The 72,089-nt window shown below is 33.3% G+C and overlaps 2 protein-coding genes and 1 pseudogene across 2 annotated transcripts; all 3 read right to left on the reverse strand.

Moving 5' to 3' along the window:
- Nucleotides 1-4,852: 4,852 nt before the first annotated feature.
- On the reverse strand, nucleotides 4,853-6,467 carry LOC149543922 (serine/threonine-protein kinase PEPKR2-like; annotated as a pseudogene).
- A 16,181-nt stretch (nucleotides 6,468-22,648) lies between these two features.
- Nucleotides 22,649-36,661, reverse strand: LOC149543923 (serine/threonine-protein kinase PEPKR2-like). The gene is made up of 6 exons (XM_089795857.1): nucleotides 36,581-36,661; nucleotides 25,337-25,486; nucleotides 25,026-25,231; nucleotides 23,405-24,132; nucleotides 22,933-23,229; nucleotides 22,649-22,842 (listed from the first exon to the last, which is right to left on the reverse strand). Exons 1-6 carry the CDS (start codon nucleotides 36,659-36,661, stop codon nucleotides 22,649-22,651), a joined length of 1,656 nt encoding a protein of 551 aa, XP_089651983.1.
- Nucleotides 36,662-50,884: 14,223 nt separating this feature from the next.
- LOC149543924 (serine/threonine-protein kinase PEPKR2-like) lies at nucleotides 50,885-52,637 on the reverse strand. Its single transcript, XM_089796351.1, has 3 exons — nucleotides 51,932-52,637; nucleotides 51,460-51,756; nucleotides 50,885-51,369 (listed from the first exon to the last, which is right to left on the reverse strand). Exons 1-3 carry the CDS (start codon nucleotides 52,635-52,637, stop codon nucleotides 51,023-51,025), a joined length of 1,350 nt encoding a protein of 449 aa, XP_089652477.1. The 3' UTR covers nucleotides 50,885-51,022.
- Between the last annotated feature and the right edge of the window lie 19,452 nt (nucleotides 52,638-72,089).

The raw sequence follows: 72,089 nt of genomic DNA on the forward strand, positions 1-72,089 counted from the left end.
ATTCATATTAGTACATCATTTTGTGGGCATCATTCCCACCAGGGTTTTCCCTCTGATCAAGGGTTTCCCTAGTCAGCATATTTGGTGTAATTGTTTATGTGCATCTCTTTATGGTTGATGTTTACTTTGGTTGAACGGTCAATATTTCTTAAAAGAATAAATATTTTAAATGATATTATAACTAATTCTCACCCCCCTCCCCAAATCTCTTAGTTATATTGGTGAACCATTGTTTCTAATAGTTGACCCTCAGTTTTAAAGATTGGGAAATAATTCTTTTTGATTTGTAGCATAGACCTAATGAACCAAACAAGTTATGCTTTCTGTGGAGACTCCTCTTGCACAAGCTACCCATTCTTAAACCAAATGAGGTTTTCAATGTTTGACCCTGCTGTAGGAAATCACAAACCATCTACCATATCTTCTTTATTGTGTCTTTTTGAACGAAGTCTTGGCCATATTTCAGATTATCCTTGATCGGAATTTAAACATTCATAATATCATTTCAAGGAGATTTTTTAGTAATAATAAATATTGTAATCTCTTTTGGTTTGTTCTTTCTACTAAAATTTTATGGCTCTTATTGAAAAAGGAATGATAATTTTTTCTCTAGTAGTATTAGAAATCTTATTGGGTCTCTTAGAAAACTCAAAATTTATGATATTTCTATGTAGGTTACCTTGGTTTTGAAGATTGCAAAGGATAATTCTTAGAAGCTTCTCTAGAATGGAACAACCACCATGTTGAAGAAAGAGGTCAAGTATGACTATATGATAGAGATTGATAAAAGGGTTCCTTCCACATTTATTAATGTTGTAAGAGAAGAAAGAAGAATGATCCCAGAGAAGAAAGAGACTCATGTTATTGCTGAACCAGTGGCCTTTCTTTGTCTAGTAGCAATTACTGTGACATTCCCAGGTCCACAAGGATGGGCTACAATAGTCCCTATAAATGTCATACTTGAGTATAGTTGCTTCATAAATCTTATTTTGGTCTATATGTATTTGGTCTTGTTGTTAAATACTCCTTGATGGGTCCTTTATACTAAATATGTAATATCTGATGGAACAAGTGATCCAAGTCAAACTACTTTAATGGTTATAGTGTTGTAGACTTTTTCAAATCTCGTATACTCAATACAAAATTTTAAAATAAAATAAAATAATGCTACTTAAATTTTTAAAGATTCTTAACTAAAACTATAATGATGTTAAAAGAAATATTAAGGAATAATGAATAAATAAATAAATTTTAATATCGATATTGATAATATTTATCTGTGTATATTGTAATGGTCAATTTATCTTTAATTAATCCAATAGGCTTATATGTGGGAGCTTTGCTCGCAAATTTTATAATTTTTTGCTGAGAAATTGTTAAGATTTATTTTTCACTATTTTTCACTATTTTTTGACTATTTGAGTTGTTTTTTATATTCTATTTATTTCCTTATATTCTTGTACCTCATAAATTATAGAAACAAATTAAAATTATAGAAATAAATTAATTCTATTTTTCCCCCTTTCTATTTCTAATGAATTTGTTGCATCACAGTAATAAATTAATTATTTCACAATTTTACTCAATAATGTTCTAGTTGTAAATATAGAGAAGGTTTTGCAACAAAGCTAGTTCAGAGACATATTCTGATACACTCAGGGCCCGTTTGGTTGTTGGAATACGATTTAGGAATGGGAATCTGAAACCCTTGATTTGGGATTCTGGAACTTAAATCTAGATTATGGTTTCTAAATTTATGTTGGGACCACTTGGTTCAAATTAAGAATTATGTGTTACTGTGCTTTCCTTACTGTATGTTCTATGACTGGAGAGCGAACTAGTATGAAAAAATTGTATGATGAATGCCTTAATTTGGAGTGTCCTTAATATTTCTTGTTTGGCATTACTATTCTGCAACATTGGGAGAATGTATTTAATGTCTGGTATTAGTGATTTGGGGTAAGGTGTTATAGGTTTCCCATGCCAATATTGCCCATTGTTTGGCATGGGTTTGAAACTATAATTTGACTCCCCGTAGTACCTGGCTGGGTGTTATTTCTCATGCCATATTTAGGCATCAACATTTCCACTTGTAATGCTTGCAACAACTAATTTTTGGCGTGGGAGGAACTCTGATTTTGTGTGTTCATCTAGACCAGGTCGTGGTTGAACAATAGATGTGTAAACTGCTAGGAAAGTGCCAACTATTTGGGCATTTACACCTACTACTATTGTGACGATACTCCTAATCAACTAAATATTTTCCCTCTACATTTGTCAGCATGGTATTTTTCCAGGGCCTTATGTTATCTAAAATAGATCTGCATTTGTTATTGAGGCCATTGAAGGATTTCTATAGTCACCTACAAGTTCCTTTATTTGACTATAATTTCTTAATAGTTGAAGCATCTAAATTGCAAATATTTGATATTCAAAAATGGGCATGTGGATGTCAAATCCAATTAAATTTTAGTTTATTTTGAATCACCACTTTTTTTTTAAATGAGATTTAAAATAGGAGTCCCAAATAACAAGTATTTTGGAGGAATACATAATTCTTGTTTTGGGGGTCAAATGGGGATACAAATCCACATTTGCATGAATTCAAATTCCTCTTTTGTGACCCAAACAATGGATTAATTTTTTGAAAATTATAATTCTTGCTCAAATCCACTTCTCTGAAGTCACTTTGTATTCCTTGAATTTTTTAATAATCATATTCAGGTGGATAAGGTAATTACTTATTTTATTTTTTATTTAGTAGCATGTTAAAATTAGTTGGGACAAGTTGTGGTTATTTTCACAAGGAGACAAAGGAATCAAACAAGTTGTAGCAAAAATATAGCAAAAAATGGAGAAGGTACTATATTGGGTGGTTGCAAGGTTGTTATCTTATAATATTATATAAATAAATTTCTAATCTATCTACAAGAAGCACAAACTAAGGAAGATAATGAAAGCATGTGGAATGTTGTTCATCCACATCCATCTATTTCTTTCTTAAGCTTAGAGTCATGTTTTAGAAGTATATCACTAAGAGAGAAAGAGTTGCAGGAAATTTCATGGAAAATCAAGAAAAGTGGGAAGCCAAAGCTTACCAATGTTAAATATTATTTAATGTAATCTATATGCATTTTCTTTAGATCAAATTGATATAAAAGTTTTTGAATTTTTTTTTTTTAAAATGTGGATAAATCTTTACTATTTATTCAACTCATAGCAACTAATATTTTTTTAATCTTGAATTGATGATAAATACCATGAATATTTAATTGATAGCACCCAATATTTTTTTAATCTTGTATGATAAATATTGTCAAAGTGATGGTCAAGTCTATATCTATAAGATTTGTCATATTTACATCACTATACTTTTGCAACATGGAAAAAATTATTTATGTATTTATAGAATCAATTTTATAATCAAATTCTTAAAAATGACTTTGGAGATAATATAGATCTAAAGCATGTTGTGTTGCGGATTTTAATACTCATTCTAAAATTTTTGTTGTTGTTCATTTTACTTTTTTAAATTCAAACTATTATATTTTATGTATAGTTAAAATTGAAGCAAAAGTGGAGTAAAATTGTCTACTTTTCATGAAAGTAGATAACTCCACCATGATGTATCCCATTCTATCTCTTTGAATTGGGTATGAAGTGTAGCTCTATTCTTGACTATGTAATTCTAACACTAAAGTTGAAAAATACAAAAATCAAGTACTTCTACAACCGTTTTAACTAAAAGTGAACTCTAATTAGAAATGCATCGTCTAGTAAATCTAGGAATTGAATAAAAACATTTCAAATTTTTATATTATATAGGTAAAATGTATTGCAACAATCTTGCATGTTTCTAGGAATGCAATTGAAATATTTCTATTGTTTTCAATATTTTGCCTAAACTTGTAAAGTTCACTTTTTGAGGTATCATTAAAAAGGATATAGATTTGCAGTGAAGTGTTTATGAATAATTTGAAATTCAAATATCAATAATCAATAAAATTAATGTTAATTTATACATTGATCTTTAATCTTTCATCTAATTTTGTTAATTGTTCTATTAGAATGATACTAAAGAAAATATGAATTTTGCAATAAGTTAGTTATTAATATTGTGATTCTTATTAAAACTTAAACATCAAAAAAATATTTACATTAAGAAAATTGAATAAATTTATTTTTTAAAATTTAGAATTTGTACTTTTACATAAATGATTCCAACTCTTTTTTCACCAATCATAATATTATGTTGTCTAAATACAATACTTACAATTTTATCTCTATAATTTACCTTCTACACTACATTCAAACATTTATATAAATAAATAATATCTCCCCTATTATAATCAATAGATATTTATAACGGCACTTGGTTCAAAACTTTATACTGTAGTATCATTATTTGTCATACTGTAAACTGTCAATTTTATGGTCCTACATTTATTGGAAGATTTCCATGATTCAGTTAGAGAAATAAAATTACTAACTTTTGTTTTAAATTATTTCATTTCTTCTACATAGTTATTTATCATTATATCAATTGAATTTAAATTATTTATTTTAAACATAATGTTTAATCTTTATTTCATGTGTTCTAGATAGACTTTTATTTTTTTGTAAGCATCCCTTGACAATCCTTTACCATTCTTGTATTATTCTTCATAAAAAAAATATATACAATTCTTCCATTTACAATTTGAATGTTGTAGATACATATACAATATAAAAAGAGCACCACCTTAGGGTGCAGTATAAGCTTCTGGTGAGACCAAATTTATTCCACAAAAACATAAAAGGACTCAAATATCAGCTATGGAATATGCTGAGTCTAATCAGTACAATTCAGCATTCAACATGCTGTACAAAGAGGAAATCTTGAATAAATAGAGCTCTGTCCAAGGCAAGGATAGGCATCCATGTTGAATCTATTCTTTTTATGTTTGGATATTTTCATCTGTGAAATTGTAGCACATAGAACATCCACAAGATCCATGTTTGTTTCTTGTTCTCTACAATCTTTCTCTGAAAGAGATAAAAGAGCATGATCAACTGCATCAAGAAGTGAGGAGCGTAAATTCTTGCATATACACTTCTCTTCTGTCTCTTTCTTTCTCTCTGCCTTGTATGGAATCATCAAATTTCACTCCTTAAAGAGCTCCATATCAGATTTTGTATGATACAAGATCCAAGGATGGACTATAAAACAAAGAGAAAAGTGCATAAGAAAAACCTCAGAATGACTGTATAAATTTATACCAAAAATGTGAAGCTAAAAAATATACATACTCAAGGCTTCCTCTGGAGAAATCCTCTTCTCAACATCCCTTGAAAGCATCCTAGAAAGCAAATCCTTGGCAGGCTCAGAAATAGATTTCCACTTATCAGTGAAGAAATTTAATTGCACATTTTTCACTGGCTCAACGATGGTATCTATAGAATCCCCACAAAATTGTAAGGTACCAATCAAGAGCCCGTGGAGGATGACACCAGTAGCCCATACATCCACCTTTTTTGTATATTTCCCTGCCAAAACTTCAGGGGCTACATATGCGGGACTGCCAGCCAAACCTGATAAATTTTGACCTACACTCAATACAAACAAGAGTTTTAATTTATAACAATCTTGATATTTAGAATTAATTTAAAGAGTTTGGATTTCATAAAATGAATAGAACTCTATTGATATAAATATTGACAATAGTCTTTGAACTATAAAAAAGAAAAGAACTCTACTAATTTGAAAGTGTGAATGGCATACCATTTGCCACATGCACCGACATGCCAAAATCACATAACTTCATCTGTCCATCACTGGATAAAAGAATATTTTGGGGCTTGATGTCCCTGTGAACAACTCCCATTTCATGGCAGTGTTGAATTACATCAAGCAGTTGTCTGATCAATTGTGCGGCTTCCCTCTCTGAATAACATCTCTTTTTCACAGAATCAGCAAGGCCTCCCCCAGAGCAAATCTCCATTACAAGATGCAAAGAATCTGCATCTTCGTACACAGAATGAAGTGTTACAATGTTGGGATGACCTGAGAGGTGTTTCATAATCTCCACTTCTTTGTATACATTTTGTGGAGAATCTTTGGGCACAGTCTTGCATGCCATCATTTCTTGTGTGACTCTGTTCTTGCACAACTTTACAACTCCGTATTTGTCTCTGCCCAAAATTGGACTAATGCAATAATCAGATTCAATTTTATGATCCCTAATGATTTGAGTGGTTTCCTCTATGCAACCACATTTCCTCTTTATGCCTCTTGGAGTTGTATCCTTCAAGCAGATACCTCTTCTTGGAGTAGAAACAGTAACAACAGGTGGTTGGTGATATTGTGGAGAGTTCAAATGTTTAAGTGAGAAAAGGGAGGCAGAGGCTGAGGTTGATGCACCATCATCACATGAGCAAATCATATGGTCTGATACAATGTTCGTTCTCCTCTTCTTTACAGGAGTCATCTTTGCTTGGACCTCACATTGCCTGCCAGAAATCACAAAAATGATGATGAATTTCAATTTGTAAAAGAAAGTTGATCCTATTATTTTGGATGTTACAAACACAGCCTAATTCATCTGTATCAATAAATTTAAGAGTAACGAAAACCTGCTAAAACAATCCAACAATGTATACACAATTGTATCTAAATCATTCTATCTCAAATGATAGTGCAGTAATCACAACCTCCTGTGGATACCATTAGAATGCGTCAATGGTTAAGAAAACTAGTCCCCTTCAAATATCATAGCCTTCATTTTAGGCTTATTGAATGTTAGAAACACACAGACCAAATTATTTGTAGCAATATATTCAGAAATTGTGACAACCAGCTAAACACAGGATAATTTGATAAAACTCTGAAAATAATTATACAATACTCTATATACCATTCCTCTCAGAACACTTGCATGTCATTACTCTAAAAACACATATAATGCATTAATCCAATCCTAGTATAATGCCATTAGAATGGTGCGATGGCCCCAAAACAAATTACCCTTCAAAGCGTTAATATATTTCTAACCCTCATCAGCACCTCTCTTTGATCATATTATCAAATCACATTATCAAGAATCTAGAAAAAAGTGCTAAAAAAACAAACCCATTCCAGCAACAAATGATTAACAACAGAAGAACGAATCAAATCAGCAACGGAAGACTGATCTTCATAAGTTAGTCTGCACCATACTTTCTAAAAAAATGAAATATAAATCAAAAAAATGTATTTCAGATTGGGAAAGATCTGAACAACAACAACAAAGGGGCTATAGCTCGTGTGACAGAGCACCGATGTCGAGCATAGTGTCCAGGAGACCCCAGATTTGACTCCGAGATAGACCATAAAAAACAATCGAGAAAAAAGATGCGCAGAATAAAAGACACTTGCCTAATCTCAACTGCTTGTCGAAAAGAGCGTCCGCTTCGAAAAGACCCTCTGCGACATCTCCATTTGTAGCAGCTGAGACGTTTTGGCCATCCAAATCGTTCACCAATCCCTCGACCGGCGAACTGACGGACTTGGCATCAGCTTGATTTTCCCCAACGAGAGCAGAACTTTCCGACGGTACCTTCCCCAATTCAGAGGGCTCCTTTTGAAAGTTTTCTTCAGCCGAGATCACATCAGGTGCTTAGTGGCCTCGGCAGGTGCTCCAGAAGAAGCCATTGTTGAATCGAGGGTAAGCTTTACAAATTACCCCTGAAACAGGTGTTTTTAAAGAGAGTAAATGGGGGTGAGATGAAGCGCTGCGTTCAAAAGGTGGAGGGAAAGATTGATTTTCGAATGGGGAGGGAAAACATCCGAAGCGTTTAATACAAGAATTGGTGCCGGCGGGGGGGGGCGGGAAGCTGCGAAGCAAATCGATTTTAGCAAATTGCCAAAAATGGCTATGATGTATTAAATTACTTGTCAGGGAAGATAAAAGTTTTTATTTCCACTTGTCTTCACATTACGAAGATAAATATAGACGATGAACACTAAATAATGGCCTCAACTTAGACTTTTTTCTCTGTTTTCTGCCACGGGTATTTTTGACACAGCTTTTGACAAGCATTGAGAAAACTGACACACGTGGGATCGGGATTGGCATTTTTAATATAACGATAATTTAATTTTGTAGATAAAATTCTGGTTGATGTTTTCATATGAAGAAAGTGTGCTTTAATTTTCAGAAAATTATTTATTTTTCAACGTGATGAAGTGTGTCTGAAATATGGTGTAACACAATTTGTTGTCTAAACTAACAATAAACAGTTGATCTCAATTTCAAAATTCCATTTCATTATTTTATGTAGAAGAATATTTTTCTATAATAAATAATTGATTTTAATTTATAGGCTTTTTTAGTTAACCTTTTTGTGTGCCTATGAAATTATTGCTCATTTGTAATTGTAGTAAAAGTAGTTTTGACTAGTTTTTAAACTATTATAGATTATATAATTTAATAAATTTAGATTATATACCTCATTCAATTTTGTTTGTTTTTTCGGCGAACAATTATAAAATGATTAAGTGTTCAACATATTTGTCATGTTTGTAGAGTAACATTTATAATTCAGAGTGTTCTAAAGTTTTTCAAATGTTTGAGTCTCAATACAAAGTTTGTTTGTTTTTTTTTTTTTTTTTAAATTTTAATTACAACATTGAATCAATTGTTGAAATCCATCAATATATTTCTAAATAAATAGAAGTTGTTGATTAATAAAAAAAGTATCTGGGAGCTATGACCATTTTTTCAACCTAGTGTTTGTGTTGATTTTTTATTACCTAAATTTATTTATTTATTATTTGTAATGAGATATATGTGACATGTCTATTTGAGAAAGGTGTATGTGTGAAGTGAATATTCAATTTTTTAATATTTACACTTTAGCATTAAATTAATATGTATGTTTAAAGCCACAAATAAACCATATGCGAAATATGTGCTCATTTGAATCAAATCAAGTGTGAGAGAAACAAACCATATGTAAAATAATTCTTAGGACTCACCCATCAGATACTACTATATATAGAGAGAGAGGAAGAGGAAGGGGGTTCAATTTACTTTCATGTATCTTATCATGAAATATACTTTTTCAAATTATTGTGAAATTTCAATAGTGATGATATTTTATAAATGAATAGCTCTTCTAATATATCTTAAGCAACAATCATTGCATCAATATAAAGAATAAAATTCTACATTTTAATTTAATTTACAAACTCTCTCCTTCTTATCAATAATTAAAAGTATATTATGCATTATTAAAATGTACCACCACTTTCTTGAGTACGAATTCTATTTATTTATTTATTTCTACAGTACATTTAACAATCTTCATTCCAAACTCATTACTAATAAACTTTTTATTACTCGTTACTAATAAACTCGTTACCAAGTTGTGGTGCCAAAAAGAGGGTACAAGTGGCCACTATTTTTGTCAAATTAGAAATTTCTAAACTTCAACAAGCGTTTGAAGATAGTTATGCTCAAAATTTTAAGATATGACAAAAAGAAAAGTAGTAATCCTTTGAATCTAGCTTCCAAACCACTATTTTTTATCAAAATGGTTTAGTTTTGGGCCCTCAAAAAAGGGGGCCATCGAAAGAGCTACTATTTTTTAGAAAAAAATATAACATAGTGCAAAGTGTGGCCCCCCTAAAATTTAACCTTTTATTTTGAAATTTTGTATTTCCTCTAGGTAAAACTTATCTAATATTGTGTAGTTTATCCCAAAATTTTTGGGTAATTCTATAATGTGTATTTCATTTTTAATGAATTTTGTACGTGGAAACATCCCAAAAGTGTGAAATATCTATGTGCTCCCCCTAGAAATTATTTTTTAAAATCTAAAATAAAAACTTATTTTTTTCCAAGTGTGTATAATTGATTCTAGTTTCTTAAAAACTATTTTTTTGCAAAATTCGATGAACGAGCTAAAATATCCACCTTAATTAGTACATGTTTCTTTTTGAGAGAAAATGGACATACATTCAAAAGAAATTATAATTGAAAGGCTTGGAATAAATTATATGGTTATATAGCTAACACAGAGATCTATAATACCATTTAACTTGATTTTATCAATTCTCAACCATAGGGAAACTTGAAGGAGAGCACAAAAGAAAAAACCAAGCACTTTTTGTATGCTTGCTACAAAACACATCTTAGACCAGTTTTAGAGCCTCCAAACCTTTGGGTTGGATCCCCAAGGAAAATCCAAGCCTTAGGCTTGGTGGTATCCAATGCTTTAGATAGTGTGTGCATGCAATAGTGTGTACATGCTATATTGCATGTGCACTATTTAAAGAATTTTTAGTGTGTGTGTTCTATTTAAACCTTAATTAAGTTGAAGGCTTAAATAGTGCATACACACTATAGCGTGCACATGCTATAGTGTGTACGCACTATTTAAGCCTTTAATTTTAATAGAGAGGATGGATAAGGAGAGAGGTAGAGAGGGAGCGAGGGTAAAGAGTGAGAGAGAGAGTAGAAGATGGGGAGAGAGTAGGGGATATGATGTAGAGTGACATAGAAGAATAAAAAGAGATAAGGGAATGGGGAAAGATCATAGAATAGGATGTAGAGAGAGAGAAAGAGAGATAAATAGAGATAGAGAGAGAGAGTAGAGAGAGAAAGATAAATATACATATAGAGAGTAGGGGAGGGAGGGAGAGAGAGAGAGAGAGAGAGAGAGAGAGAGAGAGAGAGAGAGAGGATGGGGTAGGAAGAGAGGGAGGGATAAATGGAGAGAGGGGTATGGAAAGGGAGCAGGGAGAGAGAGAGAGAGAGAGAGAGAGAGAGAGATGGTTAGATTGATTGGTGGTAGAGGATGGGGGTTCAAAGAGAACATGGAATAGGATGCATAAAAGAGAGAGGGACACAGATTAGGAGATGGGAGTGAGAGAGAGAGGGAGGGATTGATAGGGAGTAGAGGATGAGGGATCAAAGGGTACATGGGATACAATGCATAGAAAGAGAGAGAAAGAGAGAGACTGAGAGAGAGAGAGTGAGAGAGAGAGAGAGAGAGAGAGAGAGAGAGAGAGAGAGAGAGAGAGAGAGTAGGGGATGGGAGTTCAAAGCGTACGTGAGATAGGATTCATACAAAGAGAGAGGGACATAGAGTAGGGGATGGGAGAGGGGGAGGGAGGGGGAGGGAGGGGGGGGGAGAGAGAGAGAGAGAGAGAGAGAGAGAGAGAGAGCGAGAGAGAGAGAGAGAGAGAGAGAGAGAGAGAGAGAGAGAGAGAGAGAGAGAGAGGATGGGGCAGTCAAAGGGTACATTGTGTATTTGTTACATGGGCAAGTGCACTGAACTTGAATCAACAATGTACAGAAGATATGATTGATTTACAGAGAACCATATAGAAACAGAGTATTAGGAAAGCGGTTTCTATTGCATGATTTCTAAAGTTCGTTACAATCATAGTGAAGGGTTGCACAATGAACTTGAGATAGTTTACTAACTGTTGATGATGTTAGAGAGTGCACATGTACGAAAGTTGTATGTGTGAAATTTTGTGTATAACTGTGAGCTGACAACATTAATTAAATGTGTATTTCATTTAATTAACATATGATGATGAAGTATGAAGTTGACTCAAGGATCTATTAATTAAGTATGGTATAAAGGAAAGATGTTTTTCATGTTTTATATAACAAGGAAAAAGGGAAGACTTGAAAATTACTAAGCAACAGAGAAGAGTGACATAGTAATGCGTGTAAGTGACCTTAAGGGTTACTATTACTAATCATAGAGTTCCAGTTCTAATTGCATGATCTGAAGGTGAAGGAGTCCAACATACTGGATAGAGGAAGAAGTAAAAGCCTATTACATATATGTTATTATGAAAGGAATAGTACCAAGGTCAATTGGATAGTGGGTTCATTGATATGATCCTGAAGCTATTTAGACAGTGGGTTCAACTACCTTCCAGAACTCCTAATAGAGTTGGAATCTCCGAATAGGGATTCAAAGTCTTCTAGAAGGGACTCTTTGTACTAAATGTTTTAATAGACTCCTAACAGGGTCCATCCTCTAGCAAGGAATATTCATATTAGTACATCATTTTGTGGGCATCATTTCCACTGAGGTTTTCCCTCTTATCAGGGGTTTCCCTAGTCAACATATCTGGTGTAATTGTTTATGCACATCTCTTTATTATTGATGGTTAATTTGGTTGGATGGTCAAGATTTCTTAAAAGAATAAATGTTTTAAATTATCATATAACTGATTCACCCCCCTGGTTATATTGGCAAACCATTATTTCTAACAATTGGTACTAGAGCATTAGGTTCTTGAAGAAAAAGTTTAACAAATTTGGGAGATCCATGGTGAACATGTTCAGAAAGAAAAGTTCAAGATTTGATGGCACAAATTATGACAACTAGAAGGATAAAATGAAGACTCATCTCTTGTGCATGGGTCCAGGATATTGGCTTGTAACCAAGGCATCTAAAAACATTGTGGAAGAAGGTAATTTTGAAAGGTGTACTGAGGAACAAAGAGAAGTATTTATGTGCAACATAAGGGCAAGAGAAGCAATATTGTTAGCTCTACCTAAAAGTGAGTATAGTAAGGTAAAACAACTCAAAACATCTCATGAAATTTGGGAAACCTTAGAAGCTAATAATGAGGGTGATACACATGCAAAAGGAGTTAGATTACAAAATTTATATTTCACATTCCAAGATGCTAAAGTGATGGAAGAAGAATCTGTAAGAAGCTATGGTAGAATATCTTAGATTGTTGTAGGAATCGCATCTCTTGGTGGAAAGAAATCTAATTATGAAGTAATATGAAAGATCTTTAAAACTTTGAGACCGCCTTTCAAGACAATAACACAAATGATTCAGTTAATGTTACATTGTACCACTAATTTCACCAAAGAAACATTGCTTGATGGATTGGAAGTTGAAGAATTCGATCTTAAACAATCTAGAGAATTAACAAAAGTTGAGACAACATTTATTGCATTTAATATTAAACCTAGTCTAGCAAGGAACACAAAAGCGTAAGAAGACATTGCTAGCAGCAACAAGTTTATGGAGGAAAAGATACAGGCAGGAGTGGCTCTTCTTGTGGAAAGAGAAAAGGCTGGTAAGAATATCTTTAAATGTTGGACATGTAATGAATATGGTCATTATGCATTTAAGTGTCCTAAAAGAGAAAGAAAGTATAAGGGAAGATTCAAATCTAGGAGACCTAGAAATTGTTTATATGCATATGAAGAAGAAGAAGAAGAATCTGATTAGAAAAAAAAGTGAAGATGAATTAGGATTCGTAGCTATAAAGGAGGATGATCTTGATAGAGAAATCAGAGAAGAAAGCACCCCAATTTCACAAGTTGAAAGGAAAGATTGGATCAGTGATAGTGGATGTTCACATCACATGACTGGTGATATGAGTAAATTTGTAAAATTTAGAAGCCATGATGGAGGAATTGTCAGAGTAGGGAACAATGCAGCCTACCATATTATAGGAATTGGATCTATCACACTTGATGGTAAAAAAAATACTGATGATGTTTATTTTATTGATGGAATAAAACATAACTTGTCAAGTGTTGGACAACTTATGGACAAAGGTTACCAATTACAGTTTGGTAATGACACATGCATCATCAAAGACAAGGAAGGAAAATTACTTGGTACTGGCACAAGAACTAGAGGTAATGTATCTTAGTTAAACACCACTAAAATTACATGTTTAGTAGCTAAAGTTGACAAAAATTGGTTATGGCACAAAAGATTTTGTCACATAAACTTTGATAACATTGTGAAAGCCAGTAATACACTTGTTGTGAGAGATTTACCTAAGATCACTAAGCCCACTTAAATTATTTGTAAGGAATGTATCTTGGCTAAGAAGAAGAAAGTTTCATTTCCTAGCAAGCAATTTGGTACTACACAAAAGCTGGAATTGGTTCAGACAAATTTGAGTGGTCTTGCAAGAACAAGTGGATTCTATGGAGAGAGGTATTTAATGATTTCTATTGATGATTTTACCAGAATGATTTGGGTAGCTTTTCCTAAAGATAAATTAAAGGCATTTGAGAAATTCAAGTTATTCAAGAACAAAGTAGAAAATGAATCTAGAGTTAAAATAAAGAGCTTAAGATCTGATAGAGGATAATTCACTTCTAGAGAATTCAATATCTACTGTGAAGATCATGGAATCAAGAAACAACTACCTTCACCCCATCACATGAGTAGAATGGGATTGCTAAAAGAAGAAATAGATCAATTATGAAAGCAACAAGAGATATGTTATTTGAAAATGATGTACCAAAGATTTTTTTGAGAGAAGCAGTCAATACAATAGTATACACTCTAAACAGAGTACAAATCATAAAAGATATGGAGAAAACACCTTATGAGTTATGGTTCAGATGCTCACCATCAGTCAAATATTTCAGAATATTTGGAAGAAAATGCTACATCAAAAGAGATGATGATATTGGTAAGTTTGATCCAAGGAGTGATGAATGTATGTTTCTTGGCTATTCATTAAAAAGTAAAGCTTACAAATGTTTCAACTATATAACAAAAACTATAGTAGAATGCGCAAATGTGAGAATAGATGAAAAGTTTGGCACTAAAGAAAAGATGGTGGATTATAACCCTGATGGAGATGATTATTCTAGGATGACCAATAGATGTAATGAATTATTTCTCAAGACTAAAAATGACTTGAAGAATAATGTGCAAATTGAAGAAGTAAGAGAAGAACATAGTAGTGTACCTAAAATAAGAATTCAAGTAGCAACTCTTACCCCAAATAAGAATGTGATAAGAAATCATCTTGCTGATCGGATAATAGGAAGTAAAGAAAAAGGAATAATGACAAGAAGCAAAATCAATGAAGAACTATGCCTAATATCTCAAGTAGAACCAGAAGTGCAGATGAAGCAATCAAGGATAATCATTAGATGAAAGCAATGGAAGAAGAAATTCAATATATAATAAAGAATGACACATGGGAACTATTCCCTAGACCTAAGGACAAACATGTGATTGGTACAAAATGGGTATTCAAAAATAAAATGAATGAACAAAGGAGAAGTAATAAGAAACAAAGCAAGACTAGTATGCAATGGCTACTGTTAGCAAGAAGGAATTGACTATGAGGAAACATATGCACCTATAACAAGAATGCAAGCAGTTAGAATGTTCTTGGTAAATGCAAAAAATACAAATTTCAAGGTATATCAGATGGATGTTAAATCAACATTCTTGAATGGAGAACTTGAAGAAGAAGTTTACATTGAGAAACTAGAAGTTTTTCCTTTTATAGAAGAGAAGGATATGGTTTGTAGATTAAAGAAAGTCTTGTATGGATTGAAGCAACTACCTAGAACTTGGTATGCAAGGTTAGATAAATACTTAGTAAAGGTTGGATTTTCTAAAGGAACAATAGATAGTAACTTGTATTTGAAAGAGATAGAAAATGGTTTGTTGGTAATCATTGTATTTGTTGATGATATCATTTTTGGAGGAAATAATGAAGCATGTAACAAATTCTCTAAAGATATGAAGAATGAATTTGAGATGAACATGATAGGACAAATGAAATTCTTCTCAAGATTGCAAATTATTCAAAATAAAGAAGGAATCTTTATTTCTCAAACTAAGTATTTGAAAGATTTGCTGAAAAGATTTGGACTAGAAAATTGTAAACTTGTTGGAACTCCTATGGTAACTGGTCACAAGTTATCAAGCAAGGATGACAAACCTATTGTTGAACAAAAGAGGTACATATCTATGATTGGAGGATTACAGTATCTACCTCATAGTAGACCTAATATAGAAAATGTGGTTGGAATTGTGACAAGATTTCAGGCTAATCCTAAAGAATATCACTACGCAATAGTAAGAAAGATATTTAGATATCTAAAAGGGACCTCTGATTATGGCATTTAGTATGACAGAAGTAATGATTTTACTCTTTGCACTTATACTAATGTTGATTGGGCTGGAGATATAGATGATAGAAAAAGAACCAGTGGAGGAGCATTCTTTCTTGGTGGAAGAGTGGTTTCTTGGCTAAGCAAGAAACAAGATTGCACCTCACAAAGCATTGTAGAGGCAGAATATGTTGCAACAACAAACAACTGTAATCAAGTCATATGGATGAAGCAGATGATGAAGGATATTGAAATTACATTCAAAGAACATGTTATCATTTACTGTAATAATACAAGTATGGTTAACATGTCTATGAATCCTATTTTACATTCTAAGACTAAGCACAACACTATAAAGTATCATGTATTGAAAGAGAAAGTTGCAGAGAAAGAAGCTAGACTAGAGTACATTAACACCAAGGAACATATTGTAGAGATTTTCACAAAGGCCTTACCAAAGGACACATTTGAGTACCTAAGAGGTATGCTTGGGGTTATGCCCTTGCCTATATTAGAATAAAATATGCAAAAGTGCATCAGTCCAGGGTACATATCATCATTGTTAGACTAGACTGAATGCTAATGCTTCCTCAATGGGAGAGTGTCTATGGTGAATACAGTTAGCAAAGGACTCTTGGTAATTGGTAATCGGTATACAATAGTGTCTTTAGACTCTTGAATTGTTTATGGATTTATATACAAATTTGTAAAGCAACAGACCAGCTTGTGGTTGTGTTGATAAATTATTGGATATTCAAGAAAATTGAACCATTTGTGTACTATCTTTGACATTAACGTCAATAGGGGAGAAGTATGACATGAAAAACATGTACTATGGGGGAGAAGTGTTGTAATAAAGAATTTTCATAAAGCAAGATTTGATTGATGAAGATGATTTGAAAAGACTTGTTGGTATTCTTGGAACTAGATGATTTTCATCTATGTTGCCATAAATGCCAAAGGGGGAGATTGTTAGCATGAATGTTGATGCTATGGGGGAGCATTGCAGAACATTTATATGATGTATTTATAACTATGCTTGTCATTGATGACAACATAATAATAAGTTTGTAAAAGACTAACAAAGCAGTAGACTGTGATTTCTGTATTGAGAATATTATATTACTTATCTAACGATGTGCAATTACTAGAACATACTACATTGTGTATTTTTTACATGGGCAAGTACACAGAACCTGAATCAATATTGTACAGAAGATATGCTTGAATTATAGAGAACTACATAGATACAGAGTATCAGGAAAGAAGTTCCTATTGCATGATTTCTACAGCTCATTAAAATTGCAGTGAAGGTTTGCACAATGAATTGGAGATAGTTTACTAATCGTTGATGACGTCAGAGAGTGTGCATGTACATAAGTTGTAAGTGTGAAATTTTTTGTATAATTGTGAGTCCACAGTATTAATTAAATTTGTATTTTATTTAATTAAAGTATGATAATGAAGTCAAATCAAGGATTTATTAATTAAGTATGGTATAAAGGAAAGATGTTTTCCATGTTTTAGATAACAAGGAAAAAGAAAATGCTTGCAAATTACTAAGCAGCAAAGCAGAGTGACATACTAATGTGTGTAAGTGACCTTAAGGGTTACTATTACTAATCACAAAGTTCCAGATCTGATTGCATGATTTGAAGGTGAAGGAGTCTGACTTATTGGATAGAGGAAGAAGTAAAAGCCTGTTACACATCTATTATTTTGAAAGGAATAGTACCGAGGTCAATTGGATAGTGGGTTTGTTGATCTAATCTTGAAGCTATTTGGATAGTGGGTTCAGTTGCCTTCCATAACTCCTAATAGGGTTGGAATCTCCTAACATCGATTTAAAGTCTCCTAACAAGGATTCTTTGTACTAAATGTTGTAATAGACTCCTAAAAAGATCGATCCTCTAACAATGAATATTCATATTAGTACATCATTTTGTGGGCATCATTCCCACCAGGGTTTTCCCTCTGATCAAGGGTTTCCCTAGTCAGCATATTTGGTGTAATTGTTTATGTGCATCTCTTTATGGTTGATGTTTACTTTGTTTGAATGGTCAAGATTGCTTAAAAGAATAAATATTTTAAATTATATTATAACTAATTCACAACCCCTCCCCAAATTTCTTAGTTATATTGGTGAACCATTGTTTCTAATAGTTGACCCTCAGTTTTAAAGATTGGGAAATAATTCTTGTTGATTTGTAGCATAGACCTAATGAACCAAACAAGTTATGCTTTCTGTGGAGACTCCTCTTGCACAAGCTACCCATTCTTAAACCAAATGAGGTTTTCAATGTTTGACCCTGCTGTAGGAAATCACAAACCATCAACCATATCTTCTTTATTGTGTCTTTTTGAACGAAGTCTTGGCCATATTTCAGATTATCCTTGATTGGAACTTAAACATTCATAATATCATTTCAAGGAGATTTTTTAGTAATAATAAATATTGTAATCTCTTTTGGTTTATTCTTTCTACTAAAATTTTATGGCTCTTATTGAAAAAGGAATGATAATTTTTTCTCTAGTAGTATTAGAAATCTTATTGGGTCTCTTAGCAGACTCAAAATTTATGATATTTCTATGTAGGTTACCTTGGTTTTGAAGATTGCAAAGGATAATTCTTAGAAGCTTCTCTAGAATGGAACAACCACCATGTTGAAGAAAGAGGTGAAGTATGACTATATGATAGAGATTGATAAAAGGGTTCCTTCCACATTTATTAATGTTGTAAGAGAAGAAAGAAGAATGATCCTAGAGAAGAAAGAGACTCATGTTATTGCTGAACCAGTGGCCTTTCTTTGTCTAGTAGCAGTTACTGTGACATTCCCAGGTCCACAAGGATGGGCTACAATAGTCCCTATAAATGTCATACTTGAGTATAGTTGCTTCATTAATCTTATTTTGGTCTATATGTATATTGTCTTGTTGTTAAATACTCCTTGATGGGTCCTTTATACTAAATATGTAATATCTGATGGAACAAGTGATACAAGTCAAACTACTTTAATGGTTATAGTGTTGTAGACTTTTTCAAATATCATATACTAAATACAAAATTTTAAAATAAAATAAAATAATGCTACTTAAATTTTTAAAGATTCTTAAGTAAAACTATAATGATGTTAAAAGAAATATTAAGGGATAATGAATAAATAAATAAATTTTAATATCGATATTGATAATATTTATTTGTGTATATTGTAATGGTCAATTTATCTTTAATTAATCCAATAGGCTTATATGTGGGAGCTTTGCTCCCAAATTTTATAATTTTTTGCTGAGAAATTGTTAAGATTTATTTTTCACTATTTTTCACTATTTTTTGACTATTTGAGTTGTTTTTTATATTCTATTTATTTCCTTATATTCTTGTACCTCATAAATTATAGAAACAAATTAAAATTATAGAAATAAATTAATTCTATTTTTCCCCCTTTCTATTTCTAATGAATTTGTTGCATCACATTAATAAATTAATTATTTCACAATTTTACTCAATAATAATCTAGTTGTAAATATAGAGAAGGTTTTGCAACAAAGCTAGTTCAGAGACATATTCTGATACACTCAGGGCCCGTTTGGTTGTTGGAATACGATTTAGGAATGGAAATCTGAAACCCTTAATTTGGGATTCTGGAACTTAAATCTATATTATGGTTTCTAAATTTATGTTGGGACCACTTGGTTCAAATTAAGAATTATGTGTTAGTGTGCTTTCCTTACTGTATGTTCTATGACTGGAGAGCGAACTAGTATGAAAGAATTGTATGATGAATGCCTTAATTTGGAGTGTCCTTAATATTTCTTGTTTGGCATTACTATTCTGCAACATTGGGAGAATGTATTTAATGTCTAGTATTAGTGATTTGGGGTAAGCGGTTATAGGTTTCCCATGCCAATATTGCCCATTGTTTGGCATGGGTTTGAAACTATAATTTGACTCCCCGTAGTACCTGGCTAGGTGTTATTTCTCATGCCATATTTTGGCATCAACATTTCCACTTGTAATGCTTGCAACAACTAATTGTTGGCATGGGAGGAACTCTGATTTTGTGTGTTCATCTAGACCAGGTCATGGTTGAACAATAGATGTGTAAACTGCTAGGAAAGTGCCAACTATTTGGGCATTTACACCTACTACTATTGTGACGATACTCCTAATCAACTAAATATTTTCCCTCTACATTTGTCAGCATGGTATTTTTCCAGGGCCTTATGTTATCTAAAATAGATCTGCATTTGTTATTGAGGCCATTGAAGGATTTCTATAGTCACCTACAAGTTCCTTTATTTGACTATAATTTCTTAATAGTTGAAGCATCTAAATTGCAAATATTTGATATTAAAAAATGGGCATGTGGATATCAAATCCAATTAAATTTCACTTTATTTTGAATCATCACTTTTGTTTAAAATGAGATTTAAAATAGGAGTCCCAAATAAAAAGTATTTTGGAGGAATACATAATTCTTGTTTTGGGGGTCAAATGGGGATACAAATCCACATTTGCCTGAATTCCAATTCCTCTTTTGTGACCCAAACAACGGATTAATTTTTTGAAAATTATAATTCTTGCTCAAATCCACTTCTCTGAAGTCACTTTGTATTCCTTGAATTTTTCAATAATCATATTCATGTGGATAAGGTAATTACTTATTTTATTTTTTATTTAGTAGCATGTTAAAATTAGTTGGGACAAGTTGTGGTTATTTTCACAAGGAGACAAAGGAATCAAACAAGTTGTCGCAAAAATATTGCAAAAAATGGAGAAGGTACAATATTGGGTGGTTGCAAGGTTGTTATCTTATAATATTATATAAATAAATTTCTAATCTATCTAGAAGAAGCACAAACTAAGGAAGATAATGCAAGCATGTGCAATGTTGTTCATCCACATCCATCTATTTATTTCTTAAGCTTAGAGTCATGTTTTAGAAGTATCTCACTGAGAGAGAAAAAGTTGTAGGAAATTTCATGGAAAATCAAGAAAAGTGGGAAGCCAAAGCTTACCAATGTTAAATATTATTTAATGTAATCTATATGCATTTTGTTTAGATCAAATTGATATAAAAGTTTTTGAATTTTTTTTTTTTTAAATGTGGATAAATCTTTACTATTTATTCAATTGATAGCAACTAATATTTTTTTAATCTTGAATTGATGATAAATACCATGAATATTTAATTGATAGCACCCAATATTTTTTTAATCTTGTATGATAAATATTGTCAAAGTGATGATCAAGTCTATATCTATAAGATTTGTCATATTTACATCACTATACTTTTGCAACATGGAAAAAATTATTTATGTATTTATAGAATCAATTTTATAATCAAATTCTTAAAAATGACTTTGGAGATAATATAGATCTAAAGCATGTTGTGTTGCGGATTTTAATACTCATTCTAAAATTTTTGTTGTTGTTCATTTTACTTTTTTAAATTCAAACTATTATATTTTGTGTATAGTTAAAATTGAAGCAAAAGTGGAGTAAAATTGTCTACTTTTCATGAAAGTAGATAACTCCACCATGATGTATCCCATTCTATCTCTTTGAATTGGGTATGAAGTGTAGCTCTATTCTTGACTATGTAATTCTAACACTAAAGTTGAAAAATAAAAAAATCAAGTACTTCTACAACCGTTTTAACTAAAAGTGAACTCTAATTAGAAATGCATCATCTTGTAAATCTAGGAATTGAATAAAAACATTTCAAATTTTTATATTATATAGGTAAAATGTATTGCAACAATCTTGCATGTTTCTAGGAATGCAATTGAAATATTTCTATTGTTTTCAATATTTTGCCTAAACTTGTAAAGTTCACTTTTTGAGGTATCATTAAAAAGGATATAGATTTTCAATGAAGTGTTTATGAATAATTTGAAATTCAAATATCAATAATCAATAAAATTAATGTTAATTTATACATTGATCTTTAATCTTTCATCTAATTTTGTTAATTGTTCTATTAGAATGATACTAAAGAAAATATGAATTTTGCAATAAGTTAGTTATTAATATTGTGATTCTTATTAAAACTTAAACATCAAAAAAAATATTTACATTAAGAAAATTGATTTTTTAAAATTTAGAATTTGTACTTTTACATAAATGATTCCAACTCTTTTTTCACCAATCATAATATTATGTTGTCTAAATACAATACTTACAATTTTATCTCTATAATTTACCTTCTACACTACATTCAAACATTTATATAAATAAATAATATCTCCCCTATTATAATCAATAGATATTTATAACGGCACTTGGTTCAAGACTTTATACTCTCGTATCATTATTTGTCATACTGTAAACTGTCAATTTTATGGTCCTACATTTATTGGAAGATTTCCATGATTCAGTTAGAGAAATAAAATTACTAACTTTTGTTTTAAATTATTTCATTTCTTCTACATAGTTATTTATCATTATATCAATTGAATTTAAATTATTTATTTTAAAAATTATGTTTAATCTTTATTTCATGTGTTCTACATAGACTTTTATTTTTCTGTAAGCATCCCTTGACAATCCTTTACCATTCTTGTATCATTCTTCATAAAAAAAAAATATACAATTCTTCCATTTACAATTTGAATGTTGTAGATACATATACAATATAAAAAGAACACCACCTTAGGGTGCAATTTAAGCTTCTAGTGAGACCAAATTTATTCCACAAAAACATAAAAGGACTCGAATATCAGCTATGGAATATGCTGAGTCTAATCAGTACAATTCAGCATTCAACATGCTTTACAAAGAGGCAATCTTGAATAAATAGAGCTCTGTCCAAGGCAAGGATAGGCATCCATGTTGAATCTGTTCTTTTTATGTTTGGATATTTTCTCTCTGCCTTGTATGGAAACATCAAATTTGACTCCTTAAAGAGCTCCATATCAAATTTTGTATGATACAAGATCCAAGGATGGACTATAAAACAAAGAGAAAAGTGCATAAGAAAAACCTCAGAATGACTGTATAAATTTATACCAAAAATGTGAAGCTAGAAAATATACATACTCAAGGCTTCCTCTGGAGAAATCCTCTTCTCAACATCCCTTGAAAGCATCCTAGAAAGAAAATCATTGGCAAGCTCAGAAATAGATTTCCACTTATCAGTGAAGAAATTTAATTGCACATTTTTCACTGCCTCAACGATGGTATCTATAGAATCCCCACAAAATGGTAAGGTACCAATCAAGAGCCCGTGGAGGATGACACCAGTAGCCCATACATCCACCTTTTCTGTATATTTCCCTGCCAAAACTTCAGGGGCTACATATGCGGGACTGCCAGCCAAACCTGATAAATTTTGACCTACACTCAATACAAACAAGAGTTTTAATTTATAACAATCTTAATATTTAGAATTAATTTAAAGAGTTTGGATTTCATAAAATGAATAGAACTCTACTGATATAAATATTGACAATAGTCTTTTAACTATAAAAAAGAAAAGAACTCTACTAATTTGAAAGTGTGAATGGCATACCATTTTCCACATGCACCGACATGCCAAAATCACATAACTTCATCTGTCCATCACTGGATAAAAGAATATTTTGGGGCTTGATGTCCCTGTGAACAACTCCCATTTCATGGCAGTGTTGAATTACATCAAGCAGTTGTCTGATCAATTGTGCGGCTTCCCTCTCTGAATAACATCTCTTTTTCACAGAATCAGCAAGGCCTCCCCCAGAGCAAATCTCCATTACAAGATGCAAAGAATCTGCATCTTCGTACACAGAATGAAGTGTTACAATGTTGGGATGACCTGAGAGGTGTTGCATAATCTCCACTTCTTTGTATACATTTTGTGGAGAATCTTTGGGCACAGTCTTGCATGCCATCATTTCTTCTGTGACTCTATTCTTGCACAACTTTACAACTCCGTATTTGCCTCTGCCCAAAATTGGACCAATGTAATAATCAGATTCAATTTTATGATCCCTAATGATTTGAGTGGTTTCCTCTATGCAACCACATTTCCTCTTTATGCCTCTTGGAGTTGTATCCTTCAAGCAGATACCTCTTCTTGGAGTAGAAACAGTAACAACAGGTGGTTGGTGATATTGTGGAGAGTTCAAATGTTTAAGTGAGAAAAGGGAGGCAGAGGATGAGGTTGATGCACCATCATCACATGAGCAAATCATATGGTCTGATACAATGTTCGTTCTCCTCTTCTTTACAGGAGTCATCTTTGCTTGGACCTCAGATTGCCTGCCAGAAATCACAAAAATGACGATGAATTTCAATTTGCAAAAGAAAGTTGATCCTATTATTTTGGATGTTACAAACACAGCCTAATTCATCTGTATCAATAAATTTAAGAGTAACGAAAACCTACTAAAACAATCCAACAATGTATACACAATTGTATCTAAATCATTCTATCTCAAATGATAGTGCAGTAATCACAACCTCCTGTGGATACCATTAGAATGCGTCAATGGTTAAGAAAACTAGTCCCCTTCAAATATCATAGCCTTAATTTTAGTCTTATTGAATGTTAGAAACACACAGACCAAATTATTTGTAGCAATATATTCAGAAATTATGACAACCTGCTAAACACGGGATAATTTGATAAAACTCTGAAAATAATTATACAATACTCTATATACCATTCCTCTCAGAACACTTGCATGTCATTACTCTAAAAACACATATAATGCATTAATCCAATCCTAGTATAATGCCATTAGAATGGTGCGATGGCCCCAAAACAAATTACCCTTCAAAGCGTTAATATATTTCTAACCCTCATCAGCACCTCTCTTTGATCATATTATCAAATCACATTATCAAGAATCCAGAAAAAAGTGTGAAAAAAACAAACCCATTCCAGCAACAAATGATGAACAACAGAAGAACGAATCAAATCAGCAACGGAAGACTGATCTTCATAAGTTAATCTGCACCATACTTTCTAAAAAAATGAAATATAAATCAAAAAAATGTATTTCAGATTGGGAAAGATCTGAACAACAACAACAAAGGGGCTATAGCTCGTGTGACAGAGCACCGATGTCGAGCATAGTGTCCAGGAGATTTGACTCCGAGATAGACCATAAAAAACAATCGAGAAAAAAGATGCGCAGAATAAAAGACACTTGCCTAATCTCAAGTGCTTGTCGAAAAGAGCGTCCGCTTCGAAAAGACCCTCTGCGACATCTCCATTTGCAGCAGCTGAGACGTTTTGGCCATCCAAATCGCTCACCAATCCCTCGACCGGCGAACTGACGGAGTTGGCATCAGCTTGATTTTCCCCGACGAGAGCAGAACTTTCCGGCGGTACCTTCCCCAATTCAGAGGGCTCCTTTTGAAAGTTTTCTTCAGCCGAGATCACATCAGGTGCTTAGTGGCCTCGGCAGGTGCTCCAGAAGAAGCCATTGTTGAATCGAGGGTAAGCTTTACAAATTACCCCTGAAACAGGTGTTTTTAAAGAGAGTAAACGGGGGTGAGATGAAGCGCTGCGTTCAGAAGGTGGAGGGAAAGATTGATTTTCGAATGGGGAGGGAAAACATCCGAAGCGTTTAATACAAGAATTGGTGCGGGGGGGGGGGGCGGGAAGCTGCGAAGCAAATCGATTTTAGCAAATTGCCAAAAATGGCTGTGATGTATTAAATTAATTGTCAGGGAAGATAAAAGTTTTTATTTCCACTTGTCTTCACATTAAGAAAAGCATGCCCTTCTCTGCCCTAAATATAGACGATGAACACTAAATAATGGCCTCAACTTAGACTTTTTTCTCTGTTTTCTGCCACGGGTATTTTTGACACAGCTTTTGACAAGCATTCAGAAAACTGACACACGTGGGATCGGGATTGGCATTTATAATATAACGATAATTTAATTTTGTAGATAAAATTCTGGTTGATGTTTTCATATGAAGAAAGTGTGCTTTAATTTTCAGAAAATTATTTATTTTTCAACGTGATGAAGTGTGTCTGAAATATGGTGTAACACAATTTGTTGTCTAAACTAACAATAAACAGTTGGTCTCAATTTCAAAATTCTATTTCATTCTTTTATGTAGAAGAATATTTTTCTATAATAAATAATTGATTTTAATTTATAGGCTTTTTTAGTTAACCTTTTTGTGTGCCTATGAAATTATTGCTCATTTGTAATTGTAGTAAAAGTAGTTTTGACTAGTTTTTAAACTATTATAGATTATATAATTTAATAAATTTAGATTATATACCTCATTCAATTTTGTTTGTTTTTTCGGGCGAACAATTATAAAATGATTAAGTGTTCAACATATTTGTCATGTTTGTAGAGTAACATTTATAATTCAGAGTGTTCTAAAGTTTTTCAAATGTTTGAGTCTCAATACAAAGTTTGTTTTTTTTTTTTTTTTTTTTAAATTTTAATTACAACATTGAATCAATTGTTGAAATCCATCAATATATTTGTAAATAAATAGAAGTTGTTGATTAATAAAAAAAGTATCTGGGAGCTATGACCATTTTTTCAGCCTAGTGTTTGTGTTGATTTTTTATTACCTAAATTTATTTATTTATTATTTGTAATGAGATATATGTGACATGTCTATTTGAGAAAGGTGTATGTGTGAAGTGAATATTCAATTTTTTAATATTTAAACTTTAGCATTAAATTATTATGTATGTTTAAAGCCACAAATAAACCATATGCGAAATATGTGCTCATTTGAATCAAATCAAGTGTGAGAGAAACAAACCATATGTAAAATAATTCTTAGGACTCACCCATCAGATACTACTATATATAGAGAGAGAGAGGAAGAGGAAGGGGGTTCAATTTACTTTCATGCATCTTATCATGAAATATACTTTTTCAAATTATTGTGAAATTTCAATAGTGATGATATTTTATAAATGAATAGCTCTTCTAATATATCTTAAGCAACAATCATTGCATCAATATAAAGAATAAAATTCTACATTTTAATTTAATTTACAAACTCTCTCCTTCTTATCAATAATTAAAAGTATATTATGCATTATTAAAATGTACCACCACTTTCTTGAGTACGAATTCTATTTATTTATTTATTTCTACAGTACATTTAACAATCTTCATTCCAAACTTGTTACTAATAAACTTTTTATTACTCGTTACTAATAAACTCGTTACCAAGTTGTGGTGCCAAAATAAGGGTGCAAGTGGCCACTATTTTTGTAAAATTAGAAATTTCTAAACTTCAACAAGCGTTTGAAGATAGTTATGCTCAAAATTTTAAGATATGACAAAAAGAATAGTAGTAATCCTTTGAATCTAGCTTCCAAACCGCTATTTTTTATCAAAATGGTTTTAATTTTAGGCCCTCAAAAAAGGGGGCCATCGAAAGAGCTACTATTTTTTAGAAAAAAATATAACATAGTGCAAAGTGTGGCCCCCCTAAAATTTAAACTTTTATTTTGAAATTTTGTATTCGCTCTAGGTAAAACTTATCTAATATTGTGTAGTTTATCCCAAAATTTTTAGGTAATTCTATAATGTGTATTTCATTTTTAATGAATTTTGTACGTGGAAACATCCCAAAAGTGTGAAATATCTATGTGCTCCCCCTAGAAATTATTTTTTAAAATCTAAAATAAAAACTTATTTTTTTCCAAGTGTGTATAATGGAGTCTAGTTTCTTAAAAACTATTTTTTTGCAAAATTCGATGAACGAGCTAAAATATACACCCCAATTAGTACATGTTGCTTTTTGAGAGAAAATGGACATACATTCAAAATAAATTATAATTGAAAGGCTTGGAATAAATTATATGGTTATATAGCTAACACAGAGATCTATAATACCATTTAACTTGATTTTATCAATTCTCAACCATAGGGAAACTTGAAGGAGAGCACAAAAGAAAAAACAAGCACTTTTTGTATGCTTGCTACAAAACACATCTTAGACCAGTTTTAGAGCCTCCAAACCTTTGGGTTGGATCCCCAAGGAAAATCCAAGCCTTAGGCTTGGTGGTATCCAATGCTTTAGATAGTGTGTGCACGCAATAGTGTGTACATGCTATATTGCATGTGCACTATTTAAAGAATTTTTAAATTCAAGGCTTAAATAGCGTGTATGGGCTATAGTGTGTGTGTTCTATTTAAACCTTAATTAAGTTGAAGGCTTAAATAGTGCATACACACTATAGCGTGCACATGCTATAGTGTGTACGCACTATTTAAGCCTTTAATTTTAATAGAGAGGATGGATAAGGAGAGAGGTAGAGAGGGAGCGAGGGTAAAGAGTGAGAGAGAGAGTAGAAGATGGGGAGAGAGTAGGGGATATGATGTAGAGTGACATAGAAGAATAAAAAGAGATAAGGGAATGGGGAAAGATCATAGAATAGGATGTAGAGAGAGAGAAAGAGAGATAAATAGAGATAGAGAGAGAGTAGAGAGAGAAAGATAAATATACATATAGAGATTAGGGGAGGGAGGGAGGGAGGGAGAGAGAGAGAGAGAGAGAGAGAGAGAGAGAGGATGGGGTAGGAAGAGAGGGAGGGATAAATGGAGAGAGGGGTATGGAAAGGGAGGAGAGAGAGAGAGAGAGAGAGAGAGAGAGAGAGAGATGGTGAGATTGAATGGCGGTAGAGGATGGGGGTTCAAAGAGAGCATGGAATAGGATGCATAAAAGAGAGAGGGACACAGAGTAGGAGATGGGAGTGAGAGAGAGAGGGGGGAATTGATAGGGAGTAGAGGATGAGGGATCAAAGGGTACATGGGATACAATGCATAGAAAGAGAGAGAGGGACACATAGTAGGTGATGTGAGAGGGTGGGATTTGGATTGGAATAGGGATATAGAGAGATGAGAGAGGGAAGGGGAGAGAGGGAGAGGGAGGGGGGAGATAGAGAGAGGGGGGGAGGGAGGGAGGGAGGAGAGAGAGAGAGAGGGGGGTGAGAGAGAGAGAGAGAGGGGGTGAGAGAGAGAGAGAGAGAGAGAGAGAGAGAGAGAGAGAGAGAGAATCAAAGGGTACATGGGATACAATGCATAGAAAGATAGAGAGGGTCACACAAAAGGGGATGTGAGAGGGTGGGATTGGGATTGGTATAGAGAGATAGAGAGGCAAGAGAGTGAGGGAGAGAGAAAGGGGGGGGAAGATTGATAGCAAGTAGAGGATGGGGGTTCAAAGAGTACATGGGATAGCATGCATAGAAAGAGAGAGAGGGACATAGAGAGAGAGAGAGAGAGAGTATGAGATTGGATGCAAAGAAAGAGAGAGGATGGGAGAGAGAAAGAGAAAGAGAGAGAGAGAGAGAGAGAGAGAGAGAGAGAGAGAGAGAGAGAGAGAAAGAGAGAGAGAGGGAAAGAGTACGAGATAGGATGCAAAGAAAGAGAGAGGATGGGAGAAAGAGACATAGGATGAGGTAGCGAGAGATGGAGGGAGAAATGGAGAGAGAGAGAGAGAGAGAGAGAGAGAGAGAGAGAGAGAGAGAGAGAGAGAGAGAGAGAGAGAGAGAGTAGGGATCAAAGTGTACGTGAGATAGATTCATACAAAGAGAGAGGGAATAGAGCATAGAGGAGAGACGATGAGAGAGAGAGAGAGAGAGAGAGAGAGAGAGAGAGAGAGAGAGAGAGAGAGAGAGAGAGGATGGGGCAGTCAAAGGGTACATGGGATACAATGCATAGAAAGAGAGAGAGGGACACACAATAGGGGATGTGAGAGGGTGGGATTGGAATTGGGATATAGAGATAGAGAGGTGAGAGAGGGAGAGGGGGGGAAGAGAGAGAGAGAGAGAGAGAGAGAGAGAGAGAGAGGAATGGTGGTTCAAAGTGTACATGAAATAGGATGCATATAAAGAGTGAGAGAGAGAGAGAATGGCATAAAGTATTGGATGATAGAGGGAGAGGGAGGGATGGGGAGAGAGAGAGGGAGAGTGGGGAGAGAGAGGGAGAGAGGGAGGGAGAGGGAGAGGGAGGGAGGGAGGGAGGGAGGGGGAGGGAGAGAGAGGGAGAGGGGGAGAGAGAGAGAGGAGGGAAAGAATAGAGGGAGGGAGAGGGAGAGGGAGGGAGTAGCAGATAGGAGAGAGAGAGAGAGAGGGAGATATTGATAGGGAGTAGAGGATGGGGGTTCAAAGAGTATAGGGGATATGATGTATAGAAAGAGAGAGAGGGACATAGATTAGGGGGTGAGAAAGGAAGGGGGAGAGAGAGGGAGAGAGAGGGAGAGAGAGAGAGAGAGTGAAATAGAGAGGATGGAGTAGAGAGGAATGTATATATATATATATATAGAGAGAGAGAGAGAGAGAGAGAGAGATGGGGGTTCAAAGAGTATGTGGGATAGGATGTATATAAGGAGAGAGAAGGGGGAGGGAGAGAATGGTATGATTTCCAATAGTGCGCACACACTATAGTGTGCAAGTGCTTTAGAGAATTCCATTTTTCCATAGCACACACACACTATGGCCTGGGCTCAACAACCCTATGCTCAAGCCATAATGTGTGCATGCTATTGGAAATTTTGAAGAAAAAAAGTGTCATCTTTTTGGCACCTCAACTTGGTGCATTCACCCACATGCATGTCCCAATTATCATATCATATATCATAAACAAAATGAATTTGCAACATAATGCCCTAATTGTCACATTAGTAGATATCAATTAGATCAAATAATGAAAAAGGTGCCTCACAAGGTTCTTCAGTACATTTCCATTATTCCATCTCTGCAATAATTATTTAGGTGTAATCGCTTGGCACAATTTATGGATTACCATGCATGCAATAGAAGTCAAGATGACATTATGTGAATGTTTGTAGATGGTTCTACATTTAAGGACATAGAAGATAGGAGGCTAGTATTTAAAGAAGAACTTTGTAATTTGAATTGGTAGCAGACAATGTCAATCCATTTAGAGAGATGAGATATGTTTACTCGATTTAACCTATTTTTGTTATTAACAATAACATTACTCCTTGGATGTCTGTAAAGAGGGAGCACATAATATTGGCAATGATTGTACTAGGTATTTTTCCATTTAATAGTAATCTAAATCAATTTATAAACATAGTATCGAAATGGTTGTAATAATTATGTTTTGTTTATGTTCATTCAAGTAGGTAAGTACCAAGTGAAGGATTTGAATGTATATATTGAGCCCTTGATTGATGAGTTGTTGGAGTTATGGAATGGGTAAACTATGTACGAAATGTCTAGACCAATTGGTGAAAGGCAAATTTAATTCCATGCAATGCTTGTATGGACAATACATGATGCTCCTGGACTAACACATTTTTGTGGTATGTAAAACTGTTAACACATATATTTTTTTGTATGTTTACGTTGCATGTGATGATTGTAAATATGAATCTTATAGTTCACATGTCATCCAATTATACACGATCTTGTAGGTATTCAGACAAAGGGAAAATTTTCATGTCTAATTTTTGGTCCAAAGATGAAATCTTTCCATTCAAAAGGTTTAGGAAAATAGGTGTTCAATGAGCATAGACACTTTCTCCACAAAAATCATAAGTATCAAATTACCAAAAAAACATCTTTTCAATGGGAAAGAAGAGACAACATCAAATCCATGAAGAATGACACCTCATATGTGAAAGTTGGAATACAATAGAATGATCGTAAAGATACTATGATTCCATCTGATGCAGGTTTTCTTATGAAATTTAAATTTGGATATTTTCTTTTGTTTACTAAAGATATAATTGATGTTTGTGAAGGTCATCAAGGCATCAATGAGAAACTTCCAAAAGGATTTAAAAGATATCCTAGACAATTTAGTTGGTTGTCATACTATGAGCACCTCCTAGTCATGCATTTGTTTAATGATACACATATTGAAAAAAATCTAATAGAGATACTATGGAAAATATTGAATGGAAGGTGTGACAAATAAAAATTGGTCAAAATTTACAATGATATTGATGAATCCAATCATGCATTGAACTTTTTTGTTGAATCAAATAGCAATGGAAACTAGATTAATACAAGCATCCTTCCTTGGTTATTAATGCAACAACAAAGTGATGCCATATATGAAGCCATAAAAAAAAATAGATTTCCCATAGGATTTGTTGTAAACATAAGCAATCTCATTTCAGAGAAATGTGATATTGGGTCAGGGTTGAAAATGCATGATTGGCATACCTTCGTCAAGGTAAGTCATCTTCTTCTCTATTTACAAAAAAATTGTAAAACATCATGTACTTTTGATTGTTTTATTTTATAATATATTGAAAAGATCATTTTATCATTATTGTAGTACGTTTTACCTCTATCTCTTCCACACATCTTGGAAAACATGACTGTGAAACACATTATATATGATCTTGGAAAATACATGAGGTTAGAAGTGTTCTTAGTCTCATTAATATATTTTTACATGATGAATATATTCTAGGTGGTTTTCATCTAAATAAATTGATAAAAAAGACATAAAGAAATGGAAGAAAAAAATTCCTTAACTTTTGTGTAAGATGCAAAAGTGTCTACCTTCAACTTTTTTCAATGCACAAGAGCACTACCTCATACATCTAGTTTAGGAGATTGAATTGTGTGGACCTGTACCAACTAGGTCAATCTGGATGATTGAGACGCACTTGAAATTTTTGAAGGGATTGGTTCGATAGAGAGCACATCTTGAAGGTTCCATGGTCGAGGGATAGATGGTCTACTAGACCATGGTTTACATCAGTGAATATCTTCCCATGTTTTTATCAAAATCCATGTGGATCACATTTGGGATCCCAACTTCATGAATAGATTTGAAGGGGAGTACTTGATGGGGAAAGGTAGATTGAGGAAAGTGAGAGGTAATTATAAAAATTTATTTTAGTTAATTAATTCTTATCCTTCATCAATATAAGTTGTTTCTAATTTGTCTATTTATTTTATATAGTTGCTCATGAGTGGGATGCACTTCATTTGTATATTGCAAAAAATCTTGATTGGATGATGGTATGGATTGAATAATCTCAACAAAATGGTCTCTGATTAACATGGGATGATTTTGCTTCATTGGTTAATAAAGCTCATCGTAATTGAGATTCCAATGTTATGCCAATGGTAATTGATCTAGAAAACGATTTAAGAGGTGGAAAGGTACGTATAAGTTAATCTATCATGACCCATTTGTTTAATATCAACTCGAGGATGGATGCATAATTTTTTTACGTTTGAAAAATAATAGGTCAAGTACCATAGAGCTATGTACTACAATGGCTATAAATTTTGTATAAAAAGGTGGACAAGACTAAGAGAACTTATGATTCTAGGATAACGATAGTGTTTGAGGCCACCAATATTTTGTCTAGAAATGACATGCATCGTCAATAATTTAAAAATAAATACTCTATCTTTTTGGATGATATAATTGAGTGCAACTTTAATTCCTTCAAACAAGTTCTACTTGGTGTCAAATGGTACAGGCTACTACTGAATCAAAATGATCCTAATAGAACTATTATTGAACATTATAATGGATTTACAATGATTAATAAAAGGTCATTTTAGCTAGCTGGAAATGAGCCTTATGTTCTTTCAAGCCAATGTGAGAAAGTAGTTTACTTTGGCATTCCACATAAACTTAAGAAGTGGAAGATGAAGTAGATGATGATGATGACGAAGATGGAAGAGATGACGATACTAATGATGGTGAAGATAAAGGAGATGATGACGATGATGGTGGTGAAGATGTTCATGATGATGGTGATGACATTGACGATGATGATGATGATGATGATGATGATGATGATGACGATGATGATGATGATGATAATGATGATGATGATGGTGGTGGTGGTGGTGGTGGTACTGATGGTGATGGTGGTGATGACAACGACGACAACGACAATGATGATGATGATGATGGTCATAGTGATGACCATGATGTTGATGATGGTCATTTTGATGATTGGGATGATGATGGCAATAATGATGGTGTTCATGATGATGAGATGGATGAAGAAGATTATCAATGACATGATCAATGGAAATGTATTGGGTTCTAATTACTTATAATATGATTTTTTGTAGAGCTAACCAATTAAAAAATATACAATGTTATGCTTTTTGCGATGTGTGCATATTATTCATGTTATGCTCTATGTAATTTGTAGCATAAGTATCATGTAATCTATAACTAACTTAAGAAAAATTATTTACATATGCAGGAAACTATACCCCTTTAACGAGGATTGTACACAGTGACATAGATCGGGAGGTATTAATTTATTACATGTTTTCTTTCTCTTTACCTTCAACATTAACTTTAGGAAAACTTCATGAATATTAGCCTCACTTTATAGAAAACTATTTTGCTCCTTCAACTATATCTCTCATTTGATGGTCTCCAGGTACCATCAAATAGGTATATGTTAGATTTTTCTTCCTCAAGTGAGGTAAATGCTAGAATAGAAGAGGATAATGAGACATGTAGTAGGTCTACAAAAGAGAGACAACCTAGAGGGCAAAAGATTAGAAGAAAATTATATAAATATATGCAATTTTCCTTGCTCAAGGGGGTCATGTTCTTATGATGATGAGACAAAGAGTGACATCAAGATTCCCTTAAGGCACACACATCTTGAGAAAGAATGGGTACCCAAGGAATTGCCTCCAAATAACACTAATTTTTGCATTAACAAGAGGATATGTCACACAACTCCATCATCATTACATGGTTTGGGCCTATTTTACATGGATGACATAAAGGATAGTTATAACAAAGTTGTTGAATTGTTGGAGTCTGTAGGACCTTATTACAATTTAAAAAACTAGATGCAAATAGTTCAATATAAAAAAGTATGCATAGGTATGCACTGTTAGCAAATTATCTATTGAAATCTGATTGAAAAGATCATTGAAAAAGAGATTGTTGAAGAAGATTATGTGTTTCAATAATTATTTTTTCACTGTTGTCAAACTTGCTATTTGTTGGTAATACAATTGCTTATAAGATTCAAGTACTATCACTTAGTTGATTGATGAGGAGGATTTGATCAATAAGATGTAACAAAAGCACCTAGAGGAAAGGTTGAGTTATGATTATGAAATGAAGAACAAGGATTAGTTAAGACAATGATGACATGATGTATTGATGATCTTCTTAAGGTTAGAAAATGGTTGGCTACACTTAGAAAGCCTAGAAGAATAAGTTAAATAAAGTTTGTTTGCCAAGCTTGACCAAGTAGATAGTAGGTGTCGAGCAAAGTTAGTGCAAGCTGAGAAGAAAGTTAGTTGGAGCCAAGTAAAAGTAGAATCTAGTGGATGTTGAGCAAGTCAATTTATATTGAGTAAAGTTTAGTTGATGCTAAGCACTAGTAAACTTTAGTTGATGTTGAGTGATTTTACAGTTGATGTCAAGCAATAGAGTATGTGCCAAGTATCAGAAGGTTGATAATGCTGAGCTGCTGCATTATGATAAAGATCAAAGATTCACCAAATCTAAGTTGACAAATTTGTTTTCTTGAAACTTGTAAACTAGGAGGAAGATAAGATTGATGAGCTAGTGGCACAAAATTTGATGTAAACCATTTTTAGGTGAATTCAAATGGATTCTAGGAGAATTTTCTAGAAAGGCAAGATATAGGGTAGATACATTGTATCCTACTTAATCCATCCAAAAACCCTAATTTGGAAAATGGATAATGAGTGAGAAAATATTCTAATTTCTTATTTCTAGGAATGTTTAGTCATGAAGCAAGAGAGAGGTTGGTGTCATGTGTGAGAACCTAAGAAGGAGAAGGAATTAAGGGTTTTTCTTCATCAAATGACCCAAGAGAAGAGTCTACAATGACATGTTAAGCAATAAGGCTTAAGGAGATGAATGCTTGAACGGTGAATAAAATGCCAGAGCTACAAAGCATGAAAGCCAAGCATAATTGAGGACTAAATAGACATCTATAATCTACAAGTGAAATTGTAATTTGTATTAGATCAAAGCTGTATTGTTACTCTCTAACAATTGTATTAGTCTAGGGTAAATCTTTTGGATTAAGGTTGACCTAACAGTCATTAGAAAATCCTTTAACAGGGTGGCATTCTAAGTGAATGGCCTAAATTCCTTTAACAAGGCACACTTTTAATAAGGTGATTGAAATCCCTTAATTGGGTCACATTTAATAGTGTGTATTGTAACCTTTAATAGGGTTGGCCTTTCATAGGGTATTACTTCAGAAGAGTGAAAAGGAGTAGCATGTTACTCGTGGTTTTTTCCAAATTGAGTTTCCACATAAATCATTGTATCAAGTGTGCTGATGAATGTGTTGTGTTTCATGCTTTACACTTCTACAAATTGATTTTACAATAACATACAAGTTTTAGTAAATACACAATGAATGCATGTATGATTATGAATATTTTATGGGTTTACTGAAGTGCAAAAAGTTTTATTTATACATCTAGACATTGGATAATTGATTCAACCCTCTAGTTATTCTAAATTAATTCCAAAAATTGGTATTAGAGCCATCTACTTAAGAGGACTAGTTTTAAGGTAGTAGGAGCACAAAGATCGAGATGTCTAAAAGAGAAGTACCCAACCTCAACAGAGATAACTTTCCTACATGGAAAAGTTTGATGAAGCGATACCTTGGAGGACTTGGAGATCATGCACAATCTACCATTACAGTGGAACTTGTTGATCCAACTAAAGCCCTAATTGGTGAAGATGTAAAGAAGAAGAAGGAACACAATCAGGCAATATTGGAGATTACCTCTGCCCTAAGCCATGTCGAATTTGATGATATCAAAGGCTGTGATAGTATAAAGAAAATCTGGGATGCCTTGAACACCATCTATGGTGGAGAAAAAAATGTTCAACGAGCCAAATCTGAGAGCCTGAGAGGTAAGTTTGATGATATGAGAATGGAAGAAGGTGAAAATATTGCTCAATATGTTGCTAGGATTAAAGAAGTTGTTAGCGCAATAAGAGGAGCTACTAGCCATATAAATGATAATATTGTGTTAAGTAAAGTCTTGAGAACATTATTTCCTATTTATGTTATTAGAGTTTTTGCAATCCAAGAGTTGAGATGTATTCTAGGAAATGATCTAACTCTTGAAGGTCTGGTAGGTAGACTCATTGCTTTTGAGCTATCTAACTTTGACAATTACAAACCAAAGAGTCTTGAGTCTACTTTCAAAGCTAAGTTATTATTGAGGGATTCTAATGAGGTAAAGTAGAAGAAGAGGAAAAGAAAGATAAAATATGCATCTAGTGACAGTGATACAAATGACGAAGATGTTGAACAACTAGAAGCACCACTGGCAAGAAGATTTTATATAGGTAAAGGAAAGTTCAAAGGTAAGCTACCCATCATTTGTTTCAACTGCAATGAAGTTGGTCATATTGCTACAAGATGTACACAAAATAAGAAATAAAGAGAAGGAAACAAGTATAAAAATAGAAGAGAAGATGACAACAGAGATTACAAAGAAAAAGACAAGAAATCATGCTACATTGCTGATGAACATGATGATGTGGTATATGTTGCAATAAAGGATGAATCTAATGAAGATGACGCAACTGCACTTGTGACTTGTGTAAAAAAGAATGATAGATGGATCATTGATAGTGGATGCTCACATCACATGACTAGAGGCAAAAGTAAGTTCATTACCTTAACTTGGTATGATGGAAATAGTGTAAGATTTAGTAATGATGCACCATGCTTGATAAAACTAAATGGATATATCAAACTCATAGACAAGATTTCATGTGACAATGCTTACTATGTTGAAGGACTAAATTATAACTTGTTAAGTGTGTCAAAATTGAATAATTTGGGATGCAAGGTTGAATTTGGAAACAAAACTACTAAGATATATGACACAAATGGAAAACTAATTCAAAAAGGTCATCAAAATAGAAGTAATCTATTCTATCTAGATATAAAGGATGCTACTTGTCTTGTTGCAAAATTTGATGATGTATGGCTTTGGCACAAGAGATTATGTCATACTAATTTTGATAACTTGGTTAGTATCAGCAACATGAAGAGAGTTAGAAGATTGCCTAAGTTGAAGAAACCTAACAATATGATGTGTAAACAATGTCAACTAGGCAAAATGTCAAAGTCAAGCTTTAAGAGTAAAGCTTATACCTCTAAAGAAATACTAGAGATTGTTCATACTGACTTATGTGGACCAATTGAAGTGCAAAGCTATAGAGGAGATAAATGCATAATGCTATTTGTTGATGATTACTCTAGAATGATGATAGTCATGTTTCTGTAATAGAAATATAATGTTTTTCAAATGTTTAAGTGGTATTTGGTAAGAGTTGGTAAAGAGACAGGTAAGAGTCTAAAATTACTGAGATCAAATAGAGGAGGATAATTCACTTCAAATGACTTTGAGATGTTCTATAATAATAGAGGAATCAAAAGAAAAACATCTGCACCTAGGACCCCTCCACAAAATGGAATTGCTAAAAGGAGAAACATGTCTATAATGGACTATGCCAAAACACTAATGATGAAGAAGAATGTTGCTTTGAAATAAAAGAGAGAAGCTGTAAGTACTATTGTATATACCTTGAACCATGTGTAAATCAAGAAAGATACTCATTCAACATCTTTTGAACTATGGTATGGATATGCACCCAATGTAAAATACTTTAAGGTATTTGGAAGTAAGTGTTACATTCTTAAAGATGTTAGGAATGGAAAGTTTGATGCAAAATGTAAAGAATGTATATTCCTTGGATACTCCACAAGAAGCAAAGCTTATAAGTGTTTAAATACTAACACTAAAAAAATTGTCGAAAGTCCAAATGTAAACTTTGATGAATTTACAGAAGTAAATGAGGTTAAACCTATGTAAGAACTAGAAGAATAAAAATTATTTGTATACTTTTACGAAGGAATCCTACTGAAGAAGATGTTGTAAATCAAGTTACAAATCAACAACAAGTATTAGTGACTATCGAGTCACATCCTGTGAATGTTGAGTTGTGTTCAGGAACTAAGCTACATTCAGATACCAAGTTGCAAAATGAAGAAGATGCACCTTCTGATTTTGAGATTAGTACACATGAAAGAGATGCTGAGATACCTAATAGAAATGTATACAGTGACTCTAAAGTTGAAAGACAAAATGTAGAAATAAGAGATGAGCCAAGATTATCTAAATATGTCTAAAGGCATCATCCTACTGATCAAATAATTGGAAACAAAGATGCCAGGCCAATGAAAAGAAACAGATTGAGAGGTGAATCATGTTTGTTAAGCATGAAAGAGCCCAAAATAGTAAAAGATGCATTAGAGGATGATGATTGGTAAAAGGCCATGGAAGAACAGATTGAACAGATAGAGAATAAAACATGGAGTCTAGTTCCTAGACCAGAAGACAAAAATGTGCTTGGCACCAAGTGGGTATTTAGAAACAAGTTAGATGAGAAAGGTGAAGTCACAAGTAATAAAGATAGATTATTTTGCAAGGGTTATGCACAAGAAGAAGGAATTGGCCATGGAGAGGCATTTTCTTCTGTTGTAAGAATGGAAGGAGTAAGAACTCTACTTTCTTATGCTACATACAAATGTTTCAAAGTTTATTAGATGGATATTAAATCTACATTTCTGAATGGCATACTAGAAGAGGAAGTCTACATAGAACACCCAAAAGGATTTTTTGATGATAACAATAAGAACATGGTATGTAGACTGCACAGAGCCCTATATGGATTGAAGCAAGCACCAAGAACATGGTATGAGAGACTTCATATTTATCTTGTGAAGATTGGATTTGAAAGGAATGATGATAATAATAATCTATAAATAAAGACAAAAAAAGGCAAAGGTATTTTGCTATCTAAATATTTATTAATGATATCATATTTGGAGGACAAGATGCTTTATGTAAGGACTTTGCAAATTAGATGAAGCAAGAATTTGAAATGTCTATGTTTAGAGAAATTATTTTTTATGTGGGATTTCAAGTATATCAAATGAAGTATGATATATACATCACTTAGTCAAAATATGTCAAAGAGATATTGAATACATTTGGACTAGAGGATTCCAAACCAATAAGTACACCTATGGTGACATGACACAAGTTGTCAAAGAATGATGATTCAACTGAGGCGAATCAAACATTGTACAGGTCTATGATTGGAAAATTGCAAGATGTAGTACATAGTAGACCTAATATTGCATTATCTATAGGGATAGTAGCAAGATTCTTTGCAAATCCCAGGGAGAATTACTTAATGGCTATGAAGAGGATAATGAGATACTTGAATGAAACAGAAGAGTTTGGTCTATACTATAAGAAGAATGAAAGGTTTGACTTAAGAGCCTACATTGATGTGGACTAGGCTGGAAACATTGATGACAAAGAGAGAACTAGTGGAGGAGAGAATTTCTTAGGAAAAATACTAGTTACATGGACAAGTAAGAAATAGAGTTGTTAATCTACTACTGAAGAAGAATTCGTTGCTGCTGCTATAAACTATACAAACATTGTATGGATCAAAAAGCTACTCAAAGGAATGAAGGAAGAAATCATAGAATCAGTGATACTATATTGTGATAATACAAGTGCTATCAATATATCAAAGAATCTAGTGATGGACACAAAGAAAAACAAATAGCAATCAAGTATCATTATGTAAGAGAATTAGTTCAAGACAAAGAGGTGAAGATGAAATATATTAACTCAAAGGAGAAAATTGTTGATATCTTCACAAAACTATTACCTAAGGATGCTCATGAGTATCTAAGAGGTAAACTAGGGGTGATACCCCTATCAAAGGCTATTTAAAAAATAGAAGGAGTGCCCTACATCAAACAAGTTGATGTTTATATAATAAAAATGGATGCAGTGGATAGATTACTTTAGGAATTGTCTAAAGTAACCACAGAGCTAAAAAAATTCAAATTAGTCACAACCAAGGTGATAGAGGGAGAAATAGAGGAAACTACAAAGCTTATATCTACATATTTTAAGGATGACAAGTTTTTGTTATAGGTATTTGGTATTTTTGTCAAAGAAGAAGAAAGTATTTTAAACTGATCATCATCAAAAGAAGAGTTTTACTAATCAAGTGCAAGAGATAAGTGGGAGAAATTCCTAAATTGTCTACTGATCAGAGAGGGAGAAAGATATCAAGAATGAAGTCAAAACAGAGAGGGGGAAATTGATTAGAAAGCCAAGAAGATCACACCAAAGGGAGATACAAGACGGAACTCAAAGGGATTTTAAGAAAGAGTTTTGTAACCTAATTAGAAGATGGAATTTGTTTATAGAGGAAGCAATACAAGTTCTATTTTTGGTATTTATTTAGTATTTTAGTATAGTTATTTTGGTTTTCCATGATGTTCACTATTTGATTGACTTGGTTGATCAATTTGGTTTACATGGTCCAACTTCTAGAGTGGTGGGAAGAGAATATTTTGTAGGATGGACATAATCTATGAAAATAAAGACATGTTTAGAGTTGAGTTGGGATCCCATGATATTCCTATTATGATTACCCCATATTCTATGTCTGATCACCGCCCAATTATTGCCATAGTATTTGATATATGGGATCCTCCTAAATGCCAAAGTAAGAATGATGTCATTTTCCTTAACATCTCCATCTTAGAGGATGATGATGTTGGTCAAGTAATAAAAATCATCAATTGGTCCAATAATAAACTTGGGTATAAAGTGGATGTTATTCAATGCTAGAAGAACAAGATTAGATCTTGGAGGAAACTAGTCCAAACAATAGGAATAAAATGAGCTATGGATAGTAGGAAAGAAGGAATAAAATTTTGAAAATAAGATTCTAATGCTAGAAAAAAAGTCTTGTGTAGAACAAAAAATTAAAATCTTACTAAGGAAATAACAATAATTAGACATGTAATCGGTATTTTGGATGTTACTTAGGGTTGATCGTCATAAGTTACAACCTCTCCATTTTAAGGTCATTTACTATGCATTGCTAATAGCTTTAGTCATAGGGATTTGTAGTATATTGTTCTTTACATGGACTATCATCGATTTTCATCCTTTTTTATTTATGCCTTAGGCTAAAAGCTTCCTTTTTTTTTGTTATTTATTTTGACTTCTCACTTTTACTATATTGTTGTTTTTGGTTTATAATATTGACATCTGTCTAGATTATCATTTAATTATTTGATCAATGGTTTTGTGGTGTTGATTTGATTACGAGTAAAGGGTACGGACATTGTATATTTATTTTGGGTGTAGTTAGTGGTTGTATTTCAGTTGTAATTAGTTATTGTAGTTTTTTGGCTTCTTTTTTAGGCTATATATCGGTTTTAATTCATCCATGTCCTTATAAATAATTCCTATTTTTATTCAGATGATATAAATAGGAGATAATGTACATATCTATTGATGCCTTTGTCTTTGCAATTTATCAAGGTTTTTATCATTCTTGACTCAGTTTTAGGTAAAATACTATCTCAGAGTTTATATTATCCATTATTAACCAATTTAATGCAAGATAGCTAGATAGGGATTATTGTATTTGGGCTTTATGCATGTTTGAGGTGGAACTCTTACCAAGAGAATGTGGTGGCCTCAAAAGAGAGTTGTACTTTAATGCTGATGTAAACAATTTTTTACACTATAATGTATTATTTGGATTTTCTGAATGGGGTATGCCCCTTTTATGATGTAATAATAAAGGAAAAAAGTCTCGAGCTAGACTGGCGGTTTTCTTTCCTTGTTCTTTCCTACTAGTGCCTATTTGAACAGTGATATGCTACTGTAATTATTTTATTAATAATAATATATTACCATGGCCTTGGCCATTTACCAATTAAAAAAATAGTAACTAGACATGCATTAAGAAGAATTTAGCATAGAATAATATAGGGTGCCAAAACTAGAGCTAGACTCAATTAGGTTAGCATAGGTGATAGAGGATACATGTACTTCTTTAACATGTTCATTGCAAAGGAAGAAAGAGTTACAATTGATTAGATACATAATGATGACAAGGATATCCATGATCAAGAGGGAATCCTTTAGAAATTTTCATAGTACTATAATATTTTGTTCACTTCTGAGGATATTGGAGATACTAGTGAAATTTTGAAAGAAAAAGTGTCTAAACTCATCTCTAAGAAGTTGGATCTTGTATACACTATAGAACTATATCAAATAATACCAGAAGGTGAAATTAAGAAACTCTACAAATAATGACAAGGCCCCTAGCCCATATGGGATTTCTATTGAATTCTATAAACATAATATTGATTGGATTAGCAAGGAACTACAAAAAGTATATAATGATGCATTTACAAAAGAAACATTGGGAGGAAGCATTAATGTGGGTATGATTAAACTCATTCCAAAAGAAGGGCACAAAACGTTGATAAAAAATTTGGGCCCATAATGCTTCTAAATGTGTCTTATAAAGTCCTTGCATAAATATTAGCCTCTAGGCTTGAGAGCATACTACATAAGATTATCTCTAAAACCCAAACTATCTATGTAAAAGGAAGATGCATTCTTGCAAATTTAGTTACCTACTAGTAGGATTTGGATTGGGTGAAGGAGACCAATCAAAAGGCAAGCATGCTTCTCCTTGATTATGAAAAATCATATTATAGAATTGAATGGGGATTTATAAAAATGATGCATAAACAAATAGGGTTCCCATAGTTCTACTATATTATGGTTCATAAATTGTTCAAGGACAACAATGCATGCGTGGAAATCAATGGTTAAAGGTCTCATTTTTTTTTTCTATCTAGGTCTCTCAAGTAGGGATGCTCCTTAGCCCTTGCCCTATTTTTATTTCTAGTAGATGCATTGGGTTATATTTTAAGAGATAGTGGCTTGTCACCTTATGTGAAAGGTATCATTTTTTGTAATGGTGACGATGTCATCAATATTTATTTTGTGAATAATATTGCTATTAACCTAGTGATGGAAAAAAGTGATATTAAGAATTTAATGTCAAAATTAGATCTTTTTTGCTTAACTTCTTATAGTATAATTTCTATTCCAAAATCCATCATGCTAGGTTGGAAAAGTGATCCCCCAACTTGGCATAGTCAATATTGATTTTCCTACGGAGGCCCCAAGAACATAGTAATGTATCTAGGGATTGCATTTTTAGTTGACCCTAATCTATCAATTATGTGGAGATGGGTAAAAAGAAATATTGATAAAAATTTTACCAAGTGGAATGTGAGGTACCTTTCCTTAGCAAGTGGATTGCAAGTATGTTAGAAAATCCTCTCCTCTTATACTATCTACTATGCATATGCTTGGATATTTAACTAAATCCATATCATCTAAGGAAAGCCCATGTTGTTAAGTGGCAATGATGTACCATGAATAGAGTGATGGGAGGACTTGGTCTTAAGGATGTCAAATTACAAGGTGTGGCTCTAGCTATAAAATGAATCACTGAAGAAACTAAAGGAGATGAGCCTTGGAAAATACTAATCATTAATAATATTAGCAAGGGTCATCCTGCTAAAGCTTCTTATTGGAAGAGCTCAGATCTTGGGGATATCCTCTTAGGTAGATTCTCTATGAAAGTGGAAGGCTCTTGTGTCAATTTGGAAGTATTGGGAATCAATGAGATAATTTGTCAAAACCAATGACCTTATCTCCAAAAATAATTCTATTAATGGGGACTTGTTTATTTGGTAGAGCTTAACAATTGGGGAGAAACCCTTAGCATTGATGCAAGGGTGTTTAGCCAAAGGTTGGGATAGTAGATGTATCTACTCCTTCAAAGATATCTTGGTGAATCTAGTGTTATCTATTTGAGAGAGTTTATGATCTAAATATAACCTTTGTGTTACTCAAAAGAGGACCTATGCTATGTTAGAGAAAGTGTGTGGGCTTGTGCTTCCCTCTTATCTTATTGTTATTAAAAGTGGCAGCCCTTTGGATCTAGCCTAGCAAGATGTTAACCCTTTTTCTAATACTAGTGGCTAAATTGATTTATCATTTCCTTACTTCTAGCTTTGTCATCTTTGAACATCTAAATTTAGTCAAGAATTTGATGTTAGCATAAGTGTTGATGTTATGGGGGAGCATTGTAGAACATTGATATGATGTATTTATAATTGTGCTTGTCATTAAAAGACTAATAGAGCAGAAAACTATAATTTTTGTATTGAGAATATTATATTACATATTTGATGATGTGAAGTTACCAACACATACTACATTGTGTATTTGTTACATGGGCAAGTGCACTGAACTTGAATCAACAATGTACAGAAGATATGATTGATTTATAGAGAACCATATAGAAACAGAGTATTAGGAAAGCGGTTTCTATTGCATGATTTCTAAAGCTCGTTACAATCATAGTGAAGGGTTGCACAATGAACTTGAGATAGTTTACTAACTGTTGATGATGTTAGAGAGTGCACATGTACGAAAGTTGTATGTGTGAAAGTTTGTGTATAACTGTGAGCTGACAACATTAATTAAATGTGTATTTCATTTAATTAACATATGACGATGAAGTATGAAGTTGACTCAAGGATCTATTAATTAAGTATGGTATAAAGGAAAGATGTTTTTCATGTTTTAGATAACAAGGAAAAAGAGAAGACTTGAAAATTACCAAGCAACAGAGAAGAGTGACATAGTAATGCGTGTAAGTGACCTTAAGGGTTACTATTACTAATCATAGAGTTCCAGTTCTAATTGCATGATCTGAAGGTGAAGGAGTCCAACATACTAGATAGAGGAAGAAGTAAAAGCCTATTACATATATGTTATTATGAAAGGAATAGTACCGAGATCAATTGGATAGTGGGTTCATTGATATGATCCTAAAGCTATTTAGACAGTGGGTTCAACTACCTTCCACAACTCCTAATAGGGTTGGAATCTCCGAATAGGGATTCAAAGTGTTCTAGAAGGGACTCTTTGTACTAAATGTTTTAATAGACTCCTAACAGGGTCCATCCTCTAACAAGGAATATTCATATTATTACATCATTTTGTGGGCATCATTTCCACTGAGGTTTTCCCTCTTATCAGGGGTTTTCCTAGTCAACATATCTGGTGTAATTGTTTATGCGCATCTCTTTATTATTGATGGTTAATTTGGTTGGATGGTCAAGATTTCTTAAAAGAATAAATGTTTTAAATTATCATATAACTGATTCACCCCCCCAGTTATATTGGCAAACCATTATTTCTAACAATTGGTACCAGAGCATTAGGTTCTTGAAGAAAAAGTTTAACAAATTTGGGAGATCCATGGTGAACATGTTCAGAAATAAAAGTTCAGTATTTGATGGCACAAATTATGACAACTAGAAGGATAAAATGAAGATACATCTCTTGTGCATGGGTCCAGGATATTGGCTTCTAACCAAGGCATCTAAAAACATTGTGGAAGAAGGTAATTTTGAAAGGTGTACTGAGGAACAAAGAGAAGTATTTATGTGCAACATAAGGGCAAGAGAAGCAATATTGTTAGCTCTACCTAAAAGTGAGTATAGTAAGGTAAAACAACTCAAAACATCTCATGAAATTTGGAAAACCTTAGAAGCTAATAATGAGGGTGATACACATGCAAAAGGAGTTAGATTACAAAATTTGTATTTCACATTCCAAGATGCTAAAGTGATGGAAGAAGAATCTGTAAGAAGCTATGGTAGAATATCTTAGATTGTTGTAGGAATCACATCTCTTGGTGGAAAGAAGTCTAATGATGAAGTAATATGAAAGATCTTGAAAAATTTGAGACCACCTTTCAAGACAATAATACAAATGATTCAGTTAATGTTACATTGTACCACTAATTTCACCAAAGAAACATTGCTTGATGGATTGGAAGTTGAAGAATTCGATCTCAAACAATCTAGAGAATTAACAAAAGTTGAGACAACATTTATTGCATTTAATATTAAACCTAGTCTAGCAAGGAACACAAAAGCGTAAGAAGACATAGCTAGCAGCAACAAGTTTATGGAGGAAAAGATCCAGGAAGGATAGGCTCTTCTTGTGGAAAGAGAAAAGGCTGGTAAGAATATCTTTAAATGTTGGACATGTAATGAATATGGTCATTATGCATTTAAGTGTCCTAAAAGAGAAAGAAAGTATAAGGGAAGATTCAAATCTAGGAGACCTAGAAATTGTTTATATGCATATGAAGAAGAAGAAGAAGAATCTGATTAGAAAAAAAAGTGAAGATGAATTAGGACTCATAGCTATAAAGGAGGATGATCTTGTTAGAGAAATCAGAGAAGAAAGCACCCCGATTTCACAAGTTGAAAGGAAAGATTGGATCAGTGATAGTGGATGTTCACATCACATGACTGGTGATATGAGTAAATTTGTAAAATTTAGAAGCCATGATGGAGGAATTGTCAGAGTAGGGAACCATGCAGCCTACCATATTATCGGAATTGGATCTATCACACTTGATGGTAAAAAAAATACTGATGATGTTTATTTTATTGATGGACTAAAACATAACTTGTCAAGTGTTGGACAACTTATGGACAAAGGTTACCAATTACAGTTTGGTAATGACACATGCATCATCAAAGACAAGGAAAATTACTTGGTACTGGCACAAGAACTAGAGGTAATGTATCTTAGTTAAACACCACTAAAATTACATGTTTAGTAGCTAAAGTTGACAACAATTGGTTATGGCACAAAAGATTTTGTCACATAAACTTTGATAACATTGTGAAAGCCAGTAATACACTTGTTGTGAGAGATTTACCTAAGATCACTAAGCCCACTTAAATTATTTTTAAGGAATGTATCTTGGCTAAGAAGAAGAAAGTTTCATTTCCTAGCAAGCAATTTGGTACTACACAAAAGCTGGAATTGGTTCAGAAAAATTTGAGTGGTCTTGCAAGAACAAGTGGATTCTATGGAGAAAGGTATTTAATGATTTCTATTGATGATTTTACCAGAATGATTTGGGTAGCTTTTCCTAAAGATAAATTAAAGGCATTTGAGAAATTCAAGATATTCAAGAACAAAGTAGAAAATGAATCTAGAGTTAAAATAAAGAGCTTAAGATCTGATAGAGGATAATTCACTTCTAGAGAATTCAATATCTACTGTGAAGATCATGGAATCAAGAAACAACTACCTTCACCCCATCACATGAGTAGAATGGGATTGCTAAAAGAAGAAATAGATCAATTACGAAAGCAACAAGAACTATGTTATTTGAAAATGATGTACCAAAGATTTTTTTGAGAGAAGTAGTCAATACAATAGTATACACTCTAAACAGAGTACAAATCATAAAAGGTATGGAGAAAACACCTTATGAGTTATGGTTCATATGCTCACCATCAGTCAAATATTTCAGAATATTTGGAAGAAAATGCTACATCAAAAGAGATGATGATATTGGTAAGTTTGATCCAAGGAGTGATGAATGTATGTTTCTTGGCTATTCATTAAAAAGTAAAGCTTACAAATGTTTCAACTATATAACAAAAACTATAGTAGAATGCACAAATGTGAGAATAGATGAAAAGTTTGGCACTAAAGAAAAGATGGTGGATTATAACCCTGATGGAGATGATTATTCTAGGATGACCAATAGATGTAATGAATTATTTCTCAAGACTAAAAATGACTTGAAGAATAATGTGCAAATTGAAGAAGTAAGAGAAGAACATAGTAGTGTACCTAAAATAAGAATTCAAGTAGCAACTCTTACCCCAAATAAGAATGTGATAAGAAATCATCTTGCTGATCAGATAATAGGAAGTAAAGAAAAAGGAATAATGACAAGAAGCAGAATCAATGAAGAACTATGCCTAATATCTCAAGTAGAACCAGAAGTGTAGATGAAGCAATCAAGGATAATCATTAGATGAAAGAAATGGAAGAAGAAATTCAATATATAATAAAGAATGACACATGGGAACTATTCCCTAGACCTAAGGACAAACATGTGATTGGTACAAAATGGGTATTCAAAAATAAAATGAATGAACAAAGGAGAAGTAATAAGAAACAAAGCAAGACTAGTATGCAATGGCTACTGTTAGCAAGAAGGAAATGACTATGAGGAAACATATGCACCTATAACAAGAATGCAAGCAGTTAGAATGTTCTTGGTATATGCAAAAAATACAAATTTCAAGGTATATCAGATGGATGTTAAATCAACATTCTTGAATGGAGAACTTGAAGAAGAAGTTTACATTGAGAAACTAGAAGTTTTTCCTTTTATAGAAGAGAAGGATATGGTTTGTAGATTAAAGAAAGTCTTGTATGGATTAAAGCAAGTACCTAGAACTTGGTATGCAAGGTTAGATAAATACTTAGTAAAGGTTGGATTTGCTAAAGGAACAATAGATAGTAACTTTTATTTGAAAGAGATAGAAAATGGTTCGTTGATAATCATTGTATTTGTTGATGATATCATTTTTCGAGGAAATAATGAATCTTGTAACAAATTCTCTAAAGATATGAAGAATGAATTTGAGATGAGCGTGATAGGACAAATGAAATTCTTCTCAGGATTGCAAATTGTTCAAAATAAAGAAGGAATCTTTATTTCTCAAACTAAGTATTTGAAAGATTTGCTGAAAAGATTTGGACTAGAAAATTGAAAACTTGTTGGAACTCCTATGGTAACTGGTCACAAGTTATCAAGCAAGGATGATAGACCTATTGTTGAACAAAAGAGGTACATATCTATGATTGGAGGATTATAGTATCTACCTCATAGTAGACCTAATATAGCAAATGTGGTTGGAATTGTGACAAGATTTCAGGCTAATCCTAAAGAATATCACTACGTAATAGTAAAAAAGATATTTAGATATCTAAAAGGGACCTCTGATTATGGCATTTAGTATGACAGAAGTAATGATTTTACTCTTTGCACTTATACTAATGTTGATTGGGCTGGAGATATAGATGATAGAAAACGCATCAGTGGAGGAGCATTCTTTCTTGGTGGAAGATTGGTTTCTTGGCTAAGCAAGAAACAAGATTGCACCTCACAAAGCATTGCAGAGGAAGAATATGTTGCAACAACAAACAACTATAATCAAGTCATATGGATGAAGCAGATGATGAAGGATATTGAAATTACATTCAAAGAACTTGTTATCATTTACTGTAATAATACAAGTATGGTTAACATGTCTATGAATCCTATTTTGCATTCTAAGACTAAGCACAACACTATAAAGTATCATGTATTGAAAGAGAAAGTTGCAGAGAAAGAAGTTAGACTAGAGTACATTAACACCAAGGAACATATTGTAGAGATTTTCACAAAGGCCTTACCAAAGGACACATTTGAGTACCTAAGAGGTATGCTTGGGGTTATGCCCTTGCCTATTTTAGAATAAAAGATGCAAAAGTGCATCAGTCCAGGGTACATATCATCATTGTTAGACTAGACTGAATGCTAATGCTTCCTCAATGGGAGAGTGTCTATGGTGAATAGAGTTAGCAAAGGACTCTTGGTAATTGGTAATCGGTATACAATAGTGTCTTTAGACTCTTGAATTGTTTATGGATTTATATACAAAGTTGTAAAGCAACAGACCAGCTTGTGGTTGTGTTGATAAATTATTGGATATTCAAGAAAATTGAACCATTTGTGTACTATCTTTGACATTAATGTCAATAGGGGAGAAGTATGACATGAAAAACATTGTACTATGGGGGCGAAGTGTTGTAATAAAGAATTTTCATAAAGAAAGATTTGATTGATGAAGACGATTTGAAAAGACTTGTTGGTATTCTTGGAACTAGATGTTTTTCATCTATGTTGCCATCAATGCCAAAGGGGGAGATTGTTAGCATGAATGTTGATGCTATGGGGGAGCATTGCAGAAAATTTATATGATGTATTTATAACTATGCTTGTCATTGATGACAACATAATAATAATTTTGTAAAAGACTAACAAAGCAGTAGACTGTGATTTCTGTATTGTGATTTCATGTGTTCTACATAGACTTTTATTTTTCTGTAAGCATCCCTTGACAATCCTTTACCATTCTTGTATCATTCTTCATAAAAAAAATATATACAATTCTTCCATTTACAATTTGAATGTTGTAGATACATATACAATATAAAAAAAGCACCACCTTAGGGTGCAGTATAAGCTTCTGGTGAGACCAAATTTATTCCACAAAAACATAAAAGGACTCAAATATCAGCTATGGAATATGCTGAGTCTAATCAGTACAATTCAGCATTCAACATGCTGTACAAAGAGGCAATCTTGAATAAATAGAGCTCTGTCCAAGGCAAGGATAGGCATCCATGTTGAATCTGTTCTTTTTATGTTTGGATATTTTCATCTGTGAAATTGTAGCACATAGAACATCCACAAGATCCATGTTTGTTTCTTGTTCTGTACAATCTTTCTCTGAAAGAGATAAAAGAGCATGATCAACTGCATCAACAAGTGAGGAGCGTAAATTCTTGCATATACACTTCTCTTCTGTCTCTTTCTTTCTCTCTACCTCGTATGGAAACATCAAATTTGACTCCTTAAAGAGCTCCATATCAGATTTTGTATGATACAAGATCCAAGGATGGACTATAAAACAAAGAGAAAAGTGCATAAGAAAAACCTCAGAATGACTGTATAAGTTTATATCAAAAATGTGAAGCTAGAAAATATACATACTCAAGGCTTCCTCTGGAGAAATCCTCTTCTCAACATCCCTTGAAAGCATCCTAGAAAGCAAATCCTTGGCAGGCTCAGAAATAGATTTCCACTTATCAGTGAAGAAATTTAATTGCACATTTTTCACTGCCTCAAAGATGGTATCTATAGAATCCCCACAAAATGGTAAGGTACCAATCAAGAGCCTGTGGAGGATGACACCAGTAGCCCATACATCCACCTTTTCTGTATATTTCCCTGCCAAAACTTCAGGGGCTATATATGCGGGACTGCCAGCCAAACCTGATAAATTTTGACCTACACTCAATACAAACAAGAGTTTTAATTTATAACAATCTTTATATTTAGAATTAATTTAAAGAGTTTGGATTTCATAAAACGAATAGAATTCTATTGATATAAATATTGAAAATAGTCTTTTAACTATAAAAAAGAAAAGAACTCTACTAATTTGAAAGTGTGAATGGCATACCATTTGCCACATGCACCGACATGCCAAAATCACATAACTTCATCTGTCCATCACTGGATAAAAGAATATTTTGGGGCTTGATGTCCCTGTGAACAACTCCCATTTCATGGCAGTGTTGAATTACATCAAGCAGTTGTCTGATCAATTGTGCGGCTTCCCTCTCTGAATACCATCTCTTTTTCACAGAATCAGCAAGGCCTCCCCCAGAGAAAATCTCCATTACAAGATGCAAAGAATTTGCATCTTCGTACACAGAATGAAGTGTTACAATGTTGGGATGACCTGAGAGGTGTTGCATAATCTCCACTTCTTTGTATACATTTTGTGGAGAATCTTTGGGCACAGTCTTGCATGCAATCATTTCTTGTGTGACTTTGTTCTTGCACAACTTTACAACTCCGTATTTGCCTCTGCCCAAAATTGGACCAATGTAATAATCAGATTCAATTTTATGATCCCTAATGATTTGAGTGGTTTCCTCTATGCAACCACATTTCCTCTTTATGCCTCTTGGAGTTGTATCCTTCAAGCAGATACCTCTTCTTGGAGTAGAAACAGTAACAACAGGTGGTTGGTGATATTGTGGAGAGTTCAAATGTTTAAGTGAGAAAAGGGAGGCAGAGGTTGAGGTTGATGCACCATCATCACATGAGAAAATCATATGGTCTGATACAATTTTCGTTCTCCTCTTCTTTACAGGAGTCATCTTTGCTTGGACCTCAGATTGCCTGCCAGAAATCACAAAAATGATGATGAATTTCAATTTGTAAAAGAAAGTTGATCCTATTATTTTGGATGCTACAAACACAGCCTAATTCATCTGTATCAATAAATTTAAGAGTAACGAAAACCTGCTAAAACAATCCAACAATGTATACACAATTGTATCTAAATCATTCTATCTCAAATGATAGTGCAGTAATCACAACCTCCTGTGGATACCATTAGAATGCGTCAATGGTTAAGAAAACTAGTCCCCTTCAAATATCATAGCCTTAATTTTAGTCTTATTGAATGTTAGAAACACACAGACCAAATTATTTGTAGCAATATATTCAAAAATTATGACAACCAGCTAAACACGGGATAATTTGATAAAACTCTGAAAATAATTATACAATACTCTATATACCATTCCTCTCAGAACACTTGCATGTCATTACTCTAAAAAAACATATAATGCATTAATCCAATCCTAGTATAATGCCATTAGAATGGTGCGATGGCCGCAAAACAAATTACCCTTCAAAGCGTTAATATATTTCTAACCCTCATTAGCACCTCTCTTTGATCATATTATCAAATCACATTATCAAGAATCCACAAAAAAGTGTGAAAAAAACAAACCCATTCCAACAACAAATGATGAACAACAGAAGAACGAATCAAATCAGCAACGGAAGACTGATCTTCATAAGTTAGTCTGCACCATACTTTCTAAAAAAATGAAATATAAATCAAAAAAATGTATTTCAGATTGGGAAAGATCTGAACAACAACAACAAAGGGGCTATAGCTCGTGTGACAGAGCACCGATGTCGAGCATAGTGTCCAGGAGACCCCAGATTTGACTCCGAGATAGACCATAAAAAACAATTGAGAAAAAAGATGCGCAGAATAAAAGACACTTGCCTAATCTCAAGTGCTTGTCGAAAAGAGCATCCACTTCGAAAAGACCCTCTGCGACATCTCCATTTGCAGCAGCTGAGACGTTTTGGCCATCCAAATCGCTCACCAATCCCTCGACCGGCGAACTGACGGACTTGGCATCAGCTTGATTTTCCTCGACGAGAGCAGAACTTTCCGGCGGTACCTTCCCCAATTCAGAGGGCTCCTTTTGAAAGTTTTCTTCAGCCGAGATCACATCAGGTGCTTAGTGGCCTCGGCAGGTGCTCCAGAAGAAGCCATTGTTGAATCGAGGGTAAGCTTTACAAATTACCCCTGAAACAGGTGTTTTTGAAGAGAGTAAACGGGGGTGAGATGAAGCGCTGCGTTCAGAAGGTGGAGGGAAAGATTGATTTTCGAATGGGGAGGGAAAACATCCGAAGCGTTTAATACAAGAAGCTGCGAAGCAAATCGATTTTAGCAAATTGCCAAAAATGGCTGTGATGTATTAAATTAATTGTCAGGGAAGATAAAAGTTTTTATTTCCACTTGTCTTCACATTAGGAAAAGCATGCCCTTCTCTGCCCTAAATATAGACGATGAACACTAAATAATGGCCTCAACTTAGACTTTTTTCTCTGTTTTCTGCCACGGGTATTTTTGACACAGCTTTTGACAAGCATTGAGAAAACTGACACACGTGGGATCGGGATTGGCATTTTTAATATAACGATAATTTAATTTTGTAGATAAAATTCTGGTTGATGTTTTCATATGAAGAAAGTGTGCTTTAATTTTCAGAAAATTATTTATTTTTCAACGTGATGAAGTGTGTCTGAAATATGGTGTAACACAATTTGTTGTCTAAACTAACAATAAACAGTTGATCTCAATTTCAAAATTCTATTTCATTCTTTTATGTAGAAGAATATTTTTCTATAATAAATAATTGATTTTAATTTATAGGCTTTTTTAGTTAATCTTTTTGTGTGCCTATGAAATTATTGCTCATTTGTAATTGTAGTAAAAGTAGTTTTGACTAGTTTTTAAACTATTATAGATTATATAATTTAATAAATTTAGATTATATACCTCATTCAATTTTGTTTGTTTTTTCGGGCGAACAATTATAAAATGATTAAGTGTTCAACATATTTGTCATGTTTGTAGAGTAACATTTATAATTCAGAGTGTTCTAAAGTTTTTCAAATGTTTGAGTCTCAATACAAAGTTTGTTCTTTTTTTTTTTTTTAAAATTTTAATTACAACATTGAATCAATTGTTGAAATCCATCAATATATTTGTAAATAAATAGAAGTTGTTGATTAATAAAAAAAGTATCTGGGAGCTATGACCATTTTTTCAGCCTAGTGTTTGTGTTGATTTTTTATTACCTAAATTTATTTATTTATTATTTGTAATGAGATATATGTGACATGTCTATTTGAGAAAGGTGTATGTGTGAAGTGAATATTCAATTTTTTAATATTTAAACTTTAGCATTAAATTATTATGTATGTTTAAAGCCACAAATAAACCATATGCGAAATATGTGCTCATTTGAATCAAATCAAGTGTGAGAGAAACAAACCATATGTAAAATAATTCTTAGGACTCACCCATCAGATACTACTATATAGAGAGAGAGAGAGGAAGAGGAAGGGGGTTCAATTTACTTTCATGCATCTTATCATGAAATATACTTTTTCAAATTATTGTGAAATTTCAATAGTGATGATATTTTATAAATGAATAGCTCTTCTAATATATCTTAAGCAACAATCATTGCATCAATATAAAGAATAAAATTCTACATTTTAATTTAATTTACAAACTCTCTCCTTCTTATCAATAATTAAAAGTATATTATGCATTATTAAAATGTACCACCACTTTCTTGAGTACGAATTCTATTTATTTATTTATTTCTACAGTACATTTAACAATCTTCATTCCAAACTCGTTACTAATAAACTTTTTATTACTCGTTACTAATAAACTTGTTACCAAGTTGTGGTGCCAAAAAGAGGGTGCAAGTGGCCACTATTTTTGTAAAATTAGAAATTTCTAAACTTCAACAAGCGTTTGAAGATAGTTATGCTCAAAATTTTAAGATATGACAAAAAGAAAAGTAGTAATCCTTTGAATCTAGCTTCCAAACCACTATTTTTTATCAAAATGGTTTAGTTTTAGGCCCTCAAAAAAGGGGGCCATCGAAAGAGCTACTATTTTTTAGAAAAAAATATAACATAGTGCAAAGTGTGGCCCCCCTAAAATTTAAACTTTTATTTTGAAATTTTGTATTCGCTCTAGGTAAAACTTATCTAATATTGTGTAGTTTATCCCAAAATTTTTGGGTAATTCTATAATGTGTATTTCATTTTTAATGAATTTTGTACGTGGAAACATCCCAAAAGTGTGAAATATCTATGTGCTCCCCCTAGAAATTATTTTTTAAAATCTAAAATAAAAACTTATTTTTTTCCAAGTGTGTATAATGGAGTCTAGTTTCTTAAAAACTATTTTTTTGCAAAATTCGATGAACGAGCTAAAATATACACACCAATTAGTACATGTTTCTTTTTGAGAGAAAATGGACATACATTCAAAAGAAATTATAATTGAAAGGCTTGGAATAAATTATATGGTTATATAGCTAACACAGAGATCTATAATACCATTTAACTTTATTTTATCAATTCTCAACCATAGGGAAACTTGAAGGAGAGCACAAAAGAAAAAACAAGAACTTTTTGTATGCTTGCTACAAAACACATCTTAGACTAGTTTTAGAGCCTCCAAACCTTTGGGTTGGATCCCCAAGGAAAATCCAAGCCTTAGGCTTGGTGGTATCCAATGCTTTAGATAGTGTGTGCATGCAATAGTCTGTACATGCTATATTGCATGTGCACTATTTAAAGAATTTTTAAATTCAAGGCTTAAATAGCGTGTATGGGCTATAGTGTGTGTGTTCTATTTAAACCTTAATTAAGTTGAAGGCTTAAATAGTGCATACACACTATAGTGTGCACATGCTAAATTGTGTACACACTATTTAAGCCTTTAATTTTAATAGAGAGGATGGATAAGGAGAGAGGTAGAGAGGGAGCGAGGGTAAAGAGTGAGAGAGAGAGTAGAAGATGGGGAGAGAGTAGGGGATATGATGTAGAGTGACATAGAAGAATAAAAAGAGATAAGGGAATGGGGAAAGATCATAGAATAGGATGTAGAGAGAGAGAAAGAGAGATAAATAGAGATAGAGAGAGAGTAGAGAGAGAAAGATAAATATACATATAGAGAGTAGGGGAGGGAGGGAGGGAGAGAGAGAGAGAGAGAGAGAGAGAGAGAGAGAGAGAGAGAGAGAGAGAGAGAGAGATGGTGAGATTGATAGGCGGTAGAGGATGGGGGTTCAAAGAGAACATGGAATAGGATGCAGAAAAGAGAGAGGGACACAGAGTAGGAGATGGGAGTGAGAGAGAGAGGGGGGGATTGATAGGGAGTAGAGGATGAGGGATCAAAGGGTACATGGGATACAATGCATAGAAAGAGAGAGAGGGACACATAGTAGGTGATGTGAGAGGGTGGGATTTTGATTGGAATAGGGAGATAGAGAGATGAGAGAGGGAAGGGGAGAGAGGGAGAGGAAGGGGGAGATAGCGAGAGGGGGGAGGGAGGGACTAGGAGAGAGGGAGGGAGGTAGAGAGAGAGAGGGGGGGGGGAGAGAGAGAGAGGGGGGGTGGGCGAGAGAGAGAGAGAGAGAGAGAGAGGGTACATGGGATACAAGGCATAGAAAGAGAGAGAGGGACACACAAAAGGGGATGTGAGAGGGTGGGATTGGGATTGGTATAGAGAGATAGAGAGACAAGAGGGTGAGGGAGAGAGAAAGGGGGGGGAAGATTGATAGCAAGTAGAGGATGGGGGTTCAAAGAGTACATGGGATAGCATGCATAGAAAGAGAGAGAGAGTATGAGATTGGATGCAAAGAAAGAGAGAGGATGGGAGAGAGAGAGAGAGAGAGAGAGAGAGAGAGAGAGAGAGAGAGAGAGAGAGAGAGAGGATGAGGGAAAGAGTACGAGATAGGATGGAAAGAAAGAGAGAGGATGGGAGAAAGAGAAATAGGATGAGGTAGCGAGAGGGGGAGGGAGAAATGGAGAGAGAGAGAGAGAGAGAGAGAGAGAGTGTGTGTGTGTGAGAGAGAGAGAGAGAGAGAGTAGGGGATGGGATTTCAAAGCGTACGTGAGATAGGATTCATACAAAGACAGAGGGACATAGAGTAGGGGATGGGAGAGGGGGAGGGAGGGGGAGGGAGAGAGAGAGAGAGAGAGAGAGAGAGAGAGAGAGAGAGAGAGAGAGAGGATGGGGCAGTCAAAGGGTACATGGGATACAATGCATAGAAAGAGAGAGAGGGACACACAATAGGGGATGTGAGAGGGTGGGATTGGAATTGGGATATAGAGATAGAGAGGTGAGAGAGGGAGAGGGGGGGAAGAGAGAGAGAGAGAGAGAGAGAGAGAGAGAGAGAGAAAGAGAGAGAGAGAGGAATGGTGGTTCAAAGTGTACATGAAATAGGATGCATATAAAGAGAGAGAGAGAGAGAGAGAGAGAGAATGGCATAAAGTATTGGATGATAGAGGGAGAGGGAGGGACAGGGAGAGAGAGAGGGAGAGGGGGGAGAGAGAGGGAGAGAGGGAGGGAGAGGGAGAGGGAGGGAGGGAGGGAGGGAGAGGGAGGGAGAGAGAGGGAGAGGGAGAGAGAGAGAGAGGAGGGAAAGAATAGAGGGAGGGAGAGGGAGAGAGAGGGAGTAGCAGATAGGAGAGAGAGAGAGAGGGAGATATTGACAGGGAGTAGAGGATGGGGGTTCAAAGAGTATAGGGGATATGATGTATAGAAAGAGAGAGAGGGACATAGATTAGGGGGTGAGAAAGGAGGGGGGAGAGAGAGGGAGAGAGAGGGAGAGAGAGAGAGAGAAATAGAGAGGATGGGGTAGAGAGAGGAATGGATATATATATATGTGTGTGTGTGTGTGTATATATATATATATATATATATATATATATAGAGAGAGAGAGAGAGAGAGAGAGATGGGGGTTCAAAGAGTATGTGGGATAAGATGTATATAAGGAGAGAGAAGGGGGAGGGAGAGAATGGTATGATTTCCAATAGTGCGCACACACTATAGTGTGCAAGTGCTCTAGAGAATTCCATTTTTCCATAGCACACACACACTATGGCCTTGGCTCAACAACCCTATGCTCAAGCCATAATGTGTGCATGCTATTGGAAATTTTGAAGAAAAAAAGTGTCATCTTTTTGGCACCTCAACTTGGTGCATTCACCCACATGCATGTCCCAATTATCATATCATATATCATAAACAAAATGAATTTTCAACATAATGCCCTAATTTTCACATTAGTAGATATCAATTAGATCAAATAATGAAAAAGGTGACTCACAAGGTTCTTCAGTACATTTCCATTATTCCATCTCTGCAATAATTATTTAGGTGTAATCGCTTCGCACAATTTATGGATTACCATGCATGCAATAGAAGTCAAGATGACATTATGTGAATGTTTGTAGATGGTTCTACATTTAAGGACATAGAAGATAGGAGGCTAGTATTTAAAGAAGAACTTTGTAATTTGAATTGGTAGTAGACAATGTCAATCCATTTAGAGAGATGAGATATGTTTACTCGGTTTAACCTATTTTTGTTATTAACAATAACATTCCTCCTTGGATGTCTATAAAGAGGGAGCACATAATATTGGCAATGATTGTACTAGGTATTTTTCCATTTAATAGTAATCTAAATCAATTTATAAACATAGTATCGAAATGGTTGTAATAATTATGTTTTGTTTATGTTCATTCAAGTAGGTAAGTACCAAGTGAAGGATTTGAATGTATATATTGAGCCCTTGATTGATGAGTTGTTGGAGTTATGGAATGGGTACACTATGTAGGACATGTCTAGACCAATTGGTGAAAGGCAAATTTAATTCCATGCAATGCTTGTATGGACAATACATGATGCCCCTGGACTAACACATTTTTGTGGTATGTAAAACTGTTAACACATATATTTTTTTGTATGTTTATGTTGCATGTGATAATTGTAAATATGAATCTTATAGTTCACATGTCATCCAATTATACACGATCTTGTAGGTATTCAGACAAAGGGAAAATTTTCATGTCTAATTTTTGGTCCAAAGATGAAATCTTTCCATTCAAAAGGTTTAGGAAAATAGGTGTTCAATGAGCATAGACACTTTCTCCACAAAAATCATAAGTATCAAATTACCAAAAAACATCTTTTCAATGGGAAAGAAGAGACAACATCAAAGCCATGAAGAATGACACCTCATATGTGAAAGTTGGAATACAATAGAATGAATCGTAAAGATACTATCATTCCATCTGATGCAGGTTTTCTTATGAAATTTAAATTTGGATATTTTCTTTTGTTTACTAAAGATATAATTGATGTTTGTGAAGGTCATCAAGGCATCAATGAGAAAATTCCAAAAGGATTTAAAAGATATCCTAGACAATTTAGTTGGTTGTCATACTATGAGCACCTCCTAGTCATGCATTCGTTTAATGATACACATATTGAAAAAAATGTAATAGAGATACTATGGAAAATATTGAATGGAAGGTGTGACAAATAAAAATTGGTCAAAATTTACAATGATATTGATAAATCCAATCATGCATTGAACTTTTTTGTTGAATCAAATAGCAATGGAAACTAGATTAATACAAGCATCCTTCCTTGGTTATTAATGCAAGAAAAAAGTGATGCCATATATGAAGCCATAAAAAAAACTAGATTTCCCATAGGATTTGTTGTAAACATAAGCAATCTCATATAAGAGAAATGTGATATTGGGTCAGGGTTGAAAATGCATGATTGGCATACCTTCGTCAAGCTAAGTCATCTTCTTCTCTATTTACAAAAAAATTGTAAAACATCATGTACTTTTGATTATTTTATTTTATAATATATTGAAAAGATCATTTTATCATTATTGTAGTACATTTTACCTCTATCTCTTCCACACATCTTGGAAAACATGACTGTGAAACACATTATAAATGATCTAGGAAAATACATGAGGTTAGAATTGTTCTTAGTCTCATTAATGTATTTTTACATGATGAATATATTCTAGGTGGTTTTCATCTAAATAAATTGATAAAAAAGACATAAAGAAATTGAATAAAAAATTTCCTTAACTTTTGTGTAAGATGCAAAAGTGTCTACCTTCAACTTTTTTCAATGCACAAGAAAATTTCCTCATACATCTAGTTTAGGAGATTGAATTGTGTGGACCTGTACCAACTAGGTCAATCTGGATGATTGAGAGGCACTTGAAATTTTTGAAGGGATTGGTTCGATAGAGAGAAAATCTTGAAGGTTCCATGGTCGAGGGATAGATGGTCTACTAGACCATGGTTTACATTAGTGAATATCTTCCCAAGTTTTTATCAAAATCCATGTGGATCACATTTGGGATCCCAACTTCGTGAATAGATTTGAAGGGGAGTACTTGATGGGGAAAGGTAGATTGAGGAAACTGAGAGGTAATTATAAGAATTTATTTTAGTTAGTTAATTCTTATCCTTCATCAATATAAGTTGTTTCTAATTGGTCTATTTATTTTATATATTTGCTCATGAGTGGGATGCACTTCATTTGTATATTGCAAAAAATATTGATTGGATGATGGTATGGATTATATAATCTCAACAAAATGGTCTCTGATTAATATGGGATGATTTTTCTTCATTGGTTAATAAAGCTCATCGTAATTGAGATTCCAATGTTATGCCAATGGTAATTGATCTAGAAAATGATTTAAGAGGTGGAAAGGTACGTATAAGTTAATCTATCATGACCCATTTGTTTAATATCAACTCGAGGATGGATGCATAATTTTTTTACGTTTGAAAAATAATAGGTCAAGTACCATAGAGCTATGTACTAAAATGGCTATAAATTTTGTATAAAAAGGTGGACAAGACTAAGAGAACTTATGATTCTGGGATAACGACAGTGTTTGAGGCCACCAATATTTTGTCTAGAAATGACATGCATCGTCAATAATTTAAAAATAAATACTCTGTCATTTTGGACGATATAATTGAGTGCAACTTTAATTCCTTCAAACAAGTTCTACTTGGTGTCAAATGGTACAGGCTACTACTGAATCAAAATGATCCTAATAGAACTATTATTGAACATTATAATGGATTTACAATGATTAATAAAAGGTCATTTTAGCTAGCTAGAAATGAGCCTTATGTTCTTTCAAGCCAATGTGAGAAAGTAGTTTACTTTGGCATTCCACATAAACTTACGAAGTGGAAGATGAAGTAGATGATGATGATGATGAAGATGGAAGAGATGACGATACTAATGATGGTGAAGATAAAGGAGATGATGACGATGATGGTGGTGAAGATGTTCATGATAATGGTGATGACATTGACGATGATGATGATGATGATGATGATGATGATGACGATGATGATGATGATGATGATGATGATGATGATGATGATGATGGTGGTGGTGGTGGTGGTGGTGGTGGTGGTGGTGCTGATGGTGATGGTGGTGATGACAACGACGACAATGACAATGATGATGATGATGATGGTCATAGTGATGACCATGATGTTGATGATGGTCATTTTGATGATTGGGATGATGATGGCAATAATGATGGTGTTCATGATGATGAGATGGATGAAGAAGATTATCAATGACATGATCAATGGAAATGTATTGGGTTCTAATTACTTATAATATGTTTTTTTGTAGAGCTAACCAATTAAAAAATATACAATGTTATGCTTTTTGCGATGTGTGCATATTATTCATGTTATGCTCTATGTAATTTGTAGCATAAGTATCATGTAATCTATAACTAACTTAAGAAATATTATTTACATATGCAGGAAACTATACCCCTTTAACGAGGATTGTACACAGTGACATAGATCGGGAGGTATTAATTTATTACATGTTTTCTTTCTCTTTACCTTCAACATTAATTTTAGGAAAATTTCATGAATATTAGCCTCACTTTATAGAAAACTATTTTGCTCCTTCAACTATATATCTCATTTGATGGGCTCTAGGTACCATCAAATAGGTATCTTGCTCAAGTGAGGTAAATGCTAGAATAGAAGAGGATAGTGAGACATGTAGTAGGTCTACAAAAGAGAGACAACCTAGAGGGCAAAAGATTAGAAGAAAATTCTATAAATATATGCAATTTTCCTTGCTCAAGGGGGTCATGTTCTTATGATGATGAGACAAAGGGTGACATCAAGATTCCCTTAAGGCACACACATCTTGAGAAAGAATGGGTACCCAAGGAATTGCCTCCAAATAACACTAATTTTTGCATTAACAAGAGGATATGGCACACAACTCCATCATCATTACATGGTTTGGGCCTATTTTACATGGATGACATAAAGGATAGTTATAACAAATTTGTTGAATTGTTGGAGTCTATAGGACCTTGTTACAATTACAAAAACTAGATGCAAATAGTTCAATATAAAAAAGTATGCATAGGTATGCACTGTTAGCAAATTATCTATTGAAATCTGATTGAAAAGATCATTGAAAAAGAGATTGTTGAAGAAGATTATGTGTTTCAATCATTATTTTTTCACTGTTGTCAAACTTTCTATTTGTTGGTAATACAATTGCTTATAAGATTCAAGTACTATCACTTAGTTGATTGATGAGGAGGATTTGATCAATAAGATATAACAAAAGCACCTAGAGGAAAGGTTGAGTTATGATTATGAAATGAAGTACAAGGATTAGTTAAGACAATGATGACATGATGTATTGATGATCTTCTTAAGGTTAGAAAATGGTTGGCTACACTTAGAAAGCCTAGAAGAATAAGTTAAATAAAGTTTGTTTGCCAAGCTTGACCAAGTAGATAGTAGGTGCCGAGCAAAGTTAGTGCAAGCTAAGCAGAAAGTTAGTTGGAGCCAAGTAAAAGTAGAATCTAGTGGATGTTGAGCAAGTCAATTTATATTGAGTAAAGTTTAGTTGATGTTGAGTGATTTTACAGTTGATGTCGAGCAATGGAGTATATGCCAAGTATCAGAAGGTTGATAATGTTGAGCTGCTACATTATGATAAAGATCAAAGATTCACCAAATCTAAGTTGACAAATTTGTTTTCCTGAAACTTGTAAACTAGGAGGAAGATAAGATTGATGAGCTAGTGGCACAAAATTTGATGTAAACCATTTTTAGGTGAATTCAAATGGATTCTAGGAGAATTTTCTAGAAAGCCAAGATATAGGGTAAATACATTGTATCCTACTTAATCCATCCAAAAACCCTAATTTGGAAAATGGATAATGAGTGAGAAAATATTCTAATTTCCTATTTATAGGAATGTTTAGTGATGAAGCAAGAGAGAGGTTGGTTTCATGTGTGAGAACCTAAGAAGGAGAAGGAATTAAGGTTTTTTCTTCATCAAGTGACCCAAGAGAAGAGTCTACAATGACATGTTAAGCAATAAGGCTTAAGGAGATGAATGCTTGAAGGGTGAATAAAATGCCAGAGCTACAAAGCATGAAAGCCAAGCATAATTGAGGACTAAATAGACATCTATAATCTACAATTGAAATTGTAATTTGTATTAGATCAAAGCTGTATTATTACTCTCTAACAATTGTATTAGTCTAGGGTAAATATTTTGGATTAAGGTTGACCTAACAGTCATTAGAAAATCCTTTAACAGGGTGGCATTCTAAGTGAATGGCCTAAAGTCCTTTAACAAGGCACACTTTTAATAAGGTGATTGAAATCCCTTAATTGGGTCGCATTTAATAGTGTGTATTGTAACCTTTAATAGGGTTGGCCTTTCATAGGGTATTACTTCAGAAGAGTGAAAAGGAGTAGCATGTTACTGGTGGTTTTTTCCAAATTGAGTTTCCACATAAATCATTGTATCAAGTGTGCTGATGAATGTGTTGTGTTTCATGCTTTACACTTCTACAAATTGATTTGACAATAACATACAAGTTTTAGTAAATACACAATGAATGCATGTATGATTATGAATATTTTATGGGTTTACTGAAGTGCAAAAAGTTTTATTTATACATCTAGACATTGGATAATTGATTCAACCCTCTAGTTATTCTAAAGTAATTCCAAAAATTGGTATTAGAGCCATCTACTTAAGAGGACTAGTTTTAAGGTACTAGGAGCACAAAGATCAAGATGTCTAAAAGAGAAGTACCCAACCTCAACAGAGATAACTTTCCTACATGGAAAATTTTGATGAAGCGATACCTTGGAGGACTTGGAGATCATGCACAATCTACCATTACAGTGGAACTTGTTGATCCAACTAAAGTCCTAATTGGTGAAGATGTAAAGAAGAAGAAGGAACACAATCAGGCAATATTGGAGATTACCTCTTCCCTAAGCTATGTCGAATTTGATGATATCAAAGGATGTGATAGTGTAAAGAAAATGTGGGATGCCTTGAACACCATCTATGGTGGAGAATAAAATGTTCAACGAGCCAAATCTGAGAGCCTGAGAGGTAAGTTTGATGATATGAGAATGGAAGAAGGTGAAAATATTGCTCAATATGTTGCTAGGATTAAAGAAGTTGTTAGCACAATAAGAGGAGCTACTAGACATATAAATGATAATACTGTGTTAAGTAAAGTCTTGAGAACATTATTTCCTATTTATGTTATTAGAGTTTTTGCAATCCAAGAGTTGAGATGTATTCTAGGAAATGATCTAACTCTTGAAGGTCTAGTAGGTAGACTCATTGCTTTTGAGCTATCTAACTTTGACAATTACAAACCAAAGAGTCTTGAGTCTACTTTCAAAGCTAAGTTATTATTGAAGGATTCTAATGAGGTAAAGTAGAAGAAGAGGAAAAGAAAGATAAAATATGCATCTAGTGACAGTGATACAAATGAGGAAGATGTTGAACAATTGGAAGCACCACTGGCAAAAAGATTTTATATAGGTAAAGGCAAGTTCAAAGGTAAGCTACCCATCATTTGTTTCAACTGCAATGAAGTTGGTCATATTGCTACAAGATGTACACAAAATAAGAAATAAAGAGAAGGAAACAACTATAAAAATAGAAGAGAAGATGACAACAGAGATTACAAAGACAAAGACAAGAAATCATGCTACATTGCTGATGAACATGATGATGTGGTATATGTTGCAATAAAGGATGAATCTAATGAAGATGACGCAACTGCACTTGTGACTTGTGTAAAAAAGAATGATAGATGGATCATTGATAGTGGATGGTCACATCACATGACTAGAGGCAAAAGTAAGTTCATTACCTTAACTTGTTATGATGGAAATAGTGTAAGATTTAGTAATGATGCACCATGCTTGATAAAAGTAAATGGATATATCAAACTCATAGACAAGATTTCATGTGACAATGCTTACTATGTTGAAGGACTAAATTATAACTTGTTAAGTGTGTCAAAATTGAATAATTTGGGATGCAAGGTTGAATTTGGAAACAAAACTACTAAGATCTATGACACAAATGGAAAACTAATTCAAAAAGGTCATCAAAGTAGAAGTAATCTATTCTATCTAGATATAAAGGATGCTACTTGTCTTGTTGCAAAATTTGATGATGTATGGCTTTGGAACAAGAGATTATGTCATACTAATTTTGATAACTTGGTTAGTATCAGCAACATGAAGAGAGTTAGAAGATTGCCTAAGTTGAAGAAACCTAATAATATGATGTGTAAACAATGTCAACTAGGCAAAATGTCAAAGTCAAGCTTTAAGAGTAAAGCTTATACCTCTAAAGAAATACTAGAGATTGTTCATACTGACTTATGTGGGCCAATTGAAGTGCAAAGCTATAGAGGAGATAAATGCATAATGCTATTTGTTGATGATTACTCTAGAATGACGATAGTCATGTTTCTGTAATAGAAATATAATGTTTTTCAAATGTTTAAGTGGTATTTGGTAAGAGTTGGTAAAGAGACAGGTAAGAGTCTAAAATTCCTGAGATCAGATAGAGGAGGATAATTCACTTCAAATGACTTTGAGATGTTCTATAATGATAGAGGAATCAAAAGAAAAACATCTGCACCTAGGACCCCTCCACAAAATGGAATTGCTAAAAGGAGAAACATGTCTATAATGGACTATGCCAAAACACTTATGATGGAGAAGAATGTTGCTTTGAAATACAAGAGAGAAGCTGTAAGTACTATTGTATATACCTCGAACCATGTGTAAATCAAGAAAGATACTCATTCAACATCTTTTGAACTATGGTATGGATATGCACCCAATGTAAAATACTTTAAGGTATTTGGAAGTAAGTGTTACATTCTTAAAGATGTTAGGAATGGAAAGTTTGATGCAAAATGTAAAGAATGTATATTCCTTGGATACTCCACAAGAAGAAAAGCTTGTAAGTGTTTAAATACTAACACTAAAAAAATTGTCGAAAGTCCAAATGTAAACTTTGATGAATTTACAGAAGTAAATGAGGTTAAACCTATGTAAGAACTAGAAGAATACAAATCATTTGTATACTTTTACGAAGGAATCCTACTGAAGAAGATGTTGTAAATCAAGTTACAAATCAACAACAAGTATTAGTGACTATCGAGTCACATCCTGTGAATGTTGAGTTGTGTTCAGGAACTAAGCTACATTCAGATACCAAGTTGCAAAATGAAGAAGATGCACCTTCTGATTTTGAGATTAGTACACACGAAACAGATGCTGAGATATCTAATAGAAATGTATACAATGACTCTAAAGTTGAAAGACAAAATGTAGAAATAAGAGATGAGCCAATATTATCTAAATATGTCTAAAGGCATCATCCTACTGATCAAATAATTGGAAACAAAGATGCCAGGCCAATGACAAGAAACGGATTGAGAGGTGAATCATGTTTGTTAAGCATGAAGGAGCCCAAAATAGTAAAAGATGCATTAGAGGATGATGATTGGTACAAGGCCATGGAAGAACAGATTGAACAGATAGAGAATAAAACATGGAGTCTAGTTCCTAGACCAGAAGATAAAAATGTGATTAGCACCAAGTGGGTATTTAGAAACAAGTTAGATTAGAAAGGTGAAGTCACAAGTAATAAAGAAAGATTATTTTGCAAGGGTTATGCACAAGAAGAAGGAATTGGCCATGGAGAGGCATTTGCTTCTGTTGTAAGAATGGAAGGAGTAAGAACTCTACTTTCTTATGCTACATACAAAGGTTTCAAAGTTTATTAGATGGATATTAAATCTACATTTCTGAATGGCATACTAGAAGATGAAGTCTACATAGAACACCCAAAAGGATTTTTTGATGATAACAATAAGAACAGGTAATGTAGACTGCACAGAGCCCTATATGGATTGAAGCAAGCACCAAGAACATGGTATGAGAGACTTCATATTTATCTTGTGAAGATTGGATTTGAAAGGAATTATGATAATAATAATCTATAAATAAAGACAAAAAAAGGCAAATGTATTTTGCTATCTAAATATTTATTAATGATATCATATTTGGAGGACAAGATGCTTTATGTAAGGACTTTGCAAATTAGATGAAGCAAGAATTTGAAATGTCTATGTTTAGAGAAATTATTTTTTATGTGGGATTGCAAGTATATCAGATGAAGTATGATATATACATCACTTAGTCAAAATATGTCAAAGAGATATTGAATACATTTGGACTAGAGGATTCCAAACCAATAAGTACACCTATGGTGACATGACACAAGTTGTCAAAGAATGATGATTCAACTGAGGTGAATCAAACATTGTACAGGTCTATGATTGGAAAATTGCAAGATGTAGTACATAGTAGACCTAATATTGCATTATCTATAGGGATAGTAGCAAGATTCTCTGCAAATCCCAGGGAGAATTACTTAATGGCTATGAAGAGGATAATGAGATACTTGAATGAAACAGAAGAGTTTGGTCTATACTATAAGAAGAATGAAAGGTTTGACTTAAGAGCCTACATTGATGTGGACTAGGCTGGAAACATTGATGACAAAGAGAGAACTAGTGGAGGAGAGAATTTCTTAGGAAAAATACTAGTTACATGGACAAGTAAGAAATAGAGTTGTTAATCTACATCTGAAGAAGAATTCGTTGCTGCTGCTATAAACTATACAAACATTGTATGGATCAAAAAGCTACTCAAAGGAATGAAGGAAGAAATCATAGAATCAGTGATACTATATTGTGATAATACAAGTGCTATCAGTATATCAAAGAATCTAGTGATGGACACAAAGAAAAACAAATAGCAATCAAGTATCATTATGTAAGAGAATTAGTTCAAGACAAAGAGGTGAAGATGAAATATATTAACTCAAAGGAGAAAATTGTTGATATCTTCAAAAAAATATTACCTAAGGATGCTCATGAGTATCTAAGAGGTAAACTAGGGGTGATACTCCTATCAAAGGCTAGTTAAAAAATAGAAGGAGTGCCCTACATCAAACAAGTTGATGTTTATATAATAAAAATGGATGCAGTGGATAGATTACTTTAGGAATTGTCTAAAGTTACCATAGAGCTAAAAAAATTCAAATTAGTCACAACCAAGGTGATAGAGGGAGAAATAGAGGAAACTACAAAGCTTATATCTACATATTTTAAGGATGACAAGTTTTTGGTATAGGTATTTGGTATTGTTGTCAAAGAAGAAGAAAGTATTTTAAACTGATCATCATCAAAAGAAGAGTTTTACTAATCAAGTGCAAGAGATAAGTGGGAGAAATTCCTAAATTGTCTACTGATCAGAGAGGGAGAAAAATATCAAGAATCAAGTCAAAACAGAGAGGGGGAAATTGATTAGAAAGCCAAGAAGATCACACCAAAGGGAGATACAAGAAGGAACTCAAAGGTATTTTAAGAAAGAGTTTTGTAACCTAATTAGAAGATGGAATTTTTTTATAGAGGAAGCAATACAAGTTCTCTTTTTGGTATTTCCTTAGTATTTTAGTATAGTTATTATGGTTTTCCATGATGTTCATTATTTGATTGACTTGGTTGATCAATTTGGTTTACATGGTCCAACTTCTAGAGTGGTGGGAAGAGAATATTTTTTAGGATGGACATAATCTATGAAAATAAAAACATGTTTAGAGTTGAGTTGGGATCCCATGATATTCCTATTATGATTACCCCATATTCTATGTCTGATCACCGCCCAATTATTGCCATAGTATTTGATATATGGGATCCTCCTAAATGCCAAGGTAAGAATGATGCCTTTTTCCTTAACATCTCCATCTTAGAGGATGATGATGTTGGTCAAGTAATAAAAATCATCAATTGGTCCAATAATAAACTTGGGTATAAAGTGGATGTTATTCAATGCTAGAAGAACAAGCTTAGATCTTGGAGGAAACTATTCCAAACAATAGGAATAAAATGAGCTATGGATAGTAGGAAAGAAGAAATAAAATTTTGAAAATAAGATTCTAATGCTAGAAAAAAAGTCTTGTGTAGAACAAAAAATGAAAATCTTACTAAGGAAATAACAATAATTAGACATGTAATCGGTATTTTGGATGTTACTTAGGGTTGATGGTCATAAGTTATAACCTCTCCATTTTAAGGTCATTTACTATGCATTGCTAATAGCTTTAGTCATAGGGATTTGTAGTATATTGTTCTTTACATGGACTATCATCGATTTTCATCCTTTTTTATTTATGGCTTAGGCTAAAAGCTTCCTTTTTTTTGTTATTTATTTTGACTTCTCACTTTTACTATATTGTTGTTTTTGGTTTATAATATTGATATCTGTCTAGATTATCATTTAATTATTTGATCAGTGGTTTTGTGGTGTTGATTTGATTACGAGTAAAGGGTATGGACATTGTATATTTATTTTGGGTGTAGTTAGTGGTTGTATTTCAGTTGTAATTAGTTATTGTAGTTTTTTGGCTTCTTTTTTAGGCTAAATTTAGGTTTTAATTCATCCATGTCCTTATAAATAATTCCTATTTTTATTCAGATGATATAAATAGGAGATAATGTACATATCTATTGATGCCTTTGTCTTTGCAATTTATCAAGGTTTTTATCATTCTTGACTCAGTTTTAGGTAAAATACTATCTTAGAGTTTATATTATCCATTATTAACCAATTTAATGCAAGATAGCTAGATAGGGATTATTGTATTTGGGCTTTATGCATGTTTGAGGTGGAACTCTTACCAAGAGAATGTGGTGGCCTCAAAAGAGAGTTGTACTTTAATGCTGGTGTAAACAATTTTTTACACTATAATGTATTATTTGGATTTTCTGAATGGGGTATGCCCCTTTTATGATGTAATAATAAAGGAAAAAAGTCTCGAGCTAGACTGGAGGTTTTCTTTCCTTGTTCTTTCCTACTAGTGCCTATTTGAACAGTGGAATGCTACTGTAATTATTTTATTAATAATAATATATCACCATGGCCTTGTCCATTTACCAATTAAAAAAATAGTAACTAGACATGCATTAAGAAGAATTTAGCATAGAATAATATAGGGTGCCAAAACTAGAGCTAGACTCAATTAGGTTAGCATAGGTGATAGAGGATACATGTACTTCTTTAACATGTTCATTGCAAAGGAAGAAAGAGTTACAATTGATTAGATACATAATGATGAAAAGGATATCCATGATCAAGAGGGAATCCTGTAGAAATTTTCATAGTACTATAATATTTTGTTCACTTCTGAGGATATTGGAGATACTAGTGAAATTTTGAAAGAAAAAGTGTCTAAACTCATCTCTAAGAAGTTGGATCTTGTATACACTATAGAACTATATCAAATAATACCAGAAGGTGAAATTAAGAAACTCTACAAATAATGACAAGGCCCCTAGCCCATATGGGATTTCTATTGAATTCTATAAACATAATATTGATTGGATTAGCAAGAAACTACAAAAAGTATATAATGATGCATTTACAAAAGCAACATTGGGAGGAAGCATTAATGTGGGTATGATTAAACTCATTCCAAAAGAAGGGCACAAAACGTTGATAAAAAATTTGGGCCCATAATGCTTCTAAATGTGTCTTATAAAGTCCTTGCATAAATAATAGCCTCTAGGCTTGAGAGCATACTACATAAGATTATCTCTAAAACCCAAACTATCTATGTAAAAGGAAGATGCATTCTTGCAAATTTAGTTACCTACTAGTAGGATTTGGATTGGGTGAAGGAGACCAATCAAAAGGCAAGCATGCTTCTCCTTGATTATGAAAAATCATATTATAGAATTGAATGGGGATTTATAAAAATGATGCATAAACAAATAGGGTTCCCATAGTTCTACTATATTATGGTTCATAAATTGTTCAAGGACAACAATGCATGCGTGGAAATCAATGGTTAAAGGTCTCATTTTTTTTTTCTATCTAGGTCTCTCAAGTAGGGATGCTCCTTAGCCCTTGCCCTATTTTTATTTCTAGTAGATGCATTGGGTTATATTTT

The sequence above is a fragment of the Cupressus sempervirens genome, chromosome 8, assembly GCF_028749045.1.
Source record: "Cupressus sempervirens isolate cs-2001-9-10 chromosome 8, ASM2874904v1, whole genome shotgun sequence".
Classification (NCBI taxonomy): Eukaryota; Viridiplantae; Streptophyta; class Pinopsida; order Cupressales; family Cupressaceae; genus Cupressus; species Cupressus sempervirens.

Bases quoted from the DNA above. Each gene is read 5' to 3' on its own strand.
- LOC149543923 (XM_089795857.1), bottom strand. From the start codon at position 36,661: ATGGTGTTCAAGGCATCCCAGATTTTCTTTATACTATCACAGCCTTTG. The intron at 24,133-25,025 runs GTGTCTTTTATT...GATTTCTGGCAG, and splicing joins AAGCACTTGAGATTAGGCAA to GCAATCTGAGGTCCAAGCAA. The intron at 23,230-23,404 runs GTATGCCATTCA...TATTGAGTGTAG, and splicing joins GTCGGTGCATGTGGAAAATG to GTCAAAATTTATCAGGTTTG.
- LOC149543924 (XM_089796351.1), bottom strand. From the start codon at position 52,637: ATGACTCCTGTAAAGAAGAGGAGAACGAAAATTGTATCAGACCATATG. The intron at 51,757-51,931 runs GTATGCCATTCA...TATTGAGTGTAG, and splicing joins GTCGGTGCATGTGGCAAATG to GTCAAAATTTATCAGGTTTG. The intron at 51,370-51,459 runs GTATGTATATTT...TTTGTTTTATAG, and splicing joins TTCTCCAGAGGAAGCCTTGA to TCCATCCTTGGATCTTGTAT.